This window comes from Quercus lobata, chromosome 2 (assembly GCF_001633185.2).
Source record: "Quercus lobata isolate SW786 chromosome 2, ValleyOak3.0 Primary Assembly, whole genome shotgun sequence".
NCBI classification, from domain to species: domain Eukaryota; kingdom Viridiplantae; phylum Streptophyta; class Magnoliopsida; order Fagales; family Fagaceae; genus Quercus; species Quercus lobata.
The window spans coordinates 91,184,029-91,256,117 of NC_044905.1; the positions used below are offsets into that span (position 1 = coordinate 91,184,029).

The window sequence follows — 72,089 nt, forward strand, 5'->3', positions numbered from 1 at the left end:
GGAATTGAATTTTGACTCGGTTGAGCTTAAATGTACAGAGGCCAAATCGAATATGCTCTTCTCTTCTTTGTTCTTTCCCGGTTTGTGAAAGCTGAAAGCTGAGGCTGCTCCTTTGAGCTGCTTAATTGCCGAGCCGTGCTTTGATTTATTCTTGGAATTGGAATTCTCTTTGTTTAGCAAACAATGCTCATCCTTTAAGTCAATCACAGACCATTCTTCATCTGAGTTTTCTTTTGGATCTCTTGGCCCTGCAACAATTACATCTTTGGCCTCAATTTCAGCTCCTTGAACTGCCAGTCTTTGTAACAAAGGCCTCTTTGAGGAATGGTACTCATCAGCTGAAATGCATTTTGCATAAAGGAGTTCCTGAAAAAAGAACAAAGGGAAAAGAGTTTTACATATTCAATTCCCTCTACGAAACAAAATTTGAAGGCTAACCCGATTGCTAGGAGAGTGAACAAAGTAAAAAAAAAAAATTATTTGGGTTTTTTGTCACTAAATTTTAAAATTTTCTTTTTCCATTCCTAAATTATTAAAAACGTTACATTTTTCATCCTTCCTTACTTTGATTACCTTTTATCCTACACGTTTAACTAGCACTATTTCTAACACTGGAGATTTTGACATGTCTAACATTGAACGTTACATTTGGAAAAAAAAATAAGGACATACATAAGATCAACAGGTGAAATGAAATAATTGGTCAAACTTACAATATAAGAGATCTTTTTAAAGTTTAGGGATGAAAAAAGAATTTTTTTTTTCGTTAGTCTTGCGACTCTAATCTCAAATCTTAAGCTCAATAAAAAGCGTAATACATAATGATGGGAAATTTCAAATTTATGCTAATTCAGGTTCTAAGCAATGAAATTTAATACAAAATTGTAAAGAAATTTTACCTGCAAAAATAGCAACTTATCTCTCAAAATAACCGGCTGCTCTTGCTCTGCCGGAGAAGCGATAAGGGTCTCAAGCAAATGAGTTCGAAAAGCAGAAACCTCAGTCTCAGCCAAAATCCCTTCTTTGTGAAGACCCATAAGGTTCATAATCTGGTGAAAAGAATCTTGCTGCCATTTCAGATTATCTGACTGCAGCTTTGAGAGCTTTCGATCTGAGGCCGGCAAGCGTGGCCTCTTCTTGAACCCAAAAGGCAGAATGGTCTTGCACAGAGAGGTTATTGAGTCATGGAGAGTGGAGTAGTATGCGGGTGTGTAAGAGTACACCATTTTGGAGTATTTGGTTTCTTTGTGGTGTGAACTTGTTAATGTCTGAAACAAAGACTTGGGATTTTTTTTGTGAGATGCCAGAGCTGAGAATTGAATTTTTCAGGAAAATGTTTTTTTTGGGATTTTTTTTTTTTTTTGGGTGTGAATTCCAGGTTTTGTGGGTTTTGTATTGGAAATAGCTGAGGATTTTGTGTGTTATAGTGTAGTAGTGGTTGTTTTCAGATTTGAATTTGGGTTTTCTCCAAACGGTCACTAGAAACTAGCCGTTACGTGGAGGAAGAAAAAAAAAAGCTAAGGTAACGTGTCTAATGATTGAAGGACAAACGTTGTCGTTTTACTTGCTTATTATTATTCGCCATAATATTTGGGTTGGGCTAATCTTGGCTAAGTATAAGCCTGGCCCAGTTATATCATTCATGAAACTCTACCTTACTCCAAGTCACTCTTATATTAATACTCAAAAAAAGTCACTCTTATATTATTGCACACTTTTATTTTTATTTTTTGTTGTTGTTGTTGTTGGTTTTTTGCTATATTGCAAGAAATTTATTGGGTACTTCTCCCCCCTCTCACATGAAGGTAGGCTCCATGGTGAGACCCATTTCTCATGTGAGAGAAGGGAGCACTGCTCTTGAAATACCTAATAACTTTTCTATACTGTATATTTGGTTTTTTCATAAAATTTAACGGATACTCTAAGAGTATTGGTTTAAAAAAAATTTTTTTAAAATTTTTTATGAGAAAAGAAAAAAGCAAATGATTTTTTTTTCTCCATAAAAATAGTATCAAAATTTTCTTAAAATAGTTATTTAACAAATTCCTCAAAAGTACTTGTTAACCCGAACCAATTTGGTTATCTTTAGACGTGTTTCAAAATTGTCTCTATATTATCATCATCATCATTTTTTGACCTTTAGTCAGTATCATCATGTCTATCCTCATCAATATCAAGGGTTCAATCTCATCATCACCTTCTTTCATTAGCAGCACACATGTAACATGTTGTCCTTGCTAGCATAGCATAACCTTCTTTCATTAGCAGCACGCATGTAACATCATGTCCTTACTAGCACAGCATCACCGCTACAACAACTAGGGTTCTTCAAAATTGTCGAAAGTACTAGCATACCAGTACTTTCTTTACCAACCTATTTACCCGAATCTCTCTCTCTAGCATATTCCTCCTACAATTACACATCCTCAACAAAGTCATCATCTCTACCCCTATCCCTGGCAATCTCATTACCACCAGGGCACCCTTGTTATGGCTTGCATTGGTAGCTTCATCATAGGGCCGACTCAATGCAATTTTAGATTTAAGACAATAATTTTAAATGGGGCATTTTTTAATTTAATTGGTAATTAATTTTACATATCAATACAACTTCTTGAGATATTCTGTAAAAAGTTATTCATTAAGTTTTTATATTTAGATTTTGCAAATATCTTCTTTTCAATTAATAATATGGTTAATTCGATCAATTAATTTAAAGTAGGGTTTTATCAATTTTAATTAAAAAATATTTCTGTCAAAACAATTATTGGGATGGAGGTTTTTTAAAATTTGTTATTATTATTATTATTGGGGATTGGATTTTTTAAAAATCAATTATTCACCTACAAGATTAGACATTTTTTATATATTGGGATTTAGCCCCTCACCCCCCGCCCCTTTCTTTATTTTATTTTTATTTTTTATGAAGACCTTCAAACTAGGCCTTTAGTCGCCCTTGCAGAAATAACTATCATATCATCAAGTAGGCAAACACATCCAAACAAATGCACCATATATTGCTTTATAGCCCTTGAAGATCATTTGCCATTGGTAAAGTTTATTGTTGTCAAATAAGATATATGAGATTCAATCTCCACCTATATAAAAAAATTAATTGGTGTCTTGATCTAATGATAAACATCAATTATCAGGAGTGGACGCTAGAAATTGAAGTTCTCTCTAAAAAACAATCACTTGCCATTGTCAAAGCATCATCATTAGATTATATTAACCTACCATCCTCCATGCTTATTTTCGAAAATCTATACCACAGTCTACCATAACTAACATACCCTAACTATTCAGTCATATCTTTCAATTCCATGACAGACCAATCATCAGATCATATTAATAAAAAAGAAAATTTAGCAACAAATCTCCCAATATTATCACAAGACCCTTATTTTGAGTTGTGGTAGACACTGGTATAATTTTTTATTTTGACCTATGGTAGGTTGACATCTCAATTTATTATGAAAATATTGTAAAAATTTGTTGAGTCTCGACTCTCTAGAAGAACTTATCAAAAGTATGCAAATAGCCATATTACCCCCTCATATACCTAAGTGGATCATGCAAAAATTTCCACCATTACGAACTTCAACAGAAAATTAATCCACATCTACGCATAAATTTTGTATATGTTTCAATAGACTAGTGATGGAAAATAACAATACCATAAGACATGTCATTTTTCTAAGAAAGCAAAGACAAAAATTCCATTAACAATATTCCAACAATAATTGACCACTTAACACTTCTTCAATTACATAAAATGTCATAAACATCATGGACCGCCACAAAATTTTCTGAATACAATAACACTTCCTCAAATCCATAAAAATTATAAGGAACACATGGAGGTAAGCATCCAAAAAGCAAGAGCAAATTGAACCAACTTTTTACATACACAGATCAGATGACATTGGTCTAAAATGAAGTTACACGACAAGAACAAAGAGCAACATGGCCAACAAACAGATGTCTATCAAACAAAGAGCACTGTGAGTTTCTAAGTATATATGGCATAGATGTCATAATTCACAGAACAAATGCTAAAAAAAATAGAGACCATGCAACCACATGTACCCTAGTCCTTTGTGTAACACATTTTTCTTTTCCCTAAATAAGAGTAGGAGGGGTAAAATCCCACATCTTTCACTAGGAAAAAAAATGAAAAGAAAAAAAACAAAAATCTTTTTTAAGAAGCACGGACATGGTACAAATGGGCACATGTATAGATCAGAGAACAACACGGTAATTTTTGAAAAAATAGGACATAGGTACGGGTAGCTAGAGCAGAACATATTTATTAAATAATTATTAAATATATTTTTATTTTTATTTTCTATATATTATTAAGCATTTATTTTTCATATAATGTTAAATTTATATCAAATCTATATATTACTAAAAACTGAAGTATGACATTTATTACTGTTGAGCTCCTGTTGCGCTACCTCATCACCACGTTATTCATCACATAATTATTATTTATTATTTATTCCTACTTTTTTACAAATATATATATATATATATATATATATATATTGTGAGTACACAACTCGCACCAATCGGATTTGTCCGCTTTGGGGAGCCAATCCCTCACGGTTTTGTTCTCGGCCCCGAGTGTGGTCTTTAGTAGTGGTACACTCATGGTCGCTCCAGAAGCTTATAAACCATGAGTGGGAGGGTTCTCCAACCGATGTGGGACTAAGGGTGTCAAGCCTCAAAGAAGGTGAAAATCCCAAAAGACCACACTCGGGGCCGAGAACAAAACCGTGAGGGATTGGCTCCCCAAAGCAAACAAATCCGATTGGTGCGAGTTGTGTACTCACAATATATATATAGATTATTGAATTTACATATTTATGTTTATCAGTTTTAACATCTATATATATATTTCTTTTTTATTTCAATTTTCCTATAATTTTTTTTACATTTACTTATTTTTTAAATATTTACACTTTCTTCAACCTTTCTTCTTCCCTTACCTTTTAATCTCCCCACCACCCTCTACTTTAATATTGTTATTCATCTTTCCCTTCATTTTCCTATATTTGTCTCTTCTTATCTCTTTCTTCTTACTATAAATTTGACACTATTTTCCATTCTTTGCATAGTTTTCCCTCGTAAAAAAGTTCTCTCTCTCTCTCTCTCTCTGTGTTTTGGTGGATTTTTATTTTTTATTGCATCTCCGTTTTAGGTTGATAAATTTTTGTGTTTTTAAGAATTCTAATTTAGGTTGATCCGATTTAGTTTTGTGTTTTAAGTTATTATTATTATTATTTTGCTCTTTGATTGTTAAATTTTATCCGATTACATTATAAAAAATTAAAGATAGCAGATAAAAATAAAATAGTATTCCATTAGATAGCATAATTTGGATAATTTAGTGTTTATTGTTATATCTTTTAATTTTTCTTATTTTTTTCTTCTCTTCTATTTTACTCAATATTGAAATTCAACCACATCCTCCTTATGACTAAATTATTTATATTTTCTCTCTCTTTTTTAAAAAATAAAAAATAAAAAATAAAAAATGTAATGTTTTACTTAAATTCAAATAAAAGAAAATTGTGCTCATCAAATTGTACTCATTTTTTTTTAATATTTACACTTTCTCTAACCTTTCTCCTTCTCTTTACCTTTTCATCTCCCCAAACATTCTACCTTGATATCACTCTTCCTCTTTCCTCTTATCTTCCTTTATTTTGTTTCTTTTTATTATCATCCTCTTAGTATAAATTTGTCATTCATTCTTCCATTCTTTACATAATTTTCTCTCACAAAAAAGTGGTTATTTCCCACTCTTTCTCCCTCAATTTTTTGGTGGATTTTTATTTTTATTTTTCTTGCATCTCTATTTTAGCTTGATAAAGTTTTGTATTCTTTAGAACTCTATTTTGGTTTATGGGATTTAGTTTTGTGTTTTGTGTTTTGTGTTTTAAGTTTTTTATTTTTTATTTTTTATGACTTTGATTGTTAAATATTATCATATTGCATTATAAATAATTAAAAATAGTATATAAGAATGTACTATTATTATATTACATAGAATTATTTGGATAAGTTAGTGTTTATTGTTATGTATTTTATTTTTATTTTTTTCTCATATCATTTTATTTAACATTTAAATTCAGCCACATCCCCCATATATATCATTAAATTATTTATATTTCCACTCCTTTTTTATTTTAAAAAATTTAAAATATAATATTTTGCCTAAATTAAATAAATAAAATTGTCCACATTAAGTGGAGTAATGCTAGGGAAACACTCATTCTCACACCCAATGCATCAAAGGAAGAATGAAATACAAAACAAATCAAGTTAGAAACACTAAATTAAAAAAAAAAAAAAAACTAATAATGCATATTTAATGTCATTGAATCATCATCAAATTTTGGAAAACGATAGGTTGCCAATGGAGAGAGAGAGAGAGATATGGTATAGAAAAAAACAAAACAAAGTACTAAAGAGTAGATAAAGAAAAAAAAAACCAAACGTCAATTAGCAACCGTTGATTGGAAAACAGAGAGGTTGTAAGGAGATGTAAAAAATAAAATAGAGATTACCGTGTGAAGAACATTAAAAACTTTACAGTGTAGTAACATAAACCGTTAAATTCACTTAAAAAATTAAATCAACAATCAACAATTAAATACAATCATAGTACTAAATTTACATTTAAAACTAATCAAACTCTAACTATGGAAACCATATTAATCATAACTAAAAAAAAGATGTTCTTCGATAGTAGTAGAAATTACATAAGAAATAAAGTTAGAAAATTTAAAAATCCATTTTTTTACATTTCATTTAACCTTATTTAATATATATATATATATATATATATATATATATATATATATATATAATTTTCATACACGATTACTTTCGAAAATCTAATGAATAATGCTACCTCTCATTTATCGTCTTTGTTATACAAATCATTAGTTAGTAAATATATGATAATGGTAAGAAATGTTACAAATGAGATCACTAATATATATATATATATATATATATATATATATATATAAAATTAATTAATTAATTAACCACTATCATTATGGAGTAGTAGTCTATAATTTTATGCATCCAAAAAAGTGGAATATATAGAGTTTTCTTAAAAGTATGTGTAAAGATTCACTATATGTGTGTGTGTGTGTGTATAAAGGTGAAAAAAAGGTATATTTAAGGTTTTTATTAACTTAAAAACTAATGAAAAACCAATGGTTAATAACTAAAATTATAGTATTAATAAAATATTTAATGAAATCATCCTAAAAAAATTATCATGCGCAACGTACGGGTATGCGATTAGTTAAGAGTAATAATAGAAAATAAAGCAAATCCATGACTATTAAAAAGGATGTTTAGAAATTAAAATACAAAGCAATAATAAAGATATTTATTAATTTCCAAATGCATTATTACTATTCAGAGCATGAATGCTCTCTTTATTTTGTGAAAGGGTATTCAATTCCTTTTGTTCAAATGTGTCTTGTATATATATATATATACATATTTTTTTTTTTTAAAGAACATGGCTGGTACACTTATGCAGAAGTATTTTAGGTGTGACAAGTGTTTGACACCAATATGACAACATCTTTGTATGGCTTGGTATCCATCTCCATCTCCTCGATCCCATCTTAGGTGTTCCTTGTAGTGGAGAGATCAAGATGGGTTTGTTTGGTATAACTTTTAAACTTGCTAACATAGTCACATACAGTTTTTAGAGTATCACTTTTTTCTAAGTGTAAGGTTTTTTATCCAGTTTTTCCAAGTAAAATAAACTATGCTAAACACTTGACTTTAGTGAATCTCCGTATTGGCAAAATGTAATGTCGGGCCATTCTTACTTCTTTTACACGTGGAAACTAAAACATGGTGATTTGGGTGCAGTAGTGGTAATAGTTACTGTACTGATAGTATTATGTTAATGATTTATGACATGGTGTTTGGCTGCTAGTCATGGATGGAACAGATTTGCCATAAAGATTATATCACACGTTTGCAATCCCTTGTCCAATCCTAGGAGGTAAAGTGGAGAAGAGTTCTCACCAATTTTTTTTTTATACCAGCTTTTTCTACAAAGTGCTTATATGGGATTGGCTGTACAACCTGATGCTCAATCTTATTTCTACATCACAGCCTCTTAAATAAGATTTTGTGAATCATATTCAATTTGAATAATTGTCAGTTCAATTATTTTCTTCGAGAGAGAAACATGGGTGCAAAGATTCAAAGGTATTTTCAAGTTTCATATAGTGATTAGTGACCCCAATACTAAGGACAAACAAGAGCCAAATCAGATTTCAGGTTAAATCTGCCTCATTGGTTACCTCCTTCACCTGTAGGCAAGTATAAACAAAGCTTCTAGGATATGCAATTTTTTTTCTTCTTGTTCATCAACAAAGATGACAAGAAATGAGTCATATGATACTGATCTTAAAGTAATCCAAAAAAATAGAAAAATTAGTGGGGTTGATCCATATAAATTAGTGTTAGAAAATGACAGTACTCTACTCTCACGAAGTGATATTACACTTCATCAAACACCTACAATTTTCATTTCACAAACAACAAATCAAGTCTCTTATACGATAAAATTAAAGGTTGGTACAAAGTCTTAGTTGTATCAATGCTGTTGGGTGGAGTCGATGGACAGACTTGTAATAATTACTACTTTCTTATTAGATTTCATTTCCTCAAAAGGCCACTAGCTCTGTGGAAAGGCAATAGTGGTGAATTATTGGAGGCACATTATTTGAAATTCAATTTTTCCCAAGTGGGGTAAAGACTAAAGAATAGACTGATAGTGATATTTGCGGCAATCAGAATTGCTTCCATTTCCACCATGAATCAAAGGTCATCTTCAAGAAAGAATCACTTCTTGTCTGTTTATCCAGCATTCAAGGTTAGAATGGACACTACAGTTCTCTCTCTCCCCCCTCTTTTTCAAGAGAGCATCTCCTGGATGCAGTATCCATATCTTCTTTATGTCCCACCACCTTTTGGCTGATATCTTATGTAAAGTTTTTCTAGTCTATACCTCGAAAGGAAAACAGGAAACAAATAAATAAAAAGTTTTACCTAATTATCCAAATTGTTGGTGAATCTCTTCATGTTTCAATTATTCAATATGTGCTGAAGTGTTTAATATGAGCAGTTTTAAGGACCAACCTTCTGTATAATTCTTTATGTATTGCGGTTATGTCTTACCCTTCATAAAAATTGGCCTTTTATTTTATTAAAATGATGGGTTTAATATAACTATAGTTATATTAAACTCATTTTAATAAAATAAAACTGTAGAGCCCCATTAAGATGATGCGGTCATGTTTAGTTGTAGGTTTTAGTACACTTGAATTCTATTGAGCTTGTAGCCTAGACTAATGTGAGATAAAGTATAGAGTTTTAAGCCGAATCAATAATAGGTAGATGCTCACTATAAATATTAAAGTTAAGGCTGTGTTTGGTTCATGTAAAATATTTTCCCTATTTTCAGGAAAGGAAAATATTTTCAAGTGTTTGGTTGCATTCCAAAATATGCTTTGAAAAATATTTTCTAGTGTTTGGTTATTTTGCTGAAAATGCTCTAGAAAACCCATTTTTATCATGTTTCTCACATTTTCTTAAGATCCAAACAAATATTATTACATAGAATCAAAATATATAAACAACACAAGAAACAAAAATCAAAACAAAAAAATCATATTCACAAACTCAGTGAGAGAGGGAAGAAAGAGCGAGAGATTAAGGGAAAGAGAGATCGGGAAAGAGAGAATCGGAGTGGATGGAGGCGGTGGCGGTCAAATCGGGTGGGTTTGGGGGTGGAGTGGAGTGAGCTAGTGGTTGGTGGCGGCCAGATCGACGATTGGTGGTGGCGGCCAGTGCGTTGGAGAGCCTGGTGGAGCACGGCCTGCGGTCGGTTGTCAAGATCGAAGCTCGTCGGTGCATGGCTGGTGATCGGAGAGGTGGATCGGTGATGAGGGAGGGGTGGGCTGAGATCTGGGTGGACCGGTGTTTGTGGGTCTTGGGTGTTTGGCTGGTGCGTTATTTGGGTAGTGGGCCAACGTGATCGGAGCTTGGCTGGGTTGGCCGGAGCTTAGCTGAGGTGAGGCGTGATCTGGGTTTTGTGGGTGTGCTTTCTCTCTCTCTCTCTCTCTCTCTCTCTTTGCGCATGAGTCTGGAAATGGTTTGAAGTGAAAATTTGGACTGAAACCAATTTTCGGGTCAAAGCCATTAAAACACACGGTCAACTGAAAATATTTTCCGAAAAATTTATTTTCCATGCACAACCAAACACCCGCATTTATGGAAAAAGATTTCCGGAAGTGATTTGAAGTTAAAACAAACACAGCCTAAGTTCCCTCTCTAATTCCGATACCAAACAAAACCCTAACTCGCCCCATCAAGAGTTGTCTTGAAAGGAGAAGCTAGGAGAGGAACTCCTGCTTGGGCCGTGTGTGTGAGAGAAAGAGAGAATTATTGTTGATGTGGATTTGCTCAAGTTTATTACTAATAGCATCAAGATATGAGATTGAAACCCCGTTATTTTCCATGATAAATTGTGTTCTAGTCACAAGTATATTTATTACAGAATTCTATAATCTATATTAAAAATGTAGAGGCCTAATCCTTGTCACGTTTTGAGTCTGTTATATAACTCTAGTCCAAACTCATTATATATAATCCTACTTGTAATGTAAGCAAAATGATTCTAATCTTACTTGTAGTGCTAATATTGTAAACCTAGATTAGTCTTGGATTTCACCTATTATAAATATCCTTAAACGTGTTCATCACTTCATTGTAATACATAGAGTTTTATAATAAAAATGAAATCATCAATAACTTTTTGGGGGCGGATGTTGGCCTCTAAGACCAAACCACATTGATTTCTTACGTTCCATTTCTTTGTTTTTTCTCTTTGCTTTCTTTATTTCCCTTTTCACACACACACACAGATATATATATATATATATATATATATATATTTATATATATATATATATTTATATATATATTTCATACACTTTATCATGTTGCCAAAACTATGTATCGCACTATCAAACATGGTATCACGTTTTTTGTTATTTAAATTAGAAATATATATGAATAAAAAAAATGCTTAAATTGAATCGTAAACCTAATAATTAATGTTATGTTCCGTGCATACGTGTGGGGTAGAGGTTGTAATAGTGGAGAATATGTAAGATAATTGTCGATGGAAACAACACCATATAAGTCACTTGCAACATGTTTTATGAACGCCAAAATAACGTTAAGCTAACAGTGAAAAGATTCATATGATAAGGTTACTATTTTCTTATGTATTTTATGCCGAGAAGGCGAGAACTAAGAACCTGAGCTGTCATTTGGACTAATTGCTTTGTAATTATTGCATTGGGTGCAAATAATATTGTAAAATTTGGCTAATATATTCGTCATATCCACCTTTAATTCCCACTAGAAAAGAAAAGATATAGAGAGAAAAGAATGTGTTAAACCCATAAGAATCTTTCGTTAGTATGATTCGTCAGTCCAAATTTGGACTGATTCTCTTAACATGTCACAACCATGATTTTAAATATTCTAAACTAAACATCTTAAGAAAATCAATGCCGTCCACTTCCTAGCCATGATCTATTTTTTCACTGATCAGTGATCACAATCTGAAGAGTTTAGAGCAATTTTGAATTTCCCCTCTGTCCTAACCAAGGAAATAAAGGAAAAAAATCCTCCTTCATAGTACTTTCTTGTGCTAATAATGCCTAAGCCTAGCAACAAAATGTAATAGTGTTCTTGACAAATTATAGACAAAAAGCCTTTCAGATTCTTAAAAGACCATTTAATTATCTCATAAAATCTGCCAAAATCTTAATTTAACTATAAATCATTGTATAATTTGGTAGCCGACAATAATTTACAAACAGGGAATATAAGACCATATTTGTCCATCTATTGGTATCCGACAATAGTTTGCCCAATTTTCATCACTCATTACTCAATTCTCATCACCCATCACTTACTTTTAGTGGGACCCACACCATTTGTGCTTATTTAGCTTTGCTTTGGTTTCTCACTTTCCATCACTCATAACTCAAAAAAGTAAAAAAAGTGAGTGAGAGTGATGGAAAATGGAAACACATTTTCGTTGTTTCCGGATCATGAGATATGGGTGATGGCGGCAAATTAGCTAGCCTGGTTTTTGGACAAATTAATAAACATTGGATCTTTTGTCAATGTTGAAACGAACAAACACAATTGGTAGATTTTAGCAAGACAAGCGTCACAATAATGTTCACACTTTGCATTGAAGGTGCTATATGGTTTGCACCAAATGCAACTTTAATTTAAGATATCTAAAATAGTACCCCAAAAAAAAAAAAAAAAAAATTAATTACTGGGGTATTATCCCCATTCTACAACAAGGGCAATGAGCATTGTTCTCTAGCCATGGCACCAAGCATCTCACATGGAATTTATGGGTACAAGGCAGGTGCACTAGGGTCTCACCAGCTTTGAACAGTTCCAAGCAAACAGCACAGTCATCTTGGTCCGAAGCCTTCCAGCTCAACTTGGTCCAACTGAACCTTCTTGACCCACTCTTCTTTGACCCAAACACCTGTGTACGCAATTCTCCCAGTACCATTGACCTTTCCTCCACACACCTTAGCCTGTCTTTGTTACTGTTATTCCTAGATTCAATCATATAAAATTGAGAAAAAAATTATTAATATATCATTCAAATAAGCTGAGAGGGTTGTGGATTCTTGAATCTAGCTAAAAAAGCTTAATTTACATAGCCAGCATGCGTGTGTTAGCAAAGACCATATTGGTTTTGCTAATATTCGCTTGGAAAGTTGAAACTTGAAACCATAAAGCTAATTATATTTATATATACCTTTTAGTTTCTGATGATTTCCTTGGTATTCTTAACTTCCCATCTAATCTTTCCTTGGCTTCTCTGGCTACTTCTTCTAGCTTCTCATCCTGGCTTACTTGGTTTAATAAAGTTCTTTGCTGCTTTTTTTGTTGGTGTTAGCTTAATGACATTAGTAAAAAATACTCAAAATAGAAAGAAAAAGAAAATTTGAGAGAGATGTACCAGTGAAGAGGTATAGGAATGATGAGTATCATGGTTGCTTGTGTACAAGCAGAAAGAGGAGCGCCTTGATCCACCGTGCACAGCCAAATTTGGGGAGTCAGACCAAGCCACACTCCGATGGAACCGCCTTCTTCGAGCACATTCGACTCCTGGAAGGCTTCCAGCCATTGATAACAAGCAACCTAAACAATTTAAAAGGAGAAAAGGGATGGTGCTATTTACAATTCATCTTCAAATTCTGATGTTTGTATGCCGTATACTCAAGCTATATCCGAAACTAAGAAGAAAAAACAATTTGTCCATATGATGGGAGAGCAAGTAAAGGTACCTGAAATGACAGATAGGAAATTCTGATAGATTTAATTGTGAGAAAATTAACATTTTAACTGTTACAAATCATTTAAAAGATGGTGGGAGACAAAGCTGGGTCCGTGACATTATGGCTGCACAACAATCTTTATCTCACAAACACAGACACACTCACTCGGACTCTTTCTAGATGATTAGTTTAGTTATGCGTTAAGGTAATTATTATTGGGTCAAAACTTAGAAGTAATAGAAAAGGATGGAGCTAAGGAAGCTGCAACGCAATTCACCAACCTAAGACCAACTTCTATTCTACTCGGCTATATACACACAATCCACACTTTTTGCGGCATGGTAAACGCACGTGAAGTGACTAACCAAATTGACATCTTCGTGTTACATAGACTCTTAACGTTATTTATTTATTATTATTTATTTATTTATTTTTTTATACAATGATTGAAATGGTAGATCGAATGTCAACCATTTCAAGAATTATGGCAAATGACCACCGCACACCCTTGGTGTTGTTTTATATATAGATATATACATGGATAGGTTGTAATAATAATGTTTGAGTTTGGAAAATATTGTTTCATGAAGTAAAAATTTAAGTTTTGGAATTTTCTAAGTGAAAATTCAAAATTCAATATTTTCGATCGATCGAAACTTTGGCTCGATCGATCGAAATGATGAAGAAAATAATCCTAGAGTCTCTGGATGAATCAATCGTTATTCGATTCCTGTTCGATCGATCAAAAAGAGCACCGATTAATCGAAATAAACTTTCGACTAATCGAAAGTCGTAAAACAGGATTTTCTGCAGAATTTTCTAGTGACTGTTCAGAGAGTTTGAAGAGGTTTCAAGCCTTGAGAACGGTTTTATGAAACATTTTAATTTTTCACACGTGCCTTTTGTTGAAATATAACCCTATAGATATAAATAGAGGCTTATGTTCACAAGAAATCTTGTGGTCATTTTTCAGAATTGCTATTTGTAGAACCCAACATCTTGGTTGTATTGTGGAGACAAATTTGCAATAACCCTTTAGCAACAATAGTTTGGGGGGCAAATATTGTCTAAGGATAATAATTTTGTACCTTCAAGTTATCTATTTTTTGTTTATCTTTTGTGTTAATCTTGTTATTCCATTATTACTTTATGTAATATTCCCCACAAGTGTGATAGTTACTTTATAAGTATAAGTATTTATGAGGTGTCGGAGATAAGAATTGAGATTCAAGTTTTTAGGAAGGAGTTTCACACGTACACTTAAATTAAGTTAGAGAAGTATAAGTATTTATGAGGTGTCGGAGATAAGGATTGAGATTCAAGTCTTTAGGAAGAAGTTTCACACGTACACTTAAATTAAGTTAGAGAAGAATTTTATCTTCGATAAAAAATAAATAAAAATAAAAACCAAGAATTATGACAAATGTTGTGAAAAAAGTTGTGTTCATGACATTATTGTACATTAAATATTGTTAGCGTTCCCCCCCCCCCCCCCCCAAAAAAAAAAAAAAAAACACAATTGTTTTAATTAATATGTTATTTGCTAAACCCCAAGGGGTAACACAATTCTATGGGAGTTCAACAATTCTTTTCTAATGTCGTTTTATTATGTTATTTTCTGAACCTCAAGGGACAGTTATATGAGGATCGTGTTTTACGAAATAGAGTGAGAGTAGTCACGTAGAGCTCTTTACATGGTGCTCAGTGTTGTATAATTTGCACACAATGAGTCCTAACCTTAGGTTGATTGCTAGTATTAGGATTGGAAAATCAACACAAAATTTAGTCATTTTATTATAAATGAATCATTTACATATACAAGTTGGGACATCTTTATATGCATGAAAAATATGGTAAGAACTCATAATTGATTCGAAATTTTGGCACTAAAACCCTTTTTATCATCATTGATTGTCATCATAATAGTAGAACATGTAGAGAAAAAGCTTGAAGATTGTTAGGTGGTATGTCGATGTCCTCAAGTTTTGAAGTTTTTGTCCATTGTGATGTAATAAAACCAATTCTCTCTCCCTCTCTCTTTCTTACAAGAGATCTTAAAAGAACCTTCCTATATTCCACCCTCACGGGTTGAACCTTTTAGATTGAAAGAATTAATATCATTAAGCTACGAGATCATTTGCAAATTGCAATGCAACTTCCTTTTTTTTTTTTTTTTTTAAATAAAAATGTGGTATCTTATTCTACCACGCAGAAATTAAAACCATACAATTAATTAATAGTATCTTATTCAACCGGCAGAGAGAAAGCAAACCAGAAACAAACATGAGTGGTTCATTCATTGAACAGTCTCAAACCCAATCTTTAATTAATACACCCGAATTTTAGAACAAAATGTACGTCAACTCGAAATAAAAGTCTAAGAGAAACTGCGTATTCGGAGGAACCTTATTTTTTAATTTAAAAAGATATATAAGAACCTTATTTTTCAGGTCATGTCAATGTTCACTAAAAAAAAAAAGTCTTGTCAACACGGTCGAGCAAGGATTTCAATTTAAGGGGCAAAAATAAAAAGACAATGTTTTAAAAAAAATAACTTAAAATATATTAATTGATATAATAAAAAAAAATTGTAAGTGTAATATAAAAACTAATGTAAAAAAAAATTATAAATCTTATTTAATATTATAAAATAAATTGAGAAAATAAATCATTCTAAAAGTATTTAGAGTATGGCAATATACTTAGGGGTGTCCACCGGAACCCGCCACCAAATCCACCCGATATAACTGACTAAACTTGAGTCGACCACCGGCCAGCCCGATGCCTTCGCAGTCGGCAACAGGTGCTTCCATCCAAAACTTGCTAACTCTCAGTCGAGGGGCAGTTATGCCTCTCCAAAACTCAATTTGAATTGACTTGATTGCAACCCCCTCTACTTCGTCTAGATCTACCTTCACTCTACCCATATTTGCCTTCACTTCGCCTAGATCTACCTTCGTCATGCTTAGATTTACCTTTGTCATGCTCTTGCCCAAATCTCACTTCACCATGGCTCGGTCTATCTTCTCCAAGCTCAAATATGTCTTCGCCGAGCTCAGATCTATCTTCGTCGTGGCTAGATCTCCCTTCACCATGCGTAGCTCCACCTAGATTTGCTCAGTTCTCTGCCAAGATCTACCACTTCAGTTTCAACCAACACTCAATTTGCCACACCCAACAACTGACTCGATCTAATCTGGTCCCCACTTTGATCGACGACGAGTACCATTTTCTGCCACCCTACGGGTCGAGCCCAAGCCCAAACCGACCCGACCCATGGCACCCCTAAATATATACTTGTAAAGTTTTATACACGTCTAACTGTCTTAATTGCTTTGTAAAAATTAGGAAAAATTCAACATTTCTTTCTCTATTTCTTTAAAAGATTTAAAATTTGGGTTCATGGCAAAATTTTAGAGTTTAAAATTAGAATGTCAAGAGGTGAAGGAGAAAAAAAAATGGTAAAGACTTTAAGATTTTGCACCTTACAAGGATATTAGAATTTCTTTTTCCAATAAAAAAAAGAGTATACAACATAGGACCATCAATTGAAATTCTATGAAAAATAAAATAAATAAAAACTAGTAATAAAAAGCCAAGGGTTCTATTTTCCCTTTTTTTTCTCTATTTGTTTTATAATAAGCTTAGAGACACGCCAATATTGACCCAAAAAAAATTTATACCTTTATAAGGTGGCAAGTTGTTAATGATGGATGATAATAGTGTCAATAGTGGGCCTATATGAAAATCGGCAATATAACCTTTCAATCTAGTAGGTGTGGAATTTATTGTAACAACTATTGTGTTTATAGGATTGGGAGAGTGTGCATTAGGAAGCTTTTTTATTATTATTTATTGTTTTAGATTGTCATGGAGGGCAAAGCATTCAAGACATTTCTAATACTAATGCATGTAAGATATTTAAGGATGAGTGGGGGCCGCGATGGCCGCCAGGGGGGGGAGGTGGGGGTGAACTGCCCAGTCTACCCCTTTGGCTTTGCTAGTGCCTATCGATGTCATGATAAATCCTTTTCTCGTGCAAAAAATCCTATCTATTTTAGCAAAAGACCCTAATTTTTCAATTTTACATAATCACTTTCAAAAACATCCGTATTAGATTATTTATTTTATTTTTTATTATTATTAAATACAATATACATTCTTCATTTATTTTTTTACTATTTCCACAGAGAGAGAGAGAAAGATGAATAAAATATTGATATGCACATGTACGATAGTCATGTATATTTACATAATTACTGTAACTAGAATATAAAAATTTGCATAATTTTACATGAGCTAATGAAGTTGATTTTTGGAACTTAATGTGCAAAATTGACACCTTAAGCTATTATACATTAATTGATGTGAGTGCTCTAATTATGAAATCCTAATCACTTGATCAAGAACCTTTGGCTTGTAATCATTAAACCTTGATGCGAGTGCTACCAAGAGTAGCTTCAGCAGTCATTGGCACATGTTTTAGGGTTTTTCTTAGATACATTTTACTTGTAATCATGAAACTCTAATAACTTGCAGGGTTGAATGGGCAGAAATTACGATCTGTAAACCCGTAGTTCGATCAATTGACTTAATTTATCGAAATTCAGCCTTACTATCGATCAAATAGCTATAGCTATCCAAATCTGTTAAACACCTGATTTTGGCACATTGAAATTCAACAACTAGGCAGCAGTCTTGCCATCACATAAGGACTTTAAAAGCACTATTAATTACAAGACAACTTTTTTGTTCATGGTTACCCACCTAAGGCTTAAACCCAACATTATCAAAAACTAAAACAGTGTTGGAAAGAATTTTACCTCAAAAGATTCAAATTCCTAACTTTAGCTTAACACGTTTAGCTGTAGGGGGAAAAGATTCAAACAAAATAACGACTCCAGTCTTGGTTAATCAAATGCAAGCTCTAGGCTTTGTGTTAAGGCCATACTCATGTCTCACTACATCAATATTTTACTTGAAGACTCCCATATGGTTATTTCCTCATTGTAATATCTTATATGGGCTTAAAATCTGGAAATTATCCCCAATGATCTGAGGTAGAGACTGTGAAATTTATAAAATAAAAAATAAGAAAATAGTGGGAGGATTCAAATGATTATTTTCTTTATAATAAAATACAAATCACTTCATTCATATAGAAGTCATTATAAGAAATTCATATAGAAGTGCATATGCCCATGGTCTCATACTTTTCTTTAATTAAAAAAAAAAAACTGGAACAGAGAATCCCTCGATTTGAATCCATAAGATTTCTGCTGATCTGTTTAGAACTTTGTTCATCAAGGACAAACCTGCATTGCTGGAGCTCACATTCAAGCATTTCTAGAAGAAATTAAAAAAAATTATGTAAAATTACGAGGAACCGAGTTTTAGGCCAAACAAGTATTAGTAGTGGGTAAGTCCGCTAAGCAACCCTCTGTTGCTCTTTTCCTGGTCTAATTACTATAAATTAAGCACACCTAACTCCATCATTAGTTACAACTGTTCCCCGATTCATAATGTGACTCACAATAATTTTTCTTGTCTAATGTGACACTCTCAATTTCTCACTGACAAATAACAATTTATTATAAAGGATTCGATGCAAAAAGAAATCACAAAATGTAGATAGTAGATGTGAAGACAGCTGAAATTTATAATTTTGTAAAGTTGATTAGTGTTGGCATGCTCTGATGCACGTGCTTGGTTAGAATAAATATACTAGAATTTGTTAGTTCAAACGTATGACTGCATTCAATATTAAAAATTTAGATACAATATATTATGAAATTAATTGCAACCCAATAGTAGAGACTAAGAGTGAATCAAATCAAATTGTCATTTTGATAAGGACAAAAACTTATCGAACTAAAATAGGTTTCTATTAACGTTACGGGGGTTTTCTCTCTAGGTTTCACTGGAAACCTTAGAGGTGAAAAAAGGCGTTTGTCATTGACAAAAAGAGTTTCTCCTGTTTAGGTAGAAAATTTGTTACCCTTTCTCATTTGTTTGACCCAGTCTATCATGGAGGTCTTATCAAGACGATGTGAGAAACTAAAACTTTCAGAACACGAGGGGGATGAGGTTGATCTTGATGTTTAGGAAGCGATAGAGGGGTGGATTTTAGCAGGAAAGTTTTTAACGAAGAGACGAATAAACTTAGAAGCGGTGGTAAAAGCATTGAAACCCATTTGGAAGACATCGGAGAATTTTGAGGTTCAAGATGCTAGTGACAATACATTGCTCTTTTTGTTCCAGAATGAGAAGGATATGGGACGAGTACTTTGGTCGAGCCCATGGTCCTTCGACAAGTATTTACTAGTTCTACACAAGTTCGAAGTTGGAGATTCGGTCTCCACTATTAGCTTTGACAAGGCCCCCTTGTGGGTCCAAATTCACGGGTTGCCCATGAGAATGCAAACTAAGGAGGTTGCAGAGAAGATCGCAGGGCCCTTAGGCTAGGTGGAGAAGGTTGACATGGGGGAAAAAGGTTTTAGCATGGGGAAGTATCTCAGGGTCCGAATAAAGCTTGACATAACTCAACCTTTAAGCCGAGGAAGAACCATAAGGATGGGAGGATTGAATACAAGATGGGTAGACTTCCGATACGAGCGCCTTCCCATTTTTTGCTACTGGTGCAGAAAGCTAGATCATGATGACAAGGACTGCCCTTTCTAGATAAACAACAAGGAATCCCTTGGATCGAAAGACAGGAAATTTGGACCGTGGCTACGGGCAGACCTCGAGCGCCTTCAACGACCCTTGGTTGCGGAGGTTGATAAGCGAAAGACCAATGGAGGTAGAAGGGGAGGGAAAAGTAGTGAGAAAATCGGTGCGCAGCCTTAGAAAGTTTCCCAAACTCGCCTAACGACGACGTCAAGGAGCAACAGCGGCAGATCCACTCCTCAACGAACGGAACTTCACTAGGTGGTGGGTTTGGAAATAGAGGATACTTCACCGCAAATATCTTGTTCAGCATTATTCTCAGAGCAGTTACGTGAAATAGACCAAGCCATTAAGGAATTTGATATCCTAAATGAGGAAAAGGAGGGGAAGGAAAGACATGTGGTCTATTCTCAAAGGGTGTCAGCTAGCCATGGTGGGCCACAAATGGAGCATAGTTTAAATTTGGGCCCCAAAAGGAGGTTAGAGGCCCATATAACCCTTGAGAGGAGTGGTGGAGCAACTAATATAGCTGATGGGCCTATTAATTTCCCAGCTTTGCCAAAGGAAACCATGAGCCCATGAAAGACAACTGCAGAATGCAAGGAGGCATAGGTTTTGGCCCAGAACACTACCTCTGGACCTTCCAACACTATTATACCTGAAGTTGTAGGGCACATTTCGGGCAAATAGCTCTCACACAACAAAAATTTGGGTAAAGAAAACATTACGGTGGTATCGGCGAAGGAAGTCAGGGCAAATAGAGGTAGAGGAGCTGAAACTTTGGGTACATGGAAGCGCATGCCAAGAGAATCGGTGGAGGGGAAGGACTGAAGTGGTGGAGAGAAGATAATTGGTGCTAAGAGGAAAGACATGGTGCACTAAGAGATATCCAGCAGAACATTCTCAATGAAAAAAGGAACAAGGTGGAGGCACAAGTTTTGGCTATGGGTCGGTTAATGGCAAAACACTTGGGAGCAGTGGAGGTTGCTAAGCAACCTCACCGAGATCAATGAGTGCATTAGTCTAGGACTGTCGAGGGCTTAGGAATCACCGCACACTTCGAGCCCTTGAAAAGGTAGTGTTTTCTGAAGATCCGATTTCAATTTTTTTAATGGAAACTAAACTTCTTGTTGCAGAGTTTGATGTAATTAAGGAAGGTTTGAAAAGAACCCAAGGTCTTGTGGTGCCTAGTAAACGAAGGAGTGGGGGTTTGACGCTTTTATGGAAGCAAGACTTGTTTGTTTCGGTTTAATCTTTCTCAAAGAGCCACATTGACGCGATCATTAACCACAATGATTGGTCTCAGAAATGGAGGTTCACGGGTTTCTACGGTAACCCGAACACCAGCAAAAGGTAAGAGTCTTGGTTATTGCTCAAAAGTTTATCTAGTATCAACAGTTTGCCGTGGGTGTGCATTGGAGATTTCAACGAACTAATGCACAGTGGAGAGAAAGAAGGTGGAAGCTCACGGCCAGTGCGTCAAATGGCTAACTTTTGTGAGGCGATAAACTTATGTTAGCTGTGTGATTTGGGCTACATTGGTCAGGATTTTACTTGGAGTAGGTGCCTAGGAAACAGAGGATGGGTGAGGGAGCGCTTGGATAGAGCATTGGTTTCCATAGGTTGGGCAGCTAGATTCCCCAAGAGGAGTTTATACTATAAAGCCAACTCTTCTTCAGATCATTGTATGCTTTTGCTGAAAGACAACCCGTCGACAACTCGGAGAAAACGAAGTCCTAAGCCCTTCTGCTTTGAGACAATGTGGCTTAAAGAGGAGTCACGTGCTGATGTTGTAACCACTACTTGGCTCAAAGGTATGTGTAGAGAATCGGGGTTCAGCCCTTTATCATTGCCTTGAAGAATGCCGCCTGTCATTGACTTCTTGGAATAAAAATTGCTTTGGCCACGTGGGAAAAAAAATAGCTTCATTACAGAAAAAACTAGAGATGCTAGAATGTTAGAAAGGTAGCCCATTAATAATGGAGGAAATCCAATGCACTTGGAGAGAGCTAAACAAACTGCTGGACTCGGAGGAAATCATGTGGCACCAAAGGTCTCGGATTATTTGGCTAAAGTCAGGTGATAAAAACACCTCCTTTTTTCACACCAAAGCGTCAAGCAGGCTTCAACAAAATACCATTGATAGATTCCAGGACTCTAATGGAGAATGGCAGGAGGATGTGGAAGTAGTAGGCAGGATATTTGTGGAGTACTACAACTCTCTTTTCACTACTTCAAACTCGATGGTGAGTGAGGAGCTTCTCAATGCTATCCACTGCAAAGTCACAGGTCCAATGAATAGCTCACTGTTGAGGGAATTCCAAGTCAGTGAGGTAGAGAGAGCACTAAAATAGATGTTCGCAACCACAGCACCTGCCCCAGATGGAATGCCCTCGATTTTCTACCAAAACTACTGGCCCATGGTAAGCTTTTTTGTCTCCAAAACTGTATTGGATTTTTTAAATTGTGGCTTAATCCCTCAAAATTTCAATGAGACACATAGTGCTTATCCCAAAAGTGAAAGATCCAAAACTAGTGACAGATTTTCGCCCCATTAGTCTTTGTAATGTGGCCTACAAGATCACATCTAAGACCATTGCAAATAGACTCAAACAGACTCTACCAAGACTAGTATGTGAAAATCAGAGTGCGTTCATGGTGGAGTGGCTGATCACCGATAATGTTCTGGTAGCATCAGAAACTATGCACCATATTAGTCAAAAAAGGAAGGGGAAGATAGGGGAAATGGCACTCAAATTAGATATGAGTAAAGCATACGATTGGGTTGAATGGAGGTGTCTTCAACAAATCATGCTTAAATTGGGCTTCTCAGAAAGGTGGGTGGCACTCATCATGCAATGTGTTAGTTTTATCACTTATGCTGTCCGTATCAATGGCATACCACAAGGCCACATCACACCTTCAAGAGGTCTTCGCCAAGGAGACCCATTATCGTTGTACCTCTTCCTATTTTATGCGGAAGGACTTTCTGCCATGTCCCACCAAGTAGTCCATAATCGAAGGTTAAGTGGGATATTGACAAGTAGAAACGGACCAAAGCTATCCCATTTATTTTTCGCTGATGACAGCCTTATCTTTGGCCAATCCACCTATGAAGAAAGTGCTGAAATTATGAGAATCCTTAAATTGTATGAAGATTCCTCGAGGCAGCAGCTAAATATGCAAAAAATCTCTTTGTATTTCAGCCGGAACACGGATAGAGGGGTGCAGGAAGATATCAAGACTTTGTTTGGGGCACAGGTGATCAAACAACATGAGACTTACCTTGGACTTCCTTCACTAATAGGTAGATCAAAAATCAACTCTTTTGTCCAATTAAAGGAGAAGGTGGCGAAAAAGTGGGCTGGTTGGAAGGAGAAGCTTCTCTCACCCACTAGAAAGGAAGTCCTTATAAAAGCAGTTGCTTAAGCGATGCCAGCCTATACAATGAGCTGTTTCAAACTTCCCAATTCCAAATGTGATAAGCTTACAAGCATGTTGAGTCAATTCTGGTGGGGGCAGAAAAAAGAGGAGAAGAAAATGGTTTGACTAAGTTCGGACAAGCTGTGTCTCCCCAAGGAAAGGGGGGGGGGGGGGATGGGATTTCGGGACCTCAAAACTTTTAACAAAGCTCTCCTAGCCAAACAAGGTTGGTGTCTACAAACCCATCCTAATTCTCTATTCTATAGGGTATTTAAGGCTAAGTATTTTCCGGATTGCAATTTTGTCCAAGCGTCACTAGGCCGAAACCCATCCTATGCATGGAGGAGCATCATGACAGCCTAGAAAGTTGTGAAGAAGGGTATGAAATGGCGTGTAGGGAATGGAGATAGCATTCTCTTATGGTCGAACAAATGGTTACCTTCACTAGCCTCACAAAAAATCTTGTCTCCCACAAACCACATCCTGCCTAATGATGCTAAAGTTAGTGCCCTCATTGACTTGGAGAAAAAAGAGTGGCATGCACAACTGGTCAGACAGGTGCTAGGGACTAAGGAGGCAGATTTGGTACTTGGAATACCTTTGAGCATGCACCTACCTTCGGATCGATGCATATGGGATGGCAATCCTAATAGTAAATTTACAGTGAGGAGAGCCTACAAAAGTCTAATGGAGGGAATTGACAGAGGCAGTGAAAGGGAGAGGTCTGATGGAACGGTGATGAAGCAAATCTGGAGATCCATATGGGGTATGAAGACTCCTAACAAAATCAGAAGTTTTGCTTGGAAGGCCTGCCGAGGCATCCTAGCAACCAAAGAAAACCTGAAGAGGAGACATGTCATAGCTGATGATCTTTGTGAGACTTGTGGAAAGGAGACAGAAAACTATAGCCACTTGTTCTGGTTTTGTGATAAGGCTGCTGAGGTCTGGAGCAATTGCAAACTGGTCTTTCCCTTCCAAATTGAGAAAAGGTGGAACTTCATGGATGTGAAATGGCAGATTATTAGGCGAAGCCCCACAAGCTCTAATTTGTTAGAGAAAACTGTGACTGTGTGTTGGGAAATCTAGAAAAATAGGAATGTGTTTAGGCATGGTGGCACAAGAAAACCAAGTAGAGTAATTTTTCATAATGCTATGGCACTGGTTGAGGAATACCGATCTACAAATGAAGTGGTTTGCCCCATTAACCCCTCTAAAGCAATCAAGTGGCACCCACCAGAAAGTCCTAAATACAAGTTGAATATAGATGGAGCTGTGTTCACAGTGTAGAAAGCATCAGGAATGGGCATGTTGGTGAGTGACTTCGAAGGCAAAGTCATGGCAGCTATGAGCAGAAGATTTCTATCACCCCTGGCAGCATTGGAGATCGAAGTAAAGACCATGGAGGCAGCAACAATTTTTGCATGGGAAATGGGTTTTAGAGAAGTGATTTTTGAGACGGATTTTCTGCTTCTTTGCAGGTCTCTCTTAGGCACATCAGAACCTCCCTCCTACATTAAGACCATCATATCTAGTATTTTATCTATATTCAAAATTTCAATTTTTTCAATTTCTCTCATGTAAAAAGGCAAGGCAATAGGCCTGCCCATATTTTAGCGCAATTTACGAAACAGATTGGTGACTTTCAAGTTTGGTTGGAGGAAACTCCCAGCCTCATTGATTCCACGTGTACTCAGGATGTAACCAGTTCAAATTCTGATTAATAAGAGAAGAAATGTCTTCCCATCAAAAAAAAAAAAATGTCATTTTGATGGGTATTGCAATATTTTTAGGACAGCTTTCACAATTTTCATAAAGGAAGATTTAAAGCAAGGTTAAGGTACTGTTTGGTTGTGTTTGTATAAAACAGTTTTTGAAAATTGTTGTCAGATGATAAAATGTATCGAGAATATGTTTACACATAGCACACTTTGTTATTTCCTCCATTTTCTTGTATAATGACAAGTCTATGAAAGCCCGATCTTACATCATTTAAGTCTAAATGACATGATACTAAATTTTGTATGGCTAATTATATGGACACAACACATAAAATTCTCATGAAAATTTTCACAACTATGACTCAGTGGCGGATTTAGAAATTGTTTTCAGGGTGATTATTAAGAAATTTAAATTATACAAAATTTAATAGGAAAATAACTTCATATAAAAATAAAAATAAAAAAAACACGCAAATATGAAATACATAAAGTCTTACAATTTTCTTCTACGAATTTTTTATTATTATTTTGAAATCATTGCATAATAGTCTAATTATCAAAATGTTGCAAGCTATATATCTTTCAAATTGTTTTGTTAAATAAAATTTTTCCTGGACTTTTTCTTTTTATACGTAAAGACCTAATATATTATTAAAGGAACCAAAGTTTAAGAATATAGTTTAGCTGCAAACTTAACTATAGCATAAGGCTACAAGTCTAGAATTCTAGCTAAAAAAATTAACATGGTTACATATTTTGAAAATCTAACCATTAAATTTTATGTTTTTTATGTTTTTAAAACACGTGTCAAATTTCATACCAATCAGATATTATTTACTATTCAATCCATAAACTTATTTTTATATATATAATTTTAGGCGATAAAAACTTGAAATTTAAAATTTTGATTAATAACATATCTATTGATCTTTGATTTTCTTAAAATTCTGCAAGTATGGAGAATATAAGAAAAAAATGTAATCCAATAATAAATTTTTCAAAATTCACATCCAATAAAAAAAATTAAGTGGAGTTGTAGTTTTAGTCTACAACCAAGTTTGTTGTCAAACTTTGTCCAAAGTGTAATTATGTTGGACTTAAAAAAATTTAGAGTGGTCACAATTTTTGTTAAGGATAAAAAAATCATAAATTTTTTAAAATTTATATATTGTAATTTTTTTTCCAGGTTAAGGTGGTCCTATGACCATCCTAAACCTAATGTGGAGCAGCCCTTGAACTATGTTGCCTTTAAACACTGTAATTTGTTATTAAACTGTCTGTGTTCCTTTTTTTTTTTTTTTTTAATATATAGGGGAACAAGGAATGGTTCTAGTCCATCTCAATCTTCGGGAGAAAAAACGCAAGAATGAAGTACACAATTTTTTTTTTTTTTTTTTTTTTTTGTGAAATAGGTACAAAAGTTTTAATAAAATTTTGTCAAATTCTCCCCATGAGTTGCTTAGTTAGTTTGAAGTTCAATTCACTTGTTATTTACTAATCATTTGCTTTTAGGGATTAAAGGGTCGATTTATGGGGAAAAATAGGGTTCCCTAGGAGATAGTTGTACCCATATTATGAGGGAATTGGTCCAAATCTAGATTGCTGTCATGAAGTTTGCTATGAAAAAAAAAAAATTAAAAAGGTCTGGTCTATTGGCACGGATCTTAGTTCAATATGAAGTGGGACCCTGTTTGGTCTATAGGCACCGATCTTGGTTCAAGAAGGCATTCATGTCCTTAGTTTGATAAGTTCTTTTATTCTTATTATCGTTTCTTTTGGTAAAAGTGTATTTTTAAACTTTAAAACAGTCCTTTAAGCTCGGTAATAAGCGGATTAAGATTCAATGCAATTGCAATTCTCTCACAAAAAATTTTACCACACCCACTTTTTAACTATCTTTTATTCGATAGTTAAGCTTGAAAGTTGTTTTTTTCAACTCTCAATCTTAACCAGTCAATGCTATTGCATTAGGTGCAAATGTGCAATACCTAACCTTATCTCAATCCGTAATAAGCATGTCCTTAACTTAGTTTGAAAATATAACCTTAAATTGAGTATACATAAATTCTAGTCTTGAAGTTGCATGAATGTTGCTGGATTTTCAACTTAAAAAATAGCAAGTTATTAGTCCTCTTATTTCATAATTTCATTTACATAAAATGAAAAATTAACGGATGCCGTAAGGTCATTGATTTAGAAAATATTATTAGAAACTTTAATGGGAAATGAAAAGAGTAACTAACTTTTTTAATAGTTTTTTATATTTTCCATGAAAATAGTATTAAAACAATAACTCAGTGAGTATGATGACTTAAGCTTTGGTCATCTTCTTCAAAATGCAAGAGGTCTTTAGCTTGCAAGATATGCAAAGAACTTAAGTCATGATTTTGTATGGATTTAAGATGAACTTGAATTTTTGAGTGATAGCTTGAAAAAAGATAGAGAGTTATGCAACTTATAGTTATCCATTTAATAAAATCTCAATTTTTACCCGTAAAAAAAATGAATGATATTAAAACTTTTTAAAAATAGTTCATTAACAAATATCTTAAGGACATGTATTAACCAAACCCTTAAATAAAAGAGGGGCATTGACTTTTTATATAACGGTTTTGTTTGTATTAGCATGTTTAAAATTGTTAGTTTTCTATTCCATTTTGATATGTTTCAAAATAAAAACCTCTTTGAAAATTAATAAATGAAATTCCTAACATATCATTTATTTTATTTAAAAAGTTAATACTCATTTCATTTAATTAGAATCGATAGAATTGAACTTAAAGATGATAGTTTTGAAATTTTCTATTTCATTAGAATTAAACTTAAAGATGATAGTTTTGAAATTTTCTATATTTTTATTTAAAAGACAATACATTAAATACTATTTCCTTAAAAAATTAAATTTTCTAAAAAGCCTCCTTACTTTTTCATTTTAAGATTCTGCCATAATTGCTCCATATTTTTAGGAAACACGGTTCATACCCTATACCCCAAAACCTTTAGGAGTATGAACATACCACCGCACACTCTTGGTGCAATGGTCACTCCATAAGTGTAAGTGCTTGTGGAGTGTGGGGGGTAAGTGCCGGAATTCAAATCTCCAGAGGGAGTTTCACACACATATACACTATTAGGCTAGAGTAGAAATTCTATCTTGTATATATAAAAAATAAATAAATAAAAAGGAGTATGAACATTTATTATTTTATCATTTTTCCAGTAAAATGTTTCTAAAGTAAATTGATTGTAACTAAACTTTGTCCTTTACTAAATCACAAAGTTTAGCTACAACATTAACTGTAGTCTAAATCTACAACCTTACTTAATAAAATAAATAATACTCTATATTTTGAAAATCTAACATTGAATTATATGTTCTTTACGCTCTTAATACACATATCAAATTTTTTGTCAATCGAATATTATTTACTATGTGATCTATAAGCTTATATTTTATGCATAATTTTAAATTACAAAAACTTGCAATTTAAACAATTTATTGATGACATAGATTTTTTTTTTTTTTTTTTTTTGAGGAGTAGATGACATAGATATTAATTTTAATTTTCTATAAATTTTGCCAGCATGAGGAATATAAGAAAAAGACATAATCTAATGGTAAATTTATCAAAATTTATCTCCAATAAAAATATATTGAGTAAAGTTATAATCTTAAATTACAACTACTTTTGTAACTAAACATGTTTTACTTAATTGGATCTTTTGGCAGCATAGAACTTGTACCAAAAATTAAAGGTTGGATTTATAGACAAATTTATCAAAAGTGAATCAATTGATTTACACCTGACACCAGACACCTCTAAGTTAAAAATATGTTCAAGACCCTTACAGTTCAACTATCTACTTAAAAAAAAAAAAAAAAAAAGAAGCTACTTGCATGTTCAATTGATCGACACATTTTGAAAAGCATGTTCCAATCCCGCTTCCAAATATCCAATTATAAAAATAAAAAATAAAAATAAAAATAAAAATGTTGACACCCACTTTATAATTCAAAACCATATATCATTATGTAAATTGTAAGGTACTAAGGTACTTGCATGCTACAACAAAAACTACTAGAGGTGAGAGATTTTTAGTATCATTGTTCAGTTTTCAGTGTTATAATGTTATAAAAATACATGTCAAAAGTGTTATTTTATATTTAACACCAGCACCAAACACCCCCAAGTATCCATAATTCTGTTTCAAACAACGGGGCAAACACTAAAAATTATTCAGCTACATGTTTACCAAAGCAATCTTATGTCACATTCATTCAAAAAGAACAAAATTAAGGGCTATCTCACATGCAAACAGCGCATTTGCCTTCTACCGAGACATTCCAGCTAAATCTGGCCCAATTTAACAGCTTTGAGCCACTCTTTTTTGACCCATACAACTCTCCATCTCTCTGCAACTCCTCCACACACCTCAAGCAGCCTTTGCTGATACTGTTATCCCTATAAAATTAAATCGACCATAAAAACATATAAATATACATAACCATGAAGATTGAAAATGAAATTTAAAATTTTAGTTTTCTGGCGCATGTTAGCAAGAACCATAATAGTTTAGCTAACGTGCGCCTTGAATTAAAAAAAAAAAAAAAAAAAATCCTGACCTTTTGTTGTTGGATTTTCTTCGTGGTCTCAGTTTCAGCCTTTCATCTAATCTCTCCCTAGCCGCTTTAGCTACTCCTCCCAATTCCACATCCTTATACGCTTGGTGTTCCTGCTTTTGGATCAAATTTAAACAAAATTATTAAAACATTAAAAACAAAAAAAAAAAACATATTTATATGTGGAATAGACAATAATAGAGAAAAAAGAGATTGAGATTTGAGAAGGGTATGTATGAAAGTATGTAAGTACCATTAAAGAAAAAGTGGTATGATGGGTTTCATTGTTGGTAGGGTATAAAGAAAGACAGGACCGCCTTGTTCCTCCATTGGCAGCCAAATTTACTGATTCCGGGCCCCCTGCAACGCTCTGATGGAACCGTCTCCTTCGGGCACATTCGACACCAGGTAGCATTCCAGCCATTGATTTACAACAATAACAACAACAACCCGAGCTCTCTAAAACAAGAAAAGTTTTTTTTTTTTTTTTTGCTTGCAAATATTTGTGTGTGAAAGAGAAATATACCCAGATGGAAAAAGATGAAAACTTGGGTAGTGAAAGAAAGTGTTGTGTACTGTATTCAACGACTATGACTGAAAACGGAAGAAAGCTAAATAGATACCCTTTAAAAAAGGAAGGAGATAAGAAGGAAGCAAGGAAAGTTCAGTGAAGTAGTCAAAAACTGTGGGCTAACCAAAACATAATTAAAGATAATACAATATAAAAATAGGTAGGCAAAAAGATGGTGGTTTTACTTTTACCACCTCCAACGTCATTGCTCCTTAAAAGAAACTTCCTTGAAACTCAAAAACTGTGAGCCAGCCAGTAGCGTGACTGACCAAACCCTCCAATTTTTTTTTATTTTTTTTTGGTTACGTTCACAAATTATTTTATAATAATTTTACAAAATATTAATATTATTAATTTTTTTATTTATTTTCATTTAATCTTACTATTAATATTACTTTTTTTATTTATTAATAATCACTTACCACATTAATAATTTTTAAAAAAAATTTATAAAATAATTTATATCTTTAACATTATTATTATTATTATTATTATTATTATTATTATTTCCTTGTATTTTATTTTATTTTTTGGCCTAAGGTTGGTAAAGAAAGACCAAAGACTCAAGACCAGAGGATCATGACTCGTGATATTATATTGAGCTATATTAATGACAGAAAAATTCTAAGATCATGAAAAATTGCATAATTTGTGTTATTACTTTTCACGTTGCATACTAAGAAAAAGTGATGGGTCAATATGTGAGTGTTAATTAGTCAATCACAATCTTATATATAAAATAGTTGTGATAATTTATTTCGTACTAGAACTACTCATATTAATATATGGGAAGATTCTAATTCACATGCTCTTTGCAGGCACATATTGGATGAAATCGTGGCTTCTTGATTTCAATTCAATTTTTTTATTTGTGTAAGAGTGTGTATATTAGTGACTATGTAATACATGCTATTTTTAAAGGTTCACATTAGTATGTTTGTTAATATAAAAATTGGTAGAATTTACACAATTTTGTTTAAAAATGACCCACATTAACTGTCTAAATTTGACACTGTTTCTTTTTTATTTAGTTGTTTATTCTTTCTTTACGTATTTCAAGAATAAATGAAATAAATGAATGGTGGTTGTCATGTATAAAGAAAGAGAAACAATTTTTAAAATTAAGAAAAATTGATATTTTAATTAAATATAATATAAAGTAGATAATATGATGTGAGATGTTTTAAAAAGTGAATATGTAAAATAGAAAAAATAAGTTTTTATGCTAAAATAGATATGAATTGTTGCACGAGCTGATGTGAATACTCTTAAATTTTAATATAGGAAAAAAAATTAACGGTTGATCTAAGTACATTTATTTAAGACATTTAAAAAAATATATATTTATGAAAAAAGAAAAAGAAAATTACAGCTTTTTACATTTTTTATGAAAGAGGCATCAATTTTTTTTTTTTTAAATGGTTCATTTATAAATGTCCTAAGCTAATTGAAACTCACCAATCACTTACACCCCTTTTATTATCTATTAATCACAATATGTTTGCTAGACATATTGTTTTATTGTCCAACATATTATATATGTGTAGAGCTTGTTGTCAACCTTATTATTTTACTGCTTACTAATTACTGATAAATAATCTTATGTTTGAGCTTCTGCTTGATGATTGGAGGACTCTATTGAAGAAATTCCATAAATCAACTATCCAACATATTTTCAAGGAGGCAAACCAATGTGTTGATACATTGACTAAGTTTGGAGTCACCCTATCTTTTGACTATGTTAATTTTGTTAATTCACCAGCTATGGTGGAGGACTTACTGGCTTTTAACAAGGCCGAGCTTTATTGTAATAGACTTATTCATAATTAATTTATATCAGCGTTGGTATACCCAAAAAAAAAAAAAAAAAAGTCACAATATGTCATATTTGTTGTGGAAACTGATTTGGAATAAATTCAGCAAAAAGCTTCTGTAATTTTAAACTAAAAATTCCTTGATTTTGCAAAATAATCATTTCAGTCAAAAATGTATTATTGAAGTGTTTGGTTGTAATTAAATATTTAAAGCCACGGTGCAGTGATCAGGGTTTTGATTGGGGGGTAGTACTTAGGTTCAAACCTTTGAGTGCGACGATGTGATCTTTGTTTAATTTTAGATTTATTATTGCCCTGTACTGCTTGAAATCAATGGTTTTTTAGGTGAAGCAAAAGTCAGACCATGGCTCAGTCTATCTTACTCTTATTATGAAGGCCCCCTCAGCATTAGTTTCTTAATGAGTAAGCAACTATGATCACACCCAAAGAGGACCACCACAACTAATTGCGCCACTCACAATTATTATTATTTTTTAATTCAAAAAATAAAAAATAAAAAACCTGAAGTATTGTTTGTTTTTGAATTAATTAAAATATGACTAAATTGGCTACCATTTCTACTAAAAAAAAATTATCTTAATTTCATATTTTAAAATTCTAATTATTAAATTGCATGTTATTGATGCTCTTAATAATTTTTACAATTTTCCTGCTATGGTCTTCATTTTTCTTTTTGGGTCTTTGGGCCTTTGATTTTTCTTCACATATATTCGGCCCACCCACTTTAGGCTTGCTCCAAGGTAGTTAGAATAAAGAAGCCCAAACATTGCACAAAATCAAGAAATTGGTTGGAAGCCACCCTAACTTAGATTGTATTTAGGATTAGAGTTTAAAGTCAGTTTATTTTACTATTTAGCTTATTTTTGTTATTATTTTGTTTATTTTTGTTATTATTTATTAGTTTCACTGTACTTTTTGATATTATTAATGGGTTTTACTGTACTATTTTAGCTAGTTTTTTCTTTTATTTATAGTATTTTCAGCAAAAAGTATCAGTTTTAGCTAAATAAACTATTCTCAAACAAACTCAATATTAATCAAGCAAAAAGTTTGCGTGTAGTATTAATCAAGCTTATATGTAAAGTTATAAACTTAAACTTACAACCTATTTTGGCTTAAATCTCTCAACACATATCCAATACTATATATATATATATATATATTTATATATATTTGTTTTTTTTAAAGCCAAATGAGTAAATGAATCCCAAACGAACACTTTTATTGTTGTTGATAGAGAGTCGAGATGAAAGTGGCAGTAGCAATTGATGAGGGTTTAAGATATGAGAAATAAAAAGCCGACTATTGCCCGTTGTGTAGGTTCAAAAAACTTTGGCCCGCTACCAATTGATTTAGCTAGCCAATAGGCCCCAATGGGCCTCCAATAGGCCCAATTAAAAGTATTCAATAGACCTTCAAAGAATCTCTAAAAATATTGGGTATAACAGGAAATTTGGAATTAATCCAACTAACAAAAGCGGTACTTGGACTCAGATTATTACTATTATTGTTATTGAGAAAACACTTAGTGTTTGGATAGCATTTTGCGCTTTTGGTTGAAAATTACTTGGGTCTCATATTATTGTTCACAAATCCTACAAAAAGATGAAAAACACAGATGAATTATTTTATACTATTCACGATACTGTTCAATTGAAGCTACAGTACTTTCAACCCAAAAAATCAGTTTGCTTATAAATTATTTTGCTACAGTACTTTTAGCAATAAGTTTTTAGTTTTCAGCAAAATAAGCGATATTCAAACAGACTTTTAAATTAAATAAGTGTGCGTTAAAACAAATTAATATCTTAGTTTGAAGATAAAAAACAATCATAAGAGTAACTGCATCAGTTGATGCAAATTTTTTTCCATTTTACACGTCTAAAATCTACTTTTTCTATTTTACACTCTCATTTTTACAAAATACCCACATTAATTTGTCTATTATACACATTTATTCAAATAAAATATTCATTTCTTTAACATTGTCATCTCTCTCATAGACCCAACACAACCCACACAGCTACCATCACAGCCACCATCTCTTTCAAAATCAACGCCTTTGGCCTCCACTATGCAACAAGATCGACATTAGCACCCAACCAAAAAAAAAAAAAAAAGTAAAAAAAAAACCCACCAACCCACACCCACAATCTACACTGGTATCATACCGAAATCCACACAACCCACCAACCCACACCCACAATCACTATCACGGCAGCTTCAAGCTCAACTAAAAAACTAGAAAAACAAACCCAGCAGAATAAAAAAATGGATCAAAACCCACTTATTAAGATCAACCCGAAACCCATTGATCAACCCTATTCAACCCAAAAGCAACAAGAAACAAAGAAAGAAAGAGGAAGAAAGAGAGAGTGGTGGCGATGGCAATCAGCGGCGGTGGCGATTGGCGGAAGTTAGAGGAAGAAAGATTGATGAGATGAGAGAGAGAAAGAGTTGTGCGCCTGAGAGAGTCTCTGATGAAATGAGAAAAGGAGAGGGAGGTGAGAGTCAGGTACAGAGAGGAGAGAGAAAAAATTATTAAGATATTAAATGCACAAGTTTACACCCACTAATGTAGGTTTTTTTTGCTCAAAATGTGTAAAATTAGTTTCTTTTTCCATTTTGCACAACTTTGCATCAACTGATATAGTTGCTCTAAGGAGTAAACATCATAAATTGAAAGTATCTTTAAAAGAAAGTGTACATTATTTGTCTACCATTTTTTTAATGACTTTTTGATGAACCCTTTTTAAAAAAACTTGTAGCTTATTTGTTTATGCATGACATTTTTAAACTTCATTCCGTTTTAAATCACAACTACACTTTAGCTAATTTTCAACAAAGTACTCATCCAATCACATACCAATCTTAATTTTGTTCAAACTTCAAAGTTACTAATATAATGCAAGGACACCCTACCATCATAGTGTTTTACACAAAATGTCTAGCGAGTTATGGAACTAGCAAAATCTAATTGGTATATATAGTATACACATTGTTGGAATGATTGCTAGGTGCTGGATTTAACATGATTTTGCTCAACAATACATGGTGTATTTTGATAGTCCACCTGTGGACTTAAAATTTTTTGTTGTTTTTTAACTATTTGGGTTTGTATTATGAGAGGCTATGCCCTCTAAACTCTACTGCTTTTGGTTCTGTTGTTTAATGAATTCCAGTTTTACCAAAAAAGAAAGAAAAAGACATTCACATGACTAGAGAGCGGGTTTAGGGCCTTTATATTGGCTATGCTACACAGAAACCAGACCAAGTGCTAGATTGGATGGCTTGGACTTGGGATCCCATATTTATTTATGAAATCGAGTATGGAATTCTATTTACTCATTTTAAATTGAGTAAACAGAATTCGAGTATAATGCAATTAATACCACAGGTAAATCAACTAACTTTCTATCCTTCAAAAAAGCAAAAAACAGCTAGTAAATTAAAATGTTTGTTGCCTAAATTTTGTTTTTTCCCTAAAATTTGAATAGGTTCTTTTTTGTCCCTAAACTATTAAATATATATTCTTAAACTCTAATTTTTTTTTTCTTTTCTCATCTCTCAAATTCTCAATTACTGAAAAAAAAAAACTCTTTAAAAAGAAAGTGTAATGTTTTCAATAATTTAAGGACAAAAAAAAAAAAGCTTTATTATTTAGGAATATAAATGAATTTTGTGCAACTTTAAGGATGGAAACAATATTTTAACATTATTTATTTATTTATTAATGGTAAATTGAATCTTGAACCCTTTTTTTTTGGGTAAGAAACTTTGAATCTTAAACTTTAACTAACTCGATAAGAGGGGAAAGATGAGATGTTCATTTGAATGACAGCAACTATACTCACTTGTTGAAAATTGAAATACTCTCAACTAGCTAGCATAAAGCAAGTTGAAGAATGCAACTAGCATAATGGCAGAAGAATATTCATTTGCATTTTTTTTTTAATGCAAATGAATATTCTTCTGCCATTATTCCTGGAAGCATTATTCTTGTGAAATATAACATTACACATTGATTCATAATATCCACAATATTTTCACAACAAATTTTATGTGGCAGGTTGTTACGAGTTGTTAATAGTAGGGTAGAAAAGTAATTTCAATGATAGGTTCAAATTATAATCAATAACATCTAAATCACCTATGATTTATTGTAAAAATGTTGTGAACGTAACATTTCTCTTTATTTTATATTTAGTAAGTTAACCAATAAACAAAAGCTAGCTAGTTTTGACCACATTTATCAAATGTGAAGGATACACATGAAGTTTATTTTTTTTTTGAAAGTGACACATGAAGCTTTTTTTTTTTTTTTTTAGTGACACATGAAGTAAGATTAAGGATTATCAATATTACAAATGCAAATTACAATTATATAACTATAATAAAGTGTGCAAGTTTTATAGATTTTCCTGTGGATGTATCATATAGTAATATTTAATTAGGATCATTTTAACAAGTACTTTTAAAGTAATTATTTTTTTAATTATAGGAAAGTTTTTAAAGAAATTGTTAATAAACTATTTCAAGAAACATTTAACACAATTTTAATGAGAAATATAAAAAGTTATTAAAAAGTTTAATTATTATTTTTTTTCTATAAAAGGTTTCTAAAAATATTTTCTAACACCCTTAAAGTTGGTTATTTTTTACTTTAATTAGATGCATCGGTTGAGCATTCGCTCCCCTACTTCATCCACTATCATTCTTTGGTTGATACAACCCATCGCCAACCGCACACATGTCATATCGTCATGAAAACTAATTTAGTATATGAAATTAGCTTTCCGTGATTCACAAATGTGATGGAAAACGAAAATATACATGAAAACCCGCTCAAGCAATACAAGTGGAACCGTAGTTGTAATTTTTAATTAAGTCAATCATTGTACGAAGTCACATAGTTTAAGAGCAGTGTATAATAATAATAATAATAATAATAATAATACATATACAAGATTCTACCAAAAATAAATACATATAAGAAACAAAGTAACGTTTTCTTATTCTCCCCCACAATTTAATAATTAAGTTTTGTTTGTTTTAAGAAAACAATTGGAAGAAGCTGGAATTCAGCCCAAAAAAAAATTGGAAGAAGCTGGAAAGTGTAAACTGTAAACCATAGTTTTGATTTACAATTAAGTTAATCTTCCTCCCTAAGCTAATGCACAAGAAGCTAAAGAAAATAATAAGAGAAACATGTGTTAAAATCAATTGAAGTTTTGAAATATATGTTGAGAAATGTTACGCCTACAACATTTTCACAATAAATTATAAATAGTAAATTGTTATTAATTATAATTTGAAATCCACAATTTAAATTACTTTTTTGCCCATCCGTAATAGCCAATAACAACTTGCCACTTAAAATTTATTGTAAAAATATTATGGATATAACATTTCTAATATATATTTGAAAGTTGAGTCGTTAACAAATTTAAATTTCTCAATTCAAACAAATCTCTAAAATTATAGTTTTGGAATTTTCTTAAATTCAAGTACACATTTTTAATATTTCTTGTAAGGGATGATTGGCTCAATAATATATATTGGGCCAGGAGCCCGGTCCGGGGACGCCTAGTAGTCCAAGGACGGTTAAATGTTGTCATAGAAGTCTGCATTAGTGAATGAAGAGATAGGATTTGGTCACAAGAGTCTAGGAAAGTGGTCTGAGGAGGATTACCTCCTTGGCTAAGCAAAGTAGAGGTCCAAAGGTATGATTTGCCATCCAAAGCAACGTTCCAAGAGATTCTATTGATAAGAATACACATCATGAAGGTACAGGACAAAGGGGAACTATAAAATATCTAAGAGAAAGTTGTTATCACCACATTGAATGCTCTGTAGCTAACTCTCTGGTTACATTAATGAGGAAGAGATATCTGAACAATAATTTTCAGCCTTACAGCTACTTCCAAAGACTTCAAGAAAGTGTTGATGGGACAAGGATCAACATCAATAATCTGGTCTACACGTGGAGGGTGGAGATGAAATAAAAAAAAAGTATAAAAGAGAAAGAATACTCTGGGAGAGAGGGGGGAGAAAAATATTGTAACAACAAGAATGAGGTTTGTAATCATATTCAAGGGATATATACAAGAACTGATCTTCTCAGATTGTGCCAAGGACAATCTTCTTTGAATTAAACTATTTTATCTTTGCTTCCTTGTCATCTGGGCCAACTTTAGTTGCTGTATGATTCATTAGGGCCTAGTTTTTAAACTCATTCTCTATAAATTCATTGTATTGGGTTCTTTGGGCTGAATTCCTGAAATCCTTTAGGCTGAGGAACCAAATCTTGCCCTTACATTTCTTATTAATCTGTTAGTTTAGATACTCCCGTCATGAGCTCATTATCCATAAGGAATGGTGTTTGTGGGTGTATGTTGGTTACATAAAAAATAAAAAAATTGAGTCAAAAGAAAACTATTTTTAGTCCATAGAAAAAGTATGACTTATTTTTTAGAGATTGTTATCTATTATCCTTTTTAAAAAAGCAATTCTATCACACAGTATGCTAAGTAAGGAAAGTTAGGAGATTGATTTTAATTTTTAACTCATATAAGGTCGCTACTAAACGTAAGAAAATGAGATAATTTTATAAAAAAACACTTTTTGGAAAATGAATGATTTTTTAGAAAACACTAACGTCGAAACTTAGTTTAAGAACAACTAATGCACAGGAAATTAAAGAAAGTTATAGGAGAAACATTTGTTAAAATTAAAATCAATTGAGTCTGAAATATATATTTGGTAGTGGAGTCCTGAACAAATTTAAATAGCTCAATCCAAACAAATCATTAAAATTATAGTCTTGGACATTTTTTTTTTTTTTTTATACAAGATAGAAATTCTACTCTAGTCTAATCTAAGTCTATATGTGTGTGAAGCTCCTTTCTAGAGACTTCAACCCCAACCCCTATCTTCTCACACCCTCATAAACACTTATTCTTGTGGAGTGACCATCGTGCCAAGGATACGCAGTGGTAGTTTTGGAATTTTCTTAAATTAGAGTACAAATTGTTAAATCTATTAATTTTAGATACTCCCGTTATGAGCTCATCATCCACAAGGAAATTTGAGAAAAGCTAGGATTTTCCTTTATATTTAGTTTTCATTTTTTGAGAAAAGATTAGATATAAGATAGGCATTAAATATAGGTTTAATCTTACAAATATTAAGAATTATAAATCTCACAATTTGCTCTCTTTTTTGGGGGTGAAAGTTGAATTTTAATTAATAAATAAGTAAAGTACAACTGCACACATCATCATACAAAATTTTTATTTAGTATATATATGAATTGGCTTTCGCAAAAATCTAGATGCATGAAAATATACATGAAAACCCAGTCAGGCAATACAAGTGGAAACATAGTTGTCATTTTTAATTAAGTCAATTAATTATTGCCCTAAGACACATTAGTTCAACTTCAAGAGCAGTGTATATGTAATACATAATACATTGTATAAAAAAGGAAAGTTAAGGGGTTATTTGGATTTGTAATTTTCCATCACTCAGGTGTTGTTTGGATTTGTAGTTTTCCATCACTTGTTACTCTATTTCTATCGCTCATCATCCAAAATTAGTGGGCCCCACGGAGGCAATGCTTATATGGATGGATTTTCTAAATTTGTTTCCATCACTCAATTCTCACCAAATTGAGTAATGAATGACTAAAAATGGAAACTGTAAGGACTAGATTTGGTCCTTGGCCCAAGGTGTGATTGGATTCAAGCCCAATAGGCCCAGTACAATGAATTTATAGAAAGTGGGTTGGAGAACTAGGTTCTAATGAATGACTTAACAGTTAGGATGAATTTCAAAAGATAATCAAACAAAGATGGAATGAAGTTCTCTAAATAAATTTGTCATCAACCTAATCCAAGGAGGTTTGTTCCGATATATATTGATTGAAAAAGGTTACAGATATAGTTCAAACTGTTACAGTGTTTTCTCTTACAAATTTCTGATCCCTTCTCCATGGAGGGTCTTTTACATTATATAATTCCCTTTTGATGATCTTAACCCTACACTTGTTGATCATCTAAGTCACTACTTGAGTGCTTGTCCCATCGAACATCCTTCTTGGCCTTTTATGAGTTGGGATAGCCAATGCAACACTATTCATGGGTTTTCTCCACATAAATGCGGCCAGAAAGTTAGCTGCAGTTCATTCAATGCAGTGGCAGCAGCTTTCTCTTAGATATTTCCTAGCTCCCACTCTTCCAGTATGTTCGTAACGCATGCCCCCAACAGTGGAGTTTCTTGGAAGGTCACTTTGAGTGATATGATATGCATTCGATTTGTACTTGGCTTATCCGATAAGATATTCCTCCTCGGATCACCTTTCCCAACCTTTCCACTTTCATATTACTTAGGGGACTTTGAACTTAACACTCTCACTACTGTTTATCGTTCTCGAACCAATCAATGTCTTCGGCCAAAGTCCAAGGCCCAATATACAATTTTGGGCCCTTATTCCTACAATAGCCCCTCAAAATTCTGATATTTCCCTCTTATCCGAGGAGAAAAAATGGGGTTTTGATTTCTTAAGAGTTAAAACTACTAATTTCTCTGATTTACACATGTGGGAGCACCGTTTGGTGCCCCTCATAACTATTACTGACGCCTCGAAGCTCGCGATGCGTCATTAATTGTTCTAGGTGGCGCTTTGTTTCCCACATCCAATGGTGAGGAGCAGATCTTACGGTGGACATTTTTCTTCGAATTTTGAGCAGGATAACCTCCACTCAATTCCCCCTCCTATATAAGGCGTATGAAGGGCTCACTTTTTCTCACTTTACAAAAACTTTCAAACTCTCAAGAGCTCTCAACCTTTCAAGAACTCTCAATCTTTCAAGAACTTCCCACAATGTCACTTTGTTCACTTTCCCATAAGTCTTTATTCTTTATTTTTTCTAGTTTGTTTTCTCCTCGGCCAATCTCCTCGACCCTTCATTCTTCGTCTCCTTTATTTAAAAACTTCACCCACTTCCCTTTAGCTTGACCAGATAGGTAAGTTTAAGCACCTAGTAGATTCTGATGCCGGTATGGAAGGTTTTAGGGCCAAGTACCACATTTCCCAAGGAGTAGCCCTGCAATATTGTGCCCCTGACCAAATAGTCACACACAGGGAGGAAGGGAAGGTCGTCATTCCTATGGTCACTTTCATAGAATGAGGAATGACACTCCCTATAGGCAGGGTGACTCGAGATTATCTGATCAACCATAGGTTGACTCCCCATTAATGCGCCCCTAACCTATTTAGGGTCTTGGGTAGCGTAGATGCTCTCAATGAGCAGATAGGCTTAGGGCTTATGTGGCATGATGTAGTTTACATGTACGAGTGTCACAAACTTGCCGGCGTAGGATATTATCTCAAGTCTCGGTCTGACATTGTTAGGCTAATATCGTGTCTTCCTAAGTCTAATAAATGCATGAAGGATGACTACCTGATTGTCTCTTGGGAGTGGCATAACAGTCTTCACTGCCCAACTCAGGCGGGAGAGGCAGGTGGGGTACCCTAGGATTAGTACCTTTGGCAGGGGATTTAGCCCTTTTAGTTTAATTTCTTTTCATTTTTAACACTTCGCCTTCTTCTGATGATAATTTTCATTGGTTTGACCATGATTTCCTCCTCGGACGTTTTTGCAGATAAAAGGCACGTTGCTCCGAGACTCAGCCTGGTCAACGTTTCGGCTCTTAACAAACTACTAAGGTCAAAGATATTTATAAGTGAAGACAGGCAGCTGTGAGTAGTTCACTTAGTACTTGACTATGAGCCTCTGTTAAGAAATTTCCAAGACGCAGGTCAGGCAATAAGAGCTGGTGACTCCCGATTGGCCCGCATAGACGTCTCTGTTCCTGGTTTTTTGGCTTGGAGAGATCTTCCAGCTGTTGTATTGCCACTTCAACAGGTTTTGCCTGAGGCAGGAACAACACCAAGGGAGGAGATTTCCTCTTCACGCCTATCACTTGAGGAAGAGATTTCCTCTTCACGCCTATCACTTGAGGAGGAGATAGACAAATTTCATTTTGAAGAAGAGAAGACTCAAGGGGCTCAAATAGTTCACATCTCGGACACCGAGGATGAGCCTGATAGGCACTCACGTGTTCACGCCCTGATTCTGGTGATTGCTCGTCCAGACAGTACCTCCAAAGAAGAGGAAGACGAGATGGCATTGAACCGGGGGAATAAAAGCCTAAGAGGCCTCATGGCTGCAAGGAACAAGGGGTCAACTTCATAAGAAGTCCCCAAGTCCCAAGTTCCTCCCACTCTTCCCCTTTCTGTTTAATGAATTTTTTTTTAAAAAAAAAATCCCTTGTACCTTTACTTTATGCGCTTTGAAGTTTATTATTATTATAAATAGCATTGAACTGTTGCTTCTCTGTCTTTAATAACAGCTAACAATAATACACTGCTAACAATTTAAGTAATTTGATTAAGCATCAGCATTAAAGAGGTTTATCACATACTTTAGAATTGAACCTTTTGCAATGAAGGCTAAACTCAAAGCCATCAATCCGAGGAGTTGGGTATAATCATGGATCTATTTTGACACTTAGTAAAAGACCAACAAATATCACAGTGTTAATTTTCTCCAAGTATGTAATCCGAGGGACCAGAGATGACTATGGTTTTGTTTAACATTTATAGAGATGTCATTGAGTGTTAATTTTCTCAAAGTATGAGGTTTGAGGAACCAGGCATGACTAAGGTTTTGTTTAACACTTATAAAAATGTCATTGAGTGTTAATTTTCCAAAGTATGTGGTCCAAGGAACCAGACATGACTAAGGTTCTGTTTAACACTTATAAAGATGTCATTGAGTATTAATTTTCCTAAAGTATGTAGTCCAAGGAACCAGGCATGACTAAGGTTCTGTTTAACACTTAGATAAATATCATTTAGTGTTAATTTTCCCAAAGTATGTGATCCGAGGAACCAGGCATGACTAAGGTTCTATTTAACACTTATAAAAATGTCATTGAGTGTTAATTTTCCCAAAGTATATGATTCGAGGAACCAGGCATGACTAAGGGGTTGTTTGGATAAGAAAATTTCATCACTAAATTTCCGTCACTCAATTTCCATCACTCATCACTCATCACTCAATTTTTCACACTTGTTTGGCATCATCACCTAATTTCCATCACTCAATATTTTTCACACTATTTGTGGGCCCATACCTATCAGCCGGTGTAGCTTTTTCTTTTCTTTTCTTTTTGTTTTTTTGTTTTTTTTTTTTTTTTTTTTTTTTTTTTTTTTTTTTTTTTTTTTTTTTTTTTCAGTACCCAAACTCACCAAAGCTAAAAATAAAAAAAAAAAAAAAAAAAAAAATAAAAAAACCGAACAGCTAACCTAAGAGAAGAAAGGAAAAAAAAAGAAGTCAAAAGTGGTCAAAGGTGCGGCTGGTACTGTTTGTGGGTCCCTTATATGTGTTTAATTACAATATTGCCATTGAGTTATGAGTTATGGAAACTGAAAATAGCGAAAAATGTGTTTTCAGTTTCCATAACTCATAACTCAAAAAATCAGAAAATTGAGTGATGGAAACAAAGTTATCGTTTGCCAAACAACTTTTTTGCTATGGGTCCCACCATTTTTGAGTTATGAGTTATGAAAACCGAGAATTGAGTTACGGAATTTGCCAATCCAAACAACCCCTAAGGTTTTGTTTAACACTTATAAAGATGTCATTGAGTGTTAATTTTCCTAAAGTATGTGGTCTGAGAAACCAGGCATGACTAAGATTCTGTTTAACACTTAGATAGATGTTATTGAGTGTTAATTTTCCCAAAGTATGTGGTTGACTAAGATTCTGTTTAACACTCAGACATGACTAAGATTCTGTTTAACACTTATAAAGATGTCCCAAAGTATGAGTGTTAATTTTCCCAAAGTATGTGGTTTGGGGAACCAAACATGACTAAAGTTCTGTTTAACACTTATAAAGATGTCATTAAGTGTTAATTTTCCCAAAGTATGTGGTCCGAGGAACCAGATATGACTAAAGTTCTGTTTAACACTTATAAAGATGTCATTGAGTGTTAATTTTCCTAAAGTATGTGGTCCGAGAAACCAGGCATGACTAAGATTCTGTTTAACACTTATAAAGATAATAATGGGAAGTACGATGTACTTACATAATAAATGAGCACATGACAAAGGCAACTTTCATTAATAATAATATCTTTTCAGGTTATTTACATTTCAAGGGCATGGGATTACATGTTCATCTAGGTCTTCGAGGAAATATGCCTCTATACCAGCCACTGAGGTGATGCGATATGGCCCTTCCTAGTTGGGCCCCAGCTTTCCCCATGATAGGTTCTTGACAGTACCTAGAACATTTCTCAACACCAAGTCACCAGGTGCTAACGGTTTCAACTTCACATTTGCATCACAACCTTGTTTGAGCTTGTGTTGGTAATATGTCAATTGAACCATTGCATTTTCTCTCATTTCTTCAATAAAATCTAAGCTCTTTTCCAACAATCCATTATTATCGCTCGAATTGAAAGAACTTGTCCTAAGAGTTGGGAAGCTAGTCTCTAAAGGAATAACTGTTTCGGCTCTATAAGTCATTGAAAAGGGAGATTCCCCTGTTAATCTGCGAGGTGTGGTTTGGTATGTCCAAAGGACATGTGACAGCTCTTCCACCCATTTTCCTTTCGCATCATCCAATCTCTTCTTGAGTCCATTCACTATGACCTTGTTAACAGCCTCGGTTTATCCATTCCTTTAGGGATAAGCTGGGGTAGAATATCTATTCACATTTCCTAGGTCACAATAGTATCTCCTGAAAGATTTGCTATCAAATTGAAGGCCATTGTTCTAGATGAGGGTACGAGGGACCCCGAACCATGTGACAATATTTTTCCAAACAAATTTTTTGACATCCACGTCCCTAATGTTTGCCAAGGGCTCAGCTTCAACCCACTTAGTGAAGTAGTCTGTGCTGACTAGTAAATACCTCTTGTTCACTGTTACCTTGGGGAAAGGGCCAACAATGTCAAAGCCCCATTAAGCGAAAGGCCAAGAGCTGGACAGGGGATTAAGGACTCCTCCTGGTTGGTGCACATTTGGTGCAAATTTTTGGCATTAATCACACTTCTTCACATATTCTTGTGTTTCCTTTTACATGTTTAACTACCAATAGCCCTGAGTGATGGCTTGGTGGGATAAAGATCTGCCTCTAATGTGCCTTCCACAAATCCCTTCATGTAACTCCTCAAGAAGTAGTTCTGATGACTCAGGATGTATGCATAGCAGGTATCGCCCAGAAAAGGAGCCCTTGTACAATTTGTGATCCTCGGACAGCTAGAATCGAAGAGCCTTTCTACGTACTTTGTCAGCTTCTGACTTCTTCTCGGGCAGGATATCCTCCTTCAAGAATAGTACTATGGGGTCCATCCAGCTAGGCCCTACCTTAACTTGGTGAACATGAACCACCTCTCTCTCTTCACCTCTGTGGGCTTGTACAAGTCTTTTACCAGGATGACTCCATGTAAGCTCTGCGTTGAGGAGGTTGCAAGTGTGGCTAGGGAATATGCATGTGTGTTTCAACTTCTAGGGACATGCAATAGGCTGAAAGATTCAAACCCTGCTTGTAAACGCCTGACTTGACCCAGGCACCCTTGCATTCTCTCGTCTCTCACTTCTAACTCTCCCTTCACTTGGCCAACAACCAATCTTGAGTCCGAGAACATCTCTACCGCTTTTCCGGCCATTCTTTGAACCATGACCATTCTCATCAGTAGAGCTTCATACTCAGCCTCATTGTTTGTGGCTGAGAATCCCAATCTTAATGATTTCTCGATGGTGATCTTTTCAGGTGAGACCAAAACTAGCCCCACTCTAAATCCCCTTTGATTCACTGTGCTACCAACATATACCTTCCAGGATAAAGGTTCTTGCAGGGTGATTGTGCCAACCAATTTTCCATCCATGTGTGGTGTTTCTACTTCTTTCTCAAACAGGGATTCAGTGAACTCAACCACCAAATCTATGGGGACCTGGCCCTTAACAAAGATACGAGGCATGTATTTGATGTTAAAAGCCCCTAGGATTGTACCCTACTTGGCAATCCTTCCTGTGTAATCAGCCTTCTTATGTAATCAGCACTTTGGAGCAGAGCTCTGAGCGAAACCTGAGTTAGGATAACAACTGTGTGTGCGTGGAAGTAATGGGGGAGTTTATGTGTAGCATGTACCACCGCCAAAATGGCTTTATCCAGTGGCAGATAACGGACCTCGGCCTCATGTAGCGACTTGCTCACATAATAAATTGGCCTTTGTATACCGCTATCAACTTGTATTAACACCAAGCTTACAGCATGAGGGGCCACGACAATATAAGCAAACAGGATTTCATCCATCTCAGGACTGGACATGATAGGTGACCGAGAGAGATACTCCTTAAGCCTTTGGAAGGCCAAAGCAGAGTCCTTGGTCCACTAAAATCCCTTCCACTTATTCATCAATAGGAAGAAGAGTCTGCATCTATCCGCTGATTGAGAGATAAATCAGTTCAAGGCGGCAGTCAGTCTGATTAGCTTTTGGACTTCCTTGGGATTCCAAGGTGATTGTAAACTGTTAATTGCCTTAATCTTATCGGGGTTAACCTTAATTCCCCAGTGAGTTACCATGTAGTCCAAAAACTTGCCCGATCCCACACTAAAAAAGCATTTGGAAGCGTTAAGGCGTAACTTGTGTTTCCTCAGAATTTCAAAAATGTTCCCGAGGTCTCCCACATGCTCGATCACCACCTTACTCTTCACCACCATATCGTCTATATAGACCTCAATACTTTTGCCCAGCTGTGGTTCAAACATCCTAGTTATCATCCTTTGATAGGTAGACCCTGTATTTTTCAAACCAAAAGGCGTCACTTTGTAGTGGTAGTTTCCAGTTGGAATGACAAAAGCTGTCTTTTCCTGATCACCCAAGGCTAGTGATATTTGGTGGTATCTTTGAAAAGCATCTAAGAAGCTCATCTAAGGATGGCCTACAGTTGCATCCACCAACTGGTCTATCTTAGGCATAGGGAAGGGATCCTTTGGGTAGGCCTTATTTAGATTTGTGAAGTCCACAAACACTCGCCACTTCCCATTCTTCTTCTTCACCACCACAATATTGGCTAGCCATTCAAGATAGAAAACCTCCTTGATAGCCCCTGCTTGCTTAAGTTTCATCACCTCATCATTGACAGCATCATAATGATCTTTGGATGAGTGCTGAGGTGGTTGCTTTTTTGGGGTGACAGATGGATTAACGTTTAAATGGTGGCAGATGAAGCTCGGATCCACCTCTAGGACTTTGTAAGCGTTCCATGCAAATACATCAATATTTCTCCTAAGGAACTTTATCAGCTCTTAGCCGAGCTCCAATCTGAAAGAACTTCTCTAAGTCATTACCAACAACAACTATTTCTAAATCTTCACATTTCGCCTCTTCAGTTGATCCATTGATAGGTAACTCCGAAGCCTTTAATTGCTATAAGCCCCTTTCAGTAGAGGCCGAGGATTCAGTCTCGGGCTGATGTAGGATGGTGGCCACCAGGCACTGCTTAACCGTGGATTGACTCCCAACAATCTCTTCAACCCAGGCCCCCTATCAGGATATTTCACCTTCTAGTAGAAAGTAGAAGAGACGGCTCCTACGGCATGAAGCCAAGGTCTGGCCACAACGGCCATGTAGGGGGAATAAGCATCCAACACGATGAAATCCACCTCCACCACTTCTGAACCAGCCTGCACGGGTAGTCTAATCTAATCCCTCAGAATGATAACTTTCCCATCAAAACTCACCAAAGAAGAATCGTAGGTTGTTAAGTCTTCGGGTCTCAAATTCAACCCCTTGTATAAGTCAGGGTACATAATTTCAGCATCACTACCTTGGTCCATCATCACTCTCTTCACGTCATACCCCTTAATTCTTAGCGTGATCACCAAAGCATCATCATGGGGTTGTATGGTTCCAACCTTATCTTCATCTGAAAAGCTTAACGCCGGTTGGATACTCACTTTAGCCCTCTTTGGCCCAGAATTTGAGTCCTCGGCGGATAGCCAAGCGATTGACATTATTCTGGAGGGATAGGACCCGGTCCTTCCTGAAGCGGCGAAAATGATATTTATTGTGTCTAAAGGAGGTCTTGAAGAAGCATCTCTCCGGGTTTCCGAACCTGTTTGGCTCTCCTAGCCACTGGAATGATGTAAAAGCTATTTCAACGTTCCCTTTTAAACTAGCTGGTCCAAATGGTCCCACAAATTTCTGCAGTCTTTTGTAGTATGTCCCTAGTCCTGGTGATATTGACAATAAAGATTCTGATTGCGCCTTGTGGGGTTTCCTGTAATCTTATTTGGCCATTTAAAGAATGGCTCATTCTTAATCTTCTTCATAACTTGCTACACCGGTTCCTAGAACACCATGTTAACCGCTTGAGTATTGGCAAATCCTGACTGCCCAGCAAAGTCCCTCTGTGGTCGGTTATTGTTGTATCAGTCCGATCTGAAATCCCTCCTTTCCTAAGGGATAACCTTAGCCTTTCCTTTCCCCTGCTACTGGTTTTCCTCGACCCTCTTATATTTATCAATCTGGTCCATGAGTTTGTGCACATTGGTGACCAATTTGCTAGTTAAAGATTTCCTTAAACCGTGCTCAGTTGGAAGGCCGACCTTAAAAGTATCAATGGCCACGTCATCAAAATCACCATCTATTTCATTGAACATCTCCCAGTACCTGTCCGAATATGTCTTCAGGGTCTCCCCTTTTTGCATGGATAAGGATAGTAGGGAATCCAAGGGTAGGGGAACCTTGCTACACGTAATAAAACGAGAGCCAAACGCCTGAGTGAGATTCTTGAAGGAATCTATGGAATCTGCCCTTAGGCTGTCAAACCATCTCATCGCCACGAGTCCCAGACTAAATGGGAACACCTTGCACATCAAGGTTTCATCTTTGGAATGGACAATCATTCTTTAATTGAAGTGGCTCACATGCTCCATAGGGTCCGTTCGACCATTGTAGATGGCGAACGTTGGCTGATGGAACCGTCGAGGAAGTATTGCCCCTTCAATCTTACGCGTAAAAGGCAACTTGGAAATCTGGTTCAATGTTTTGCTCATAGCATCATTTCCCAGGCCTCTGTGGGACGGGCTCTTGTATCTATGTTTGTGATGGTGTTCTTCATGGTAGGAAAAAGATTCGCTGGGTGGAGTTCTTAACCTTTGCCTATAACTAGCCTTTTCTTCACCCTAAGAGGAAATGTCAAAGTTGGAGGGGGTTCGTTCTCGCTATGCATGGCGCAACTTCTTTTTTAACTGGTCAATCTCTAGTTGCATGGCACTGTTATGTTGCTCTTAAGAAACGTGACTTCCAACTCAAGAGTGGCTTCTGCTTGTATGCGTAGTATGCACGCTGCCCTCTCGATCTCTCCTACGTTCAAGATTAAGGAAATCATCCTGTCGTTGGGACCCCGTGGAGTCTTGCTGATGAGGACCTGATCCTATCAAAGTTGATCGTTGCACTCACTATCACACAAGTTCTTCTCATAGATGGCTCCAATTGTAAGGACTGGATTTGGTCCTTGGCCTAAGGTGTGATTGGATTCAAGCCTAATAGACCCAGTACAATGAATTTGTAGAAAGTAGGTTAGAGAATTAGGCTCTAATGAATAACTTAATAGTTATGATAGATTTCAAAAGATAATCAAACAAAGATGGAATGAAGTTCTCTAAGTAAATTTGTCCTCAACCTAATCCGAGGAAGTTTGTTCTAGTATATATTGATTGAAAAAGGTTACAGATATAGTTCAAGCTGTTACAGTGCTTTCTCTTACAAATTTCTAATCCCTTCTCCATAGAGGGTCTTTTATATTATATAGTTTCCTTTTGATGATCTTGACTTTACACTTGTTGATCATCTAAGCCACTATTTGAGTGCTTGTCCCATCGGACATCCTTCTTGGCCCTCTATGAGTTGGGATATCCAATGCAACACTGTTCAGGGATCTTTTCCACATAAATGCGGTTGGAAAGTTAGCTGCAGTGCATTCAATGAGGTGGCAGCAGTTTTATCTTAGATATTTCCTAGCTTCCATTCTTCCAGTATGTTCATAACGCACGCCCCCAGTAGTGGAGTTTCCTAGAAAGTCACTTTGAGTGATAGGATATGCATTCGATCTGTGCTTGGCTTATCCGAGAAGATATTCCTCCTCGAACCACTTTTCCTAACCTTTCCACTTGCATGTTACTTAAGGGACTCTGAACTTAACACTCTCATTACTGTTTATTCGTCCTCGGACCAATCAATATCTTCAACCAAAGCCTAAGGCCCAATATACAATTTTGGGCCCTTATCCCCACAGAAACAAATTTTAGGTGTTTTTGAGTTATGGAAATAGAGTTATGATGACAAAATAGTAATTTTCTCCTTTAAGAGGGTGAAATTAGAATTTAATTTTAAAAAGAAATTAAGCACCAAAGATAAATACACAATTTGCTTAGAAATGAAGAAATGACTACCGCACACCCTTGGTGCGATGGTCACTCCATAAGTATAAGTGCTTGTGGAGAGTGGGGGGTAAGGGCCGGGGTTCAAGTCTTTAGGAGGGAGCTTCACACACATATACGCTTAGATTAAGTTAGAGCAGAATTCAATCTTGTATATATAAAAAAATAAAGGAAATGAATAGAATTCTTCCAGGACAAGTGATTTATTATTTTCCGTATTGATCCATTAATTTAGATACTCAAGTTATGACCTCATCCACACGGAAATTTTAGGAAACCAAGGATTTTCCTTTAATTTTATTTATTTATTTATTTAGAGTAAAAAAAAAATCCGAAAATCATATTATATATAATAAAAGTTGGGCTTAAACACCGTGGTTGCACTAAGTGTCTTTACCAAAATGCAGAAATTTTATTAAATTTTTAGATTTTTAAAGAACTAAAAATTCATGCTTATCATTAAGCAATTATCTCATGAGGATTCTAATTCATTCTTATCATTAATTAGTTTATCTATAAATAAAAAAAAAAAAAAAAAAACTACTCCACATAAAGAAAAATTACTTCACCTCACGTATATGTGAGGTGAAGTAGTTTTTTTAGTAGTTTATCTTAAAATTAAAAAAAAAAAAAAAAAAAAAAAAAAAAAAAAAAAAAAAAAAACTTCACCTGTTTCACGTAAAAATTTATAAATTTATTTCTTTTTTGTAGCTAATAACATTAACTATTTTTTTGGGATAAAGTATACCTAAACTTCTTGATTAGATAAGCTCTTTTTTCTTTTTGTTCATATCAAGTTATCTACTCTTTTTTTGTTCATATCAAGTTATTTTCTTCTCAAATCCCAGATCTACTAATATTCCTATACACTAAGCTATTTAGTACTCCTATTGTAGGGACACGATTTTTAACGACCTAAGAATGACGTTGGGCTCGTATGTAAAGGGCCCTAACAATATGATTTGTAGAGAGTGGGCTTGAAAGGCAGGACCTTGGGCACAGGTGAGTGGTGTAATCGGGGTTTCTATGGAGGCTCTTATATGGGCGAACTTGGCTTGACTAGCTAAGTCTTCCCTTAGTGTGGGTTGTGGGATCTAAGTCCTCGGACAGCGTCCGAGGAGCATTGTATCCTTCCTTTTTCTCCCTTTCCAGGATTTTTCCTCCTCCTGGGGGGGGGGGGGATCCCTTTCTCCTTCGCTTTCTTCCTCTTTTATACTAGTGTTCATTTCCCTTTTTAGTGTCCACGTGTAAGTTTTACTTTCTGGGGTGCAAACCTGTCCTGTCAATCCATACCTAGAGTGGTTGGGGGTTGTTGGAAAAGTTAAACAGCATGGTTTGGAGCATGGGCTTGTCAGATACAGGATTCTGTATTACGATGTTGGCAGCTTTCTCCCTTGCCCTGCCCCTGTATTGAGTTTTCCCTTTTCTTCAGGCGTTTTGGGAGGTGCTGAGCATAAGATCGTCCTCGGCCATGTCCTCGTGCCCTTCTTGGGCTTTCATTATGCGTCCTCGGTAATAGCTCTCCTCGGCTTAGGCCTTGTGCCCAAGCGTAGAATGGGCCTGGGCTACGAATTATCAGGCCCCATAATAGCCCCTCAAAATCCTACTGCTCGACTTTTAGTTGGGGAGGAGGGTTTTGATGATGTTGGGCCCACATCACGACTCGCTCAGATTATGTACTTTATTGATGTTTGGGCTTTTCCATTTGCATAGGAGATGCACCAAATTAAGAGGCATCCCTTTAGCTTTTAGTCACGCGGCGCCCTTTGACGTTTCAGTGTTCGAGGCGCGCCTTCACGAGGATCTTTTAATCTTATGGTTGCAGGTGGCGTTGGAAATCGAGCCAAAACCATTTTGTCCGTAGCGTTCCTTGGAACTTTGCGTGAATTAAATACCACCCCCTTGTCCTTTAAATAAGTAGGATAGGAGGTTGTTCCACTTACACATAAACCTTTCGGCTCCCTCCAAAATCATAATCCTTCAACCATAATCACAGTCTCCATATCCAGTGCTATCCACCCTTAGTAATATGTTTGAGGCACGGGTAGGGGTGAAGGGGCTACACCCACCACAGAGGCGTCGGGTCCTTCCGAGACTCAAGGTGATGTGGTCTGGACAGGGGAGGCACAGATTCAAGATAATCCCCCGTTTTGACAAGGGGGAAATGGTATTTCTCCCTCTTTCAGTCAAAATCTGAAGCAGGTACTGATCGCATCAGATTCTTGGTGCGTCAGAAGTAAGGTTTTCCGCCATCAGCGCCGTCTGCTCTATCGCAGGCGTGGTTATACGAAGACTCATCAACTTCCGGCTCCTTGCATCTTTTCTTCAACGGTGCTAGCCCGAAGTCGGGCTCTCTGCACCTTTTCTTCTACGATGCAAGCCCCAAGTTGGGCTCTTTTGCTGCCTAAGTTATAGGCATGTAAAAGTATTGAGGAATGGTTTCCTTAGACAACATCTTGGAACGGCTGCATCCCTCTTCTCTGCACCTCTTCTTCGGCTTTTTCTTCATTCTCTTGTATCTTTTCTTTTCGCTTATGTAGTTAGTTTTAGTATAAGTTTATTCAAGCTCCTTCATTGTATGTTGTACTATTTCTTTGTCTTAATAAAAGATGAATTTATTTCTTTCTAAATACTTTTCCTTTCTGCAGCAATTATTTTGTGAATGGGTGTGCTACATGTGTATTTTCCTTTAATAATACTTAGAGCAGGAAACCTTGAAACAGAACCCTACTAATTTGAATTTATCAACATTATCAAGTATAATAATGATAATTCCTAGTAGATTAAACTCATGAAACTAACCGAGATAACAGCTGAATGCTCCGTAATGCATGCGAGGCGACCGTCCGAGAACGATAAACTCTAAATATACCATCCGAGAGGGTTGCCGAGTAGTGAGGGACTTTGATCGTGTTTTTGATAACACCTGACCCTATAACAATTGCACCAATTCCCTTGGTATTGAGGATCCGAGGGTAGGCTGGGGATTTCATTCAGTCTAGGGATTAACCCAACTATCAATGGGTAATCCTTCTCCAGGGTAGATTCTAAGGGCCATATAACGTCCAGGTTGTGTCCAAACCTTGCATTTTCCTCTTAAGTAGTTGGTTTCCCCAAAGGCTTGAGTCCGAGGACTATACAAGGCCTTGGTTCTGTCCAAAACTTGTAGTTTTTCTTCGAAGTAGTTGGTTTCCCCAGAGGCTTGAGTCCGAGGACCATACAAGGCCTTGGTTCTGTCCAAAACTTGTAGTTTTCTTCTAAGTAGTTGGTTTCCCCAGAGGCTTGAGTCCGAGGACCATACAAGGCCTTGGTTCTGTCCAAAACTTGTAGTTTTTCTTCTAAGTAGTTGGTTTTCCCAGAGGCTTGAGTCCAAGGACCATACAAGGCCTTGGTTCTGTCCAAAACTTATAGTTTTATTCTAAGTAGTTGGTTTCCCCAGAGGCTTGAGTCCGAGGACCATACAAGGCCTTGGTTCTGTCCAAAACTTGTAGTTTTCTTCTAAGTAGTTGGTTTCCCCAGAGGCTTGAGTCCGAGGACCATACAAGGCCTTGGTTCTGTCCAAAACTTGTAGTTTTCTTCTAAGTAGTTGGTTTCCTCAGAGGCTTGAGTCCGAGGACCATACAAGGCCTTAGTTCTGTCCAAAACTTGTATTTGTTTATTTATTTATTTATTTTTTGAACGTTAGCCCCTTGACCAAGGTGGGGGGAGCTAGCTGGATGTTAGAAGCCCCTAGAATTGCCCGTGCCATTGGCACTGCGAGGCGTAGCCCCTAGCGGAAATTTATGTCGGAGCAACAACAGCATGTCGCTGGGAATGGAGGAATCTTCGCAGACCTTTGCTTAACAGAGGCTCAACTCTACCGCCACCTGCGCCAACGAGCAAGCCTTCCCACAGACGGCGCCAATTGTAGGGACACGATTTTTAACGACCTAAGAATGACGTTGGGCTCGTATGTAAAGGGCCCTAACAATATGATTTGTAGAGAGTGGGCTTGAAAGGCAGGACCTTGGGCACAGGTGAGCGGTGTAATCGGGGTTTCTATGGAGGCTCTTATATGGGCGGACTTGGCTTGACTAGCTAAGTCTTCCCTTAGTGTGGGTTGTGGGATCTAAGTCCTCGGACGCTGTCCGAGGAGCATTGTATCCTTCCTTTTTCTCCCTTTCCAAGATTTTTCCTCCTCCTGGGGGAGGGGGGGGGGATCCCTTTCTCCTTCGCTTTCTTCCTCTTTTATACTAGTGTTCATTTCCCTTTTTAGTGTCCACGTGTAAGTTATACTTTCTGGGGTGCAGACCTGTCTTGTTAATCCATACCTAGAGTGGTTGGGGGTTGTTGGAAAAGTTAAATGGCATGGTTTGGAGCATGGGCTTGTCAGATACAGGATTCTGTATTACGATGTTGGCAGCTTTCTCCCTTGCCCTGCCCCTGTATTGAGTTTTCCCTTTTCTTCAGGCGTTTTGGGAGGTGCTGAGCATAAGATCGTCCTCGGCCATGTCCTCGTGCCCTTCTTGGGCTTTCATTATGCGTCCTCGGCAATAGCTCTCCTCGGCTTAGGCCTTGGGCCCAAGCGTAGAATGGGCCTGGGCCACGAATTATCAGGCCCCACAACTGTCATTATGTGAGCTCACCCCCACAAAAAAGTTGATTAATTTCTCCCATCACAAAAATCTATAAAATGCAATGCGGCTCAAAACAGTAATCAACTTGAAGAACAAGAATACGTTGACAGAGAATAGTGGTGGTGGGATTATGAGCACTAAAACCTTTGAATCTTTGATTCTCTAAACCAATTTTCAGATATAAGATTTCACCATATGAGTCAGGTATACCCACCCTTCTTTTATTTTGTTTTATTTATTTAGGGTGTGAGGATAAGGTAAAGAAAAAAAAGAATATTTGAATTTGAAAAAGAGTACAAATAAGCCGAGTTTGATTTTTTTTTTTTTTTTAATGAACTCAATTAGTTCCCAATATAAACAATGCAACACAATTGCCACAAGCTTGATCCAATGATTAGGAGGAAGAACAAGACAAGGAAGAGGACCATTAAATGGTAGCATCAAGGTATTAATCATTACCAATTTTTTTCAAATATTAATGTAATAATGATCTTAAAATAAATAAACTTATATAACTCTCTTGGACTATATCTAATTATATATAATGATTTAATTAAGTAAATAAATCTATTTATTTACTATTTCTTAAGTTTAAATATTACTAAAAAAAATACTAATTAATGATGTAAGCGAAAAAAATTTAATTCTCTAATTTAATGAAATTAATTAGGTTAGAGATAAAATCTCTTTGGAACCATATAAAATATTTAAATTAAATAAGTTTTTTCGATTTTAGATTTATAGATAAACATTTTATTATAATTTTTTTAATTGAATCTTTTACTAAACCATGTTTTAAATTATTTTATGGATTGCATTTATATATTCAATCTTAGGCATTTTCATTTATATTTGTGTGTATATTGTGGTTTTTTATGTTTTAACTTAAACTAAGAGTACTTCACTTCCAAAAAAAAAGTAAAAGAATAATTTATTTTTATTATCAATTTTATTATTTAATTTCAATGAAACTAAGAAATATTTTCTTATTTTCAGTTTACATGCAATTCTTGATTAAGCCCTATGCATCGTACGGAAATTTTTGTACTTTATTTTATTAAAAAAAAGGAATAATTTTTTTATATTCTTATCTTCTTTTCTTATAATTTCTAAGTTGATAAATTGGATTACAATCCAAATTCCTCATCTAATCCTTTTATTATTAAGAGTAAATAAAATCCTATCTCCAAAATAAATGGATTGCAGGGCCATCATTTTGTTTAGTTGATTTTTTTTTGAAGCCAAACCCATCATTGATATATAATTAACTTCACAAAAAAAATAATTTATGAATTTTATTCATCTCATTTTGGGTATTATTATTGTTGTTGTTATTGTTGTCGTCGTTGTCAACTCACACAATACACATTCATTATATAACTTAAAAGAAAAATATTCCTTTATTTTTATTTTTCTATTTTATTATTTAATTTTAAGTAAATTAATTATAAAATTATCTACATATGAATTTTGATTAAGCCGTGCATCGCATGGGCATAATGTTAGTATTAGAAATAAGATAGGCATTAAATATAGGTTTAATCTTACAAATATTAAGAATTATAAATCTCACAATTTGCTCTCTTTTTTGGGGGTGAGAGTTGAATTTTAATAAATAAATAAATAAAGTACAACTGCACACATCATCATACAAGATTTTTATTTAGTGTATATATATGAATTGGCTTTCGCAGAAACCCAGGTGCATGAAAATATGCATGAAAAAACAGTCAGGCAATACAAGTGGCTTTCGTAGTTGTAATTTTTAATTAAGTCAATTAATTATTGCCCCAAGTCACAGTAGTTCAACTTCAAGAGCAGTGTATACGTGATACTTTTTTTTTTTTGGAGAATCCGTATACGTAATACATGATAATACATTGTATAAAAAAGGAAGTTAAGGTTCTTGATTTCTCACACCTTTTAATAATTACGTTTTGTTTGTTTTAAGGAAACAACTAGGAGAAGCTTGAAAGTGTAAACCACAGATTTGATTTACAATTAAGTTAATCTTCCTCCCTAAATGTCACATTATTAGTTTGTCAACAGCGAATGCACAAGAAACAAAGCTAGAGAGAGAGCCTTTTTTTTTTTAGCCCTCCTAGTTTTTGTTTTTATTATTTGAAGGAAACTAGTGTTGGTTTAAACTGGAAAAGTGATTAAGTGAGAAAATAATATGATGTTGTTTGGATATGATTCATATGAAATTCTTTGGGCTTATACACACAAAGTTGAAAGCAATAACAACAATAACAATATACTAGTAATCTCTTCTCACATTTAAGATACTTTTCTTTTTCTTTTTTTAAGAAAAAAAATCAGTATTCTCCCCAAAAAAAAGGAAATCATAAGAAATTTTATTGATTAAGAATCCTCAAAGAAGTTAAAGAAAGTTAAATTTTAAAATCAATTGAGATTGAAATATATATTTGGTAGTGTAGGAGTGTCCACAAGTTGGATTGAGTCAGATTTTTACTCAACCCAATTAAGAGTGGCGATTTAGACGGATCGGGCTCTTCATTGCAGTTAAAGATTGTGTGGAGATCTCACCAGATTCAATGGAAATTACTACCAGATTTAATGGAGACCTCTCACCATAATCACGTGGAGATCTTACTCGATCTGGTGGAGATTTCAACAAATTGCTCATTGGTCAATCTAAATCAATTTCTAAAATTATAATTTAAAATTTAAATCACTCAATCCGAATCATTTTCCAAAATTCTACTAGATTCTAAATTTCCATAATATTTCATATCCACTAATTTTTAGATACTCCAGTTATAAGCTCATCCAAAACCAAGGGTTTTCCTCTAATTTTATTTAGATTAAATCTATTTTTTTCCCTTATAAAGATTAAAAATAAGATAGGCATTAAATATAGTAGGTTGAATCTTACAATAACGTCACAATTTGCTCTCATTTTAGGCGTGAGAAAGTAGAGTTGAATTTCTCAACAAATTTGCTTTTAGAAACAAAGAAAATATATTGCTTATTCCCTCAAAAGATAGGCCTTTTTGATGGCTCTTGTGAGTCTAATCTAACTAAATTTTCTCAAAAAAAAAAAAAAAACAAAGAAAATATATTTATTAAAGTGTACTTGTTAAGAACTGAATTCTTCCATGACAGGCAAGCAAAAAATATAAATAGTGAAAAGACGAAAATACCCCTGACACCTTGGATCCGTTCCTCAAGATCCGTGGCTCTAAAAAAACGTTAAAACCACCTCTTCGGTTCTTCCTCTCTCCCCACTTCCCACTCACTATAATAACTCCCCTTTTCTCAAAAACTCTCCGCTCTCTCCGCCGCCGTCGTCTCCGCCACCGATAACGATGAACAAGCACCACCGCATCTACAACAACAGCCAAGATTCGTCGATATTGCCGCCGTCGTCGTCCTCCTCCTCGTCTCTCAAGCAAAAGCTCAAGTCGTCCCTGTGTTGCTTCCACAGTCACAGCCAACGTGATGACAATTCCGTGAATTACTCTTCCGACTCGCAGGAGCCGAGGCTGTACCGGAGCACGTCGATGAAGCTGAAGCCGCAGCGGTGCTTGGCGAGTCACGATGCTCTCATACCGCCGGAGTTGAAAGACAAGTGCAAGAACTTGATGTCGCGAATCGGAGCAGGAGGTGGAGGTGGAGGAGGAGGAGGAGGGAGGCACCGGAGGCGCCATTCCGCTGATTTCAAATACGATCCTCTCAGCTACGCCCTCAATTTCGACGAGGGCGAAAACGACGACGGTTACGGTTACGGTTACGGTTACGGCAACTGTAACGGTAACGGAGTGCCGTCTCGAGATTCCGCCGATGTTCCGTTACGGAATTTCGCGTCAAGGTTACCGGCGTCTCCGCCGCACACGGGGATCGCCACCCATAGTTGATGATTATTCAGGTTTCTCTTTTTTGTTCGTTCTTTTTCTTTTAAGAAAAAAAAAATGGTGGTGTTGGTGGCGGTTATGGCGGTTATTATAAATATATACATATATATTTCTATTATATATGTGAATATCTGCTTTCACTTTCTTTGTTTTTTTCTGGCCCTACGTGTAATTTTGCTTTTTTTTTTTTTCAAGAAAAAGTTTACAGTGCCTTAAATTCTGGTTCCCATTGAATAATACCAAAGAATTTTTCCAGATATATTTTTTGAGCTTTTATTTTTGTATTGGATAAACTTTCTAGATTTAAGAACAACACTAAAAGGATTCTTGTTATCTCTATAAATAGTAAAAATAATGAACTAATCAAACTGCATTAGAAAAATAATTCACTGCTTTAAGGATTTGGTATTACACAATTTTAAGTTCGAGAAACTTCTTTAAAATTGGAAATAAGATTATGTATCAATCGTTTTTCCTATATATGTGTTTGGCTGTCTTGTGTCATGTTAGTGTCATATCAACCGTGTCATGTTATAATTTTTTTAAAATTATTTATATTTTCATGTCGTAGCCGTGTCCATGTTTGTGTTCATACTTCCTAGCTCATTATTCATATCATTTTACATGCAATGCCTGTGTGTTGTGTTTTTATTTATTTATTTATTTTTAATGTTGTTCATGTTTAAAACTTAAAATAGAGGATGTATGATAAGAAGTATGTGAGAATATTAGCCACCAAATTCCATAGCCACTGCTACTTTTTGATGGACAATGCTCTTTTAGTTGCTTGAATCTAGTAGAGGTCTCTTATGCAAGCCTATTAACGCTAATAATAAAAGTTTACAAGCTAGCATTGTTAGATATATGGTTGACCCATCTCCATGGCCATCTGGCCACGGTAGAAGGACGGTGGGCGAGCGTTATGAACTTATTATTTTGTAAAGGAATTAATTATCTTGACTTGTGTGTCAACATTTATAGCGGGCCCATGTAAGTCCCGTGAGGGTTTGATAAAAAAAAAAAAAAGCATCTTTATAATATTTGACCTAATATAAAAGCTTAGTAGATGTTCAAGAAGTAAAGAAAAAGCAAACAATTCTATTCTTAAAGATATCATGACCCACAATGTTCAAATTTATTGTAAACCAATATATTATTACTTGTTAATCAATCAAAATTTTAGAGTTAATTTAGGCTTCTTTAGTATATAAATCATACTTGTGTTCATAGTAAATAACAAGTTCAATGGTCAAGATGTACTCGTCAAGAACTTTTTATTGAAGATGTAGACAGTTTAGACCACATTAAAACTTTACTTCCACTTGTTGTAAGGAATAAAAAGGAAGAGAAAGAGATTTTTGAAAGAAACTATGTAATGTGTGTATAAACAGTGCATTTTCTGTATATAAAAAATACACATATATGTCTAAGTTGTTGACCTAAGTTGGACAATATTAAGGGTTGAATTTGGCACACTAACTGATACTAAATAGATATCCTACAAATATATATACTAACACCATTCTTTATTTGTCTCTTTCAAATATTTGCATCACCTGACAAGTTTAACACGAAGAAATATCCATAGCTAGATATCGTGGCAGCACATTTTGGCGATCGCGATTGATATTTGATAGGCATTGAATTGAAAGCTTCTTGTGAAGAGTGATGATATTGGCACGGGACAAAGACAGCCAGTGAGTGAAATACTAAATAATAAAAGTCCACTCACACCAATAGGCACGAATCACATGACCATTTTAAAAATAAAAAGCAAAAAAAAAAATCTCAGAACTCACAATATGATAGAGGGGTGATGGTGGGTCTAGGTAGACCCACATTTACTACTCACAACTCACTACGTGAACGAGTTATAACATAAATTGTGCCACTTTATGTGGCACTAGCATTAAGAATTCTTACTAGCTTACTGCACCAATATTTTAAGCATAATAAGAAAGGAGAGGATGAAAATGAACAATGGAATTTGCTTTTCAAAAGGAAAATTCCTTATCTAGCATATTCCACTTTTTATCTAAATATAAATCTCTTTTACATTCTCCAAAAAAAAAAATCTCCCTGGCTCGACTTTCAATTATAATAATGTAACTGTGTGTTAATTTATAATAATGTGATTGCGTGTTAATTTATAAGATTATTTATGTGTATTATTTCAACAAGTTACACGACTCACTAAAATAATTATATGATTAAAAAAAAAAAAACCACATAAAACACCTCTTCAATCACCAATTCACCATTAATAAATTGGAAGTAAGATAACTTCAAATTGAGCACAACTTTTTTTTTAAAATGATAGTTCTTTTATTCTCCTTCATCCTAAAGTGCATAATGAAGTTGCACTTGGAAGTGGCAGCAAATAGTAGTAGCGCAATGCTCTAAGCCTCTAACCCCTACAGCATATGATTTTTTTTTTATTGTTTAGTTTAGCATATTTTCCTTTGCCTCTTGTTTACGTTCTTTAATCTTTACAGCTTTACTACATTATTTTTGTCACATATATTTTATAAATTTGTGACAAAATATATGAAGATAGCCCACGGCCCGCTGACTTTCTCGTTTGGTGTAGCTAACCATGTCCAGTTAGACTGCCAGAAAGGCCCAGAAACTAACTCAAGCCCAATTTTTGACAACCCATCTTAGACCTCTTTCGATGATGGGCCAGCTCTTTATATCTACGGCCCATATGAGAAATATATTCTATCTTAGACTCCATACTATTATTGAGTGTCTCGCCCACATATTTCCCCTTCATGAAAAATTTTCTTTACTAGTAACTAGAAGTTCAATCCAGCCTTTGTCAAGTATAAAAAATTTGCAATTCAGCCAATTAAAAAAAAAAAAAAAAGTTGAATTGCAAGATTTTAAGGTCTAACAAAAAAAATCAATTGGTATTTTAGCTTGATATAAAGAGCAAGCATCATATAATAGACACTGAACATTATAGGTTTGAAATATTATCCTATTTATCAAAAAAAAAAAAAAAATCCAATTCCCATCTCTTCCTTTGTCCTATAAAATTTATTCCATGAGAGATGCAAAACAACAAAATTCATAAAGTGCCAAGGGCCTTGTTGTAAATGTATATGTTGATTTTTCCGCCTTATAATAAGCATATTTATTATAACTTGAACTCATATTAATGAATTATAAAAAATTTCAACTTGGTTTGAAATAAAAAACCTGATTTCTGCAAAATATAGAACCACACTATTTTATTCTAATCATCCTATTTTTGTGAATTCCAGTTAGCTCAACTGGTAAGTTTCTTATGGTTAAATAAGAGATTTAAGGTTCGATTTCTAGCTACACAAAAAATCGATTGATATCTTAGTCTGATAATAAAGAGCTATTATTAGGAACGGACGACATAAGTCAAAACTCTAAAAAAAAAAAAAAAAAAAAAAACCATCCTATTTTTCAATGTTAAGTTACTTTTATCAAATAACCATCCATTCTTTCAATTTTACGCTTTTAGTCTTTTACTTTTAAGCTCGAAATAAGTATGTAGTTAAAGATTTTGGTGTCCTATTTTAATCATTTTTATATATAAAAAAGCATTAAATTCTATCTATGTATAATTTTATAAACAATAACATTATATTGATTTTAATATTTAGTATACTAACATAGTTTATGTTTAAATTGAATACAATCTCATATTATATCATATATATATATATATATATATATATATATATATATATCATCTTCGTTTTTTATGTATTGTTTAATTATATATATTTTTATGAATGAATGAACTGTGGGGTCATAGAGCCCAGTGATATACATCCACTTTTTGTACTAGGCCTGAGGCCTATGCTAAAGCCCATACTAGGGCCCATAATCGCATATGAAGAAGATAGTGGTGATCATGACAACTCAGGAAACCGTCCCGAGGATAACTCTGTCCTTGGCTAGCCAAAGCCGAGGTAGAAGAAAAGTGATTTATCGGCAAAGACAATCTTCCAAAGCACTCCAAGGAAAAAGATTAAGTACAACAATTAAGCACATTGGAGCATGGCGGGAGAGCAATTCCAGGAAAAGCTGCTGCCTCCACATTAAATGCTCCACAACTAGCACTCTGGCCGCATTAATATGGAGAAGACCCTTGAACAGTACTGTCTTGGCAACCGCAACACACAGAAAGCCAAAAAGAGGTATGTGATGAGACAAGTACTCAAGTAAGGGCTCAGATGATTAACAAGTGTGGGATCAGGATAGCTCAGAGGGGACTATATAATGGGAGAGAGACCCTCCATGAGAAGGAGATGAGATTTTACCAGAGAAAATATTGTAGAAATTTGAACTAATTTTGTAACCATTGTCACTGTCACTTAAGAAATACTAAGTTGAAGCTTCTTGGGGATTGAATTGCTTGCTCAAGTCCATATTTGTTTTACTTATTCATTCTTTAAATCATCTTCATCTGTTGTTACACTCAATTAAAGTCTAGTTCTTTTATCCATTCTCTACAAATTTATTGTATTGGACTTGCTGGGCTTGAATTCGCTTATTTCTTAGGAATAATGCTCAAACTCAGTCCCTACATAAACTATTATAATTATAATAGTTATTAATAAATGGGAGAGGATTTGAATCCAAGTTCTTTTTTTTATCTAAAATCTTTGTAATGCCACTGAACTTCAGTTTCTTAACTTTTTTTTTTCTTTTCTTTTTTTCAGTAATGCTAAATCAGAAAAATAAATATATGAAGGAGATGATTAATTATTTATACACACTAAAATGACCTTGAAAATTATGATAGAGAGACCTCTTAATACATAAAATTTCTTCCAGTGCTCTTAATTAAACACTGGTATTCACAATTTCAATGTTGCCAACATGTAATATATGTCATCACGGTCATAACACAGAATAAAAATCGATACATGCTTGTACTCAGTTGTACTAGAAATCATTGACATTTATCACTGCCCACAACAGTTTGAAATCACAGCCAGCTTGTGCCAAAGAATGTGTAGTTTCCACTTCCACTTCCACATTCAAAACATGGTATTCTTTTTCCCCAAAAGGTGATAATTATTTGTTGTACTTATTTCATAGAGACATACAGGTGACTCAAATTTTTGTGAGAGAGACTATAGAGTGGACGCATAAGATACTTTTTCCTCTAGCAGTCCAATTACGGCTTAAATAAAAGAAAGGCAATTGGGCTCACATGTCATCAACTTGGGTGGGGTAACTGGGCTCTTATTGACGGAAAAACTTGAATAGTCTCGGGGGCAGTGCTATGGGCTCTTACAAAGTGGGTGTGCCCCACATGTGAATCCCACCATGGGGTCTACCCACTTTGTAAAAGCCTAGAACATTGCTTCGAGACTACTTAAATATTACTCCTTATTGACTACAACTTCTACTTCCCACCTACAAGCTATAGCAGTCATACTCATGCACATTCCTTCTATTTCTTAGCCCATGTTAGTTGTTACCGTCACCAGGAGAATTCTCCAGGAATTAGTCAACAAGAAGTGCTAACTGATATTGTAACCTACCAACTCTTTGTTTTTTTTTTATTTTTTGTTTGAGAAGAATGTAACCTACCAACTCAATTGGTGGATTTCAAAAAATTTTAAGCATCCTAATATAAGAGTCAAAATAATATATTGTTCTCGCCCATGTGAGTAGTCATCCTCATCTCAGACAGTCTGGACTATTCATTGACTATCATACCTATATTGACTTTGCATATGGGTTTTGAATATTACAATCCCTCAAAATTTTGGTAAGGAATTTAGAAAAAAAAAATGTAGATATAATATGAAATAATGGATTTAATTGCCAAGAGGTAAAAGCCTTGCAACTTAATTGACACTTTTTGGAGTTTTTAACGAAAATATTCAGGATATAAATCCTTCATCCCCTAATTATTTTATGGGTTTAATGCAAAAATATATTTACAAATTGCAATCTAGACTCAAATACAATATTTTTCAGGTATTTTAATTTTTTTTTAAATCCTAAGAAAGCATATAATTATGGAGATTTAGAATTCAGTATCATAGATAAATTTTAATTTTTAAGTGAATAGCATAAAATTTTGACATTTTAATTTTAAATGATAGCATAATCAATTGGATACTATATATGTCTCAAGAAGAGAAACCCATTAATTTAAATCTCTCTCATTTTTTTTCTCCCTATAATCCTAAACTCATTTTTAAAATTAAAAATTACATTCTTGAAAGAAAGAAAAACATGTGAAAAACTGACATTGCTACCTTTCTTTATTGAGATTCTTTTCAACCATAACTTTCTTTTTTTTGGTTCTCAAATTAGGTTTTTTGATGTCCCTATTTATATCTCATCAATTCGATTATCTCTTCTCTATATATTAAGAGGATTCAGAAGGTTAGTTATGATTTCAAAAAATATAAAAAATACCCATAATTTAATTAGATAATCCTTATTCTTAAAAAATAAAAAATAGGGTTAAAATTGTGATTCAACAAAATTAAAAAAAAAAAATTACTAGAGAAACTTTTTTCCTAAAAATTAGCACACTCTTTATTTAAATATATCTCATGCAAGTTTAATACATTTTTTCCTAAAAATTAGCATATACCAAATCAACAGTTTACTCCATTTCAAATCTTAAATTTTCCTTTCTGTGTAACCTTAGTACCTTACTAACAATAAATAAATTCAAATTGAAATATTACATTAAACTGAAAATAAAAAAAGAACATCATCGCATGTGCAGAGCGCGTGATGAGGCTAGTATACATTATTTCATACTTAATTAATAATGTCCAATGCAAATACTTTATTTTTGTTGATAGAATAGAGACAAGGAGAAGAGAGAGAAAGTGATGTGAGAGGGAGAATATGCGAGAATAATATGTATATTTTTGTATAAATAATGTGCTGTACAAATGAAGTAAAGTAAAATATAAATACAAATAAATTGAAGAATGGGCTTGAGCCCGTTGGGCTGGACGGTAATATAGACTAACAATAATTTTTAGACTTGCAAATGCATTTGATAACATATTTTTCGACTCGGTTCTGTCGGTTGATTTTGTTCAAATTCTTGGTTAATGCGTTTTAAGAATTCCATACCCGGACGCATAAAAAGCATAATTTCGTATCATCAATTCATCACCATCATCATCAATCTCTATCCCATAAAGCCTAGTTGTTACAAACTGAAAAGACATCATAAACGTGTTGGTTTCACATCATTGCTGAATAAAGTATAGAAAACACTACTACATTACCATACCCCACAAAAATAGAATGACCTACTAGTCAACTAGTATCCGTAATTAACCTTTTAATAAGAGGTAGTTGGAGCATCTTTTCTTCTTGTCTTTGCTTCTCATATATATTAGTGGCCAGTGGGTATTAGATAATTTTGTTTAAGAGAGAGAAAAAATTTCAATTTATGGCGTCCGCTCTTGATGATAAACTAAAATACCAATCGGTTTTTTGGTGTAAGTGGAAATTGAACTCAAAATCTCTTATTCAAATCATCAAGGACTTTACTAGTTGAGTTAACTGAAACTCTCAGGTATTAGCTAGATAATTAAACTTGATGTAAACATGTATTTTTTGTGTTAAATATATTCTATAGGGTATCTAATCTAGAGGTTGTAATGTGCAGTGTTGGTTGTTATGTGACCAGTTATATATATATCTCGATAATTATGATGGCAAACTTTATTAGATGATTATGTATACTATAAAGGGTCAGTCCTTGGTTCATGGTTATCATATTCTATCATCATATTTGTGGTGGTGGCCATTAATTTCTAGTGGCCCCAAATGAAAATCCCAATTGCAACATTGGTGAAGACCTATAGAAACTTTGAAAGATAATCTAGACGCGTCTTAAAACATAAAATATGATATCTTCTACCGTTTTTACGTTAGGGAAAAGATGGACCCATATCCTTATAAAAAGAACAAAGAAAAACGCGTTCTATTTTTCTCCTAGTTTTACTTTTACCTTTCTATTTGTTCCAACTTCCTAGAGTTTTCTTTTCACAAGCAAATACCTTTCTGTCTCCCATTTGTTTTGTTTTTTTCTTTCTTATTCTATGGCCAATAGATAATTCTCACCGACATAAGCCAAGCACTCAATAACTCATTCAAAGGGATTGCATGGAAGCTAACATAAAGTGCTCAATTTTGCAATAAAGAAGAGTAAAAAATGTTTTGTTGAATTAGAAACTTTTCTCAACTTTCTTGCTTTCACATGGCTTTGCTTGTTTTTGTTTGTCTTGTGACTTAGGGTCCAATGTATTCAATTCATTGGACTAGTTAAGATGATGATATGTGATTAAAAGTAGATATGTGTTATTATCATGGTGGGTCTAATATAACTGGTCATTGGACCCAAGTTTTTCCGGTCTTCTTGTGCTGTATTTAATTCTTTTATTATAACCAAATGATGACAACTGGCTAAAAGTGAACATATATCACCATTGTGATGAATCTAATACAACTAGTCATTGGACCCTAGCTTTAACAATCTTATTGTGTTGCATTTAAGCCTCCATTTGGGAAGCGTGTTTTCCAGTGGAAGCTTTTTTTTATGTGAATCTGTGCACTGTTTTCGGGACTCATAAGTATCTTCATTCAGCAATTTTTTCTTAAAAACTTGGTCTTACAGTATTATTCACATATTTAAAAATTATTTTGTTATAGTGTTTTTAGTTTTCAATTTTTAGTAATAATCGGTACCCAAACGGACCCTAATTTTAATGTAAGCAATAACCAACCAACTCTACGAAAAGGTAATCACAACTAACAACCTACACTGAATATATGTTCACTTTTAGCCAATGACTAAAACTTGGGCCTATGGTTAGTGTGCAGCTCTATACTCAACGACTAAAACTTGCATACCCTTGTACTCGTAGCCGCACCATCTCTCTCTCTCTCTCCCCAACTACCAATCGACACTGAATAAATACTATAACCGATATGATTCTGTACTCAACAATTAATAAATAAAGTGAATAAAATTGGGATTCTTTTTTATATAGGTATATAATACCGGAGATCCCGTTGATTAGTATTTAATATATATCCAGGAAAAAATCATGTAGTACCCCGTAAGTTTTGCAGAAAGATTAGGGTATATCGTTATGTGGGGATTTTTTTGGCCACCCTGCTATTACTAGTTTAGATTTATCTTTAATAAATTAGGTAACACAGCGACTGCCGCTTGCTAGTCGCTACTAGTACTTATAGTTAATTTTAATTACTCTCAGACATTCTGAAGCACTTTTCCACTGTGAAAGAGCTTTTTTATCTTTTATTTTTTACAAGTCCATCTATGGATACACTAAAATTCACACTCAATTTTACAACGCGCTTCCTTTAAGTAAAAAAGAAAAAAAATTCTCAACAAGCTTGGGTATCAATCTGTGATTGAATTTCATAATTAAGTGCACCAATCATAAGGTAATACGTATGTTGTGAATTTGAATGTGTTTGTATAAAATACTCTTAAGTTAGTAGCGTTAAAGGGATACAATAAATGTTATATGCCTTCCTTTTATAGGATTGAGATGATAAAATGTAATTAAATTGATAGCCTGTAAGTAAATATTAATCATCTGACTGCATGTGTTATTTATTTATTTATTTTTATCTAAGATAGAATTATATTTTAGTTTAATTTGAGTGTATGTGTGTGAAACTTCTTATTAGAGACTTGAACTCCAACCCTTACCCCCCACACTCCACAAATACTTATAATGTTAGAGTGACCATCACGTTAAGGGTGTGTGGCACCGATGGTACCATAGTCTTCTTATTCTTTCTTTATTTTTTCTCTTTTTGATAAAAATTAGGACAAAATTTGATTCCAAACTAGTTTGGATTTATTTTTTTCAACACATTAGGTGACAATTTATAAGATTATTCTTGTGTATTATTTAAAGTTTAAAAAAAGTCACATAACTCATTAAAAAGTCATGTGGCAAAAATTATACATGGTAAATTAGCTCAAGATAACACCAAATTAGTTTAAAGCCAAACTTTTTTTCTAAAACTTATACGGCTTTTATTCTCATTCATTCATTTGGGAAACTAGTCCCACAAGTCGACCAGGAGAGTTGTGTCCCAAATGAAAATCTGACACACCCAACCTATTCCAATGGTGGTAGCAAAGGAAAGGCTCCAAAATTAGACGAAGGAGATTGAAGATCTAAGAATCTAGTGAAATCTTCTCTCTATCGTCCATTTTCGATTTAACCTCCACATGGTCGATTTTACCAAACGCTGGCATTTTTTTTTTTTTCATTTAAACCTCTACCACTAAACCAGTACTTTCTACAAAAATCCAAACTCATTAATAAGAGTTACAACTATATTTTTATTGATTACTTCAACAAACATAATAAGAAACTTAACTTGTAACTCATGCATATGCATAAGATCATTTAAGAATAATTATAAATTAGATAAATATTAAACATTTATATCTATGTTTATTTCAATGCTACATATATTTTTTTGATTTTTTTCACCAAGTCTTTTAGGGGTATCATTTCGTAGAGTTTGTAAAATTGTTCATTCTTGATTAATTCTTTTTTGTTAAAAAAGAAAATGGAAAAGAATGTAGTTTGTTGACATATTTATATACTTAATTTTTACTTCATAGTTGTTGTTATTGTTATAATTTATCTTGTTAATGTTAATTACTGTTAGAGATATTATGTTTATGTGTATTAACCCAAGGACCCAATTATATTACTCAGCTCATGTATGTCTAACCCTTCTTTGGTGAATGTAGGTCATTAGACTGAACCACGTAATCCTTGTGTGTTCTCTCTCTTACTTCCATTGTTTCTCAAGTATAAAAATATTTTCCCTTAATTATAACTAGTACATTTTCAAACAAGTTGCATAAAATTAAACTATTGAAATGGTACAACCGGTATTTTAGAACATTTTAAATTTGTTATTGAAGGCTAGTTGGTGTCCTAGCATTGGCCAAACTATCCCACTTCTTGCTCATGAGACATTCCAAAAATTCTCTGAACTGATAATGTGGTGGATGACTTTAGAACTTTTGGGTTTACAATACATCCTTCAAGTCTATTGAACCTACCACTTAGGTGTCCTTAAATGGACATTTGTTATTGAAGTTTATACTTGATTAACTTATAAGTTTGGATAAGAGACTTTGGGTTAGTTTTTGAGGGGGTGGAAGTAATTTTAAATGAGTTCACGATAATGAGGCTAGCACTAGTTTTAAATTAGGACACTTCAATCATATTAACTAAATTTCAGTCATTGGATAGACCACAAGTACAGGTAATGTGATTTTTGTCATTTTGATTAATTTATTCTCATAAATTGTTAAGTTATAAAAATTTAAAAATTGTATCGTGAACATCTGATACACCTAAAACTTCAGAGTTTTAACCTGAGATAATAGTAAGCTCTAGTAGGCCGTTGCTTAACGCTCCCATTAAAAAAAGACCAAAAATTGTGGGTCAATAAGTGGCCTCACTAGTAAAAATAAAAAAGGTGAATTGTGCACTCTTTTATTCACCCAAAATAAAAATTATGACCAATAAAAATCCAACCAAATCAAAATCTTAAGGTCTTTCCGAAAGAAAAGAATAATTTGCTATGAGTTTATCATCATGGATGATTATTTTCTTCTAATGGCTTGAGACTTCAATTTTTGAAAGTTTGTCTTGCATGCGGTAGATTGTTTGCATTAATTACCCAATCTCCCATTCGACTGCATATCAAACTCTCTCTCTCTCTCTCTCTCAACCAAAGTTAAAATTGAAAACTAGATTTCAATACAACTACCTAGCACTCTTGGTGCGGTAGTCACTCTACAAGTATAAATGCTTGTTGGGTGTAGGGGGGAAGGGTTGAGGTTCAAGTCTTCAGTGTTGGAAAAATTTATGTTTGTATCGCATACAAAACATACACAGCAGAAAAATTAACGGATCTACTTCATTCGCAATTGATAACATATAATATGTAAGTTTCAGAATTTGAGAACAAGAATGCGTACCTTGGTGTGGTGAAATTCAAAACCGAAGATCAGAAATTCTTGGGAAGACTTTTAATCTTCACTCCAATTTCACTTAATGCCCAAGATGTGTGATCTCTCAATCAGTTTCCAAGGAGAAAATAAAAAGTATCCAACACTCACATACAAACCATTTCATTCTTTGTATGTTCTTAATGAAAAGCCTTATGAAAGTCTCATCAAAATCCTATATTATTCTGTATGTTTCTCTCCTTAAATATATAACTGATTATCTAATTGGGCTACCATTTTGGGCCATTCCAATTGGGCTCTATTGTGTGGCTTGGAGTGGGACCAAAATGGAACAAATAAGACTCTAACTCCAATGGGCCTTGAGTTTCAATACCACTATATGAATATAATTGCACTTTAAACCTTATTAATAAATCATATCCCAAGACTTTATTATACATGTAATCTCTTCATTAAAATATTCATAGTAATACAAAGTCATGAAATAGACTACCACTTTGAAGATTACTACATCTTAATCTTTGAGTACTCGGTTTAATCCTTTATATTATACATCATATATTTATGAAATCCAATTTCATAAATGTATACTTTAGTAACTCTTTACTAAAGTGGTTGGGCCCAACACTCTGAATAACCAAACTCATTAAACTTATCTCAAGGGAATATTTTATATTTCCGTTAAGAGATTATGAATTCTATCTTGAGAATATATGTTCCATTAACATTAAATGCGGCTGCCCAACATACTAAGGTTT

The 72,089-nt window shown here is 34.3% G+C and overlaps 5 protein-coding genes across 7 annotated transcripts in view; 1 reads left to right on the forward strand and 4 right to left on the reverse strand.

Annotated features, from left to right (window-relative positions):
- The window catches only part of LOC115977165, a 3,289-nt gene extending 1,879 nt beyond the window's left edge, over positions 1-1,410 (reverse strand). The window contains exons 1-2 of the mRNA XM_031098858.1: positions 900-1,410; positions 1-366 (exon numbers count right to left, since the gene is read on the reverse strand). The exon at positions 1-366 is cut by the window's left edge and continues 459 nt beyond it. Of these exons, the coding sequence (XP_030954718.1) occupies positions 1-366; positions 900-1,226 (693 nt within the window). The 5' untranslated portion in view covers positions 1,227-1,410. The remainder of the gene's footprint in view (positions 367-899) is intronic.
- Positions 1,411-12,252: 10,842 nt separating this feature from the next.
- Positions 12,253-13,655, reverse strand: LOC115957265 (probable E3 ubiquitin-protein ligase RHY1A). Of its 2 annotated transcripts, XM_031075467.1 has the most exons (4): positions 13,455-13,655; positions 13,127-13,308; positions 12,923-13,044; positions 12,253-12,716 (listed from the first exon to the last, which is right to left on the reverse strand). In XM_031075467.1, exons 2-4 carry the CDS (start codon positions 13,292-13,294, stop codon positions 12,419-12,421), a joined length of 588 nt encoding a protein of 195 aa, XP_030931327.1. In that variant the 5' UTR covers positions 13,295-13,308; positions 13,455-13,655; the 3' UTR covers positions 12,253-12,418. The 2 variants fall into 2 exon arrangements, with proteins under 2 accessions (XP_030931327.1, XP_030931332.1); XM_031075472.1 differs by lacking the exon at positions 13,455-13,655 and having other exon boundaries at positions 12,923-13,041; positions 13,127-13,448.
- A 15,680-nt stretch (positions 13,656-29,335) lies between these two features.
- On the reverse strand, positions 29,336-30,577 carry LOC115957274. 2 transcript variants are annotated; one of them, XM_031075486.1, is made up of 3 exons: positions 30,130-30,577; positions 29,880-29,992; positions 29,336-29,718 (listed from the first exon to the last, which is right to left on the reverse strand). In XM_031075486.1, the coding sequence occupies exons 1-3, from the start codon at positions 30,298-30,300 to the stop codon at positions 29,562-29,564; spliced, it is 441 nt and encodes a 146-aa protein (XP_030931346.1). In that variant the 5' UTR covers positions 30,301-30,577; the 3' UTR covers positions 29,336-29,561. The 2 variants fall into 2 exon arrangements, with proteins under 2 accessions (XP_030931346.1, XP_030931354.1); XM_031075494.1 differs by having other exon boundaries at positions 29,880-29,989; positions 30,130-30,573.
- Positions 30,578-47,929: 17,352 nt separating this feature from the next.
- LOC115973813 lies at positions 47,930-48,379 on the reverse strand. Its single transcript, XM_031094050.1, has 2 exons — positions 48,107-48,379; positions 47,930-48,049 (listed from the first exon to the last, which is right to left on the reverse strand). The coding sequence occupies exons 1-2, from the start codon at positions 48,377-48,379 to the stop codon at positions 47,930-47,932; spliced, it is 393 nt and encodes a 130-aa protein (XP_030949910.1).
- A 10,378-nt stretch (positions 48,380-58,757) lies between these two features.
- LOC115973815 lies at positions 58,758-59,306 on the forward strand. Its single transcript, XM_031094054.1, has one exon. The coding sequence runs from the start codon at positions 58,758-58,760 to the stop codon at positions 59,304-59,306; it is 549 nt and encodes a 182-aa protein (XP_030949914.1).
- Positions 59,307-72,089: the final 12,783 nt, after the last annotated feature.

Coding starts and splice junctions, on each gene's coding strand:
- LOC115973815 (XM_031094054.1), top strand. CDS start 58,758: ATGAACAAGCACCACCGCATCTACAACAACAGCCAAGATTCGTCGATA.
- LOC115973813 (XM_031094050.1), bottom strand. CDS start 48,379: ATGTCAATCGCTTGGCTATCCGCCGAGGACTCAAATTCTGGGCCAAAG. Junction 48,050..48,106: donor CAACCTACGATTCTTCTTTG/GTGAGTTTTGAT, acceptor CTACCCGTGCAG/GCTGGTTCAGAAGTGGTGGA.
- LOC115957274 (XM_031075486.1), bottom strand. CDS start 30,300: ATGGCTGGAATGCTACCTGGTGTCGAATGTGCCCGAAGGAGACGGTTC. Junction 29,993..30,129: donor ATACCACTTTTTCTTTAATG/GTACTTACATAC, acceptor TTGATCCAAAAG/CAGGAACACCAAGCGTATAA. Junction 29,719..29,879: donor AGAAAATCCAACAACAAAAG/GTCAGGATTTTT, acceptor TTAATTTTATAG/GGATAACAGTATCAGCAAAG.
- LOC115957265 (XM_031075467.1), bottom strand. CDS start 13,294: ATGGCTGGAAGCCTTCCAGGAGTCGAATGTGCTCGAAGAAGGCGGTTC. Junction 13,045..13,126: donor ATTCCTATACCTCTTCACTG/GTACATCTCTCT, acceptor CAACAAAAAAAG/CAGCAAAGAACTTTATTAAA. Junction 12,717..12,922: donor AAATCATCAGAAACTAAAAG/GTATATATAAAT, acceptor GATTGAATCTAG/GAATAACAGTAACAAAGACA.